Source organism: Cygnus olor, chromosome 3 (assembly GCF_009769625.2).
Source record: "Cygnus olor isolate bCygOlo1 chromosome 3, bCygOlo1.pri.v2, whole genome shotgun sequence".
Classification (NCBI taxonomy): Eukaryota; Metazoa; Chordata; class Aves; order Anseriformes; family Anatidae; genus Cygnus; species Cygnus olor.
This window is the reverse complement of record NC_049171.1, coordinates 92126658-92198746: the sequence shown is the minus strand read 5'-3', so window position 1 is coordinate 92198746 and position 72089 is coordinate 92126658. Positions and strand designations below refer to the sequence as shown.

The following is a 72089-nucleotide window of genomic DNA, read 5'->3' as shown; positions in this document are numbered from 1 at the left end:
CACGTCCCTTCCTGATCCCAGGAGCAGTTTAATTGCAGTGACAGAGGCACTACAGCAGCAGCAAAGTGCCATTCAGAAACAGCATTTGTGCCCGAAACACCCTCTAATTTCCCCAAATTTCATACCTTGGGCCTCTCATGAGACTGGTGGCACGGCTTTGCGCCACAGCTGGAGCACTGCCTCCTTGACCAAGCCTTCAGCAGTGCAAGCAGCCTGCACCAGGACACAGCCTTCGATACCTCCATGCACAGCACTGCCTGATGCTCCTGCCAACCTTTTATTCCCTCGAGGAGACAGAAGGGGTGCAGGGAGCATGTCAGCACCCCACAACCCATACAGAAGCTTGCTCTTCGGAGTGCCCATGCCCCTGCTAAGGGGAGCATGGAAAAGCCATCAGAAGAAACGCCAGGAAGGATTGCTGCACCGAGGTGCAAAGCAAGGCTTTAGGCTCCTGCCTCTGACTTCCGTCAGTCCTAACGAGAGCTGGGGGTGAGCTCGAGGGCTGTAAGGCAAACTGGGTCTCGCCCTAGCAATAGGGAGTGCTACCAGTAGGCCACTGGGCTGGCCTGGAAACTGCTTTTTTTAGCAGGGTGACAATACCTGACTTTGACAGCCAGCGTGCTGGTTTGTGTATGCGTAATCTGCTGCGATCATGTTATAAATCAAGATGAGACTGCTAAAATTATGTATGACCTCATTTGATAGATTATCTAATAAGGAATTTGCTAATGCAGTTTATCACTTAAAAAGCTATACGACTGCTAAGGATGAGTACTTTGCTGCAGCACATTTAAACCTAATTGTCAGAGGAGAAAAGCAAGCGGATTTCAGAGGTGAGTTAGAAGAGCATCCTTATGAGGATGATGTCTTCACTAAATCAGTGGTGCAATGCAGCAAGCAGGGTGGAAAGGACTCTCCTCTGGATAAAGGTACAGAAAGCTGCTAGACGAGGCTGTGCTGTGTGAGCATACTGCATGGAGCCACTGACCAGGAGAGCCCTCCTACCTGTAAATACTTGTATCCTAATGGGCATGCTTGTTTTTGTTGTTTGATCTAACGTTGTCTTTTATTGTTATAACATTTCAGTTCTGTTTCCCTGTCTTGCGAGCAGATCTAAAATCCCTGGTACATTGAAAGAAACTATCTGCCTAGACCTTTAGCTCTAACTAGCTATTCTGGTTATTGTGCTTGTCAGAATGAAAAGAGTAATTGTTTTGCTGCTATATGTTACCATCCAATATTTTTGTTCTTCCAGTCCTGTGACTCATTTAAAAAGACTGAACATCACTTCCACATACACAAACAGAGCTGTAAAGCAGCTCAAGCCAATGAAACAAAGCTTGTTTTGCAGGTTTGTTAACCAAGTATTCTCTTCCAATCCCAGATTTATGATTAATATAGATGCCATTTTATTTCCTGATGATTTTATAAAGCTCATTCTGGGGTCTGAATGCCTGCATGCATTCTCTGGATGGATGATGCTGTTCAAAGCCTCTGAGATAAACATTAAACCTGCTCACAACTCTGTGTGTGTGGGGAGGGGGAGGTGTTAGAAAAGTGACGATTTTGAGCTCCATTTTAGGCTTGGGCAAAACAAGGTGGAGACACGAAAGAGCTTACAAGAGGCCATGCAGAAAATCATTACCAGAGCCAAGGCTGAAACTCTGACTGCCCCAGTCCCCATCTTGGCTCCTGACTCCCTGGAACAAAGCTAGCAAATGTCCCCTTCCTACCCCCGAGTACATCCTGCTGCATTTGCAACCCTGCCCTAAAGGTGGAGCTTCTTTTTCATGGGAAATCATTTTGTGGCAGAGATGGGGAAATCGGACATTGCTTTACAAAAAATAGGACGCGACCATTGGCAGAATAAGGCAGTAGGTAAATTTCATGGAGTGCTACTGAGTCAATGCAGTAGGAGAAACCTCCACATTGACTTAAGTGAGTAACCAATGATTTGGGATTGTACAGGAGCTACCGGTGTCACAAGAAAAGCAAAGACGCCCCCGAAGCATCATAAATCCCAGGGACAGGAACCAAGCAGCGTAAGGAGGATATTTTGGTAGTCATAAATGAGAATCACGTAGGGGGAATCCTCATGACCTTTGCATGGGAGGCCCACCTAAATATTATTAGGCCTCTGTTAATAATGCAGTCCCAGTTGAGCCGCTGGGACTGCTCCTGAGAGAACTGGAGTCTGCGTTTCTGTGTGAGCACACAAAACACAGCTGTGTGTATACATCCGACTGGAATGATTTATCTACAGAGGAGAAAAACACAAAGTAACGGCAATATCATCTGCCTCGTTAAATGGCCGAGCTCTAAATCGGGGGAGCCACTTGAGGGGTAAGAGTGTAGTTCATCACCATGCCACATCACCGTTTGTGGTTTTCCCCACCAATATTAAATGCTGCAAACTGAGTCAGTGGATTTTACATTGAAGACATCTCTACAACAAGCTGGACTTGGGGCACCTGCTCACTCACCCTAGACTCTCAAATAACCCCTCAATTATAATTTTCAGTCACAGCTGACATGGTTTAGACAAAAGTTTCATCATAAAGCCCTCGTCAGTCATTCCTTGAGCCATCCAGTTTCTCAAGCTCTTGCCAATACCAAGATAAAGTCTGACTATCCGTAACACTTCTCAGAGACCTGCCAGTCACTCTGCGATGCAGCCTGCGGTGGCCAGGCCAAACCAGCTCCTCTGCATTTTATCTCCTCGCTGCTATCTGCACAGCAAAGTGCAGGCAGCTCTTCTGAGCCCAGGTTATCACAATTAAAGTCCACTGGATGTGGTGATGAACCTCATTCAAGACCAACAGAGAACAAAGAAAACAAATAAAGGTCCCAAGCCTGTGCCTTTGAAGTTTAACACTTTTTTTCTCCAATGCACATCTATTCAAAACACATGTTTTTCACTCCCACTGGGCAGTAAACCTTGCCATGTAGCTGCATGTACTATGCTTGGGCATATTGTTAGCAGTGCACTATGTACCTACACGTCATAAAATAGCACTTAGTCAAATTTTTCTTAAACTGCCACCTATGGGGCCAAAAATATCCTCCAGAAGACTTTGGAAATACATGTTGAGGTTGCTATCTGGTGCAACAGGCAAATTCTCCTGCTGTGTAAATCAGGAGGTGGATTGCTCTGAAAACACAAGGTAAACATTCCTAGAAGGCCAGAACCGAAATGCGTGATAGCGAGCATCCGCTGATCAGCAGTCAGAGATTTCACAGAGCACAGGAGGAGAGCAGGGCCACAGCCACGGTCATCTCTGAGGACCACGCTACGCTCCTTCAGAGGATGGAAATCCCACCCCAGCACGCGTTCTCCCAGATCATATGGGAGATCTGCAGCTGAGTCACCGTTAAATAGCAATGCAGAAATTTCCAAGGCTGTAAGCAGCAAAGTTTTGCAGACATCCCATTATGTTCGACTTACATAATCTGAGTACTTAGCTGCTCAGATAATATAGTGATAGAGCTTTGCGAAATTGAAAAAGAAAATGCCTCTCTCAGTTAGCAGGATAGCTGGAATCGAATTACAGCGCTCCAGAAATCTGTAAAGTAAGTCCCATTTCCTTCTTGGCTTTATCGGACATTTCCTAGAGGGCCTCGCTGCAGCAAAGATGAGACCTCAGCCCCTATAGCCCTGACATCATTTACACTGAACTTTGACTTCTCAAAACATTATCTTGCTTTTGGAAACAGAAGCCTCTGGTGACTCAGAGCTACAAAAGGGCAACGGTCAGGGTTCAAACAGCAGTCTAAAGATGTCTGTTTTCTTCCTGCTAAACTGTGAAACTTGTGTTAACTTCAGTAGGGATTCTTACTTTGGCCTGTATGTAGCAACAACATTTTGCAAAAGACAGGCAACTATTATCTCCAAGTACCCTGAAGATAAACCCAGGCGTCTTGCACAAGTCTCTGCAGCAAGGAACTGCAGCTAGTGTGGCGGAGTAACGATATAAGCATGTTATACCTAGAAATATTTCTTCTCTGATCACAAATTTTGGGGTTTATCTATGCTACATAAAGTACCAAGGAGTTAGATCCTCCACTGGCTTAAGTCATAGCTCTGTGAAGGCAAATGGAATTATGCTGATTTATATTAGGTGATCACATATTTGAAAAACATATTTGACCTAGATGGCTGATAGACTCTCAGCGAGGCTCTCTAGAGGAAGATAAAGGGAGTAGAAGGAAATAAGCCCTTTTAGAAAATAATACTCTCATGCTTTAGTAAGAAATATGCCTTACCTGGTGAAAAATGCACCCTGTCTTCATATGTACAAGACATTTTATCCTCTAATAAAATAACAACTTGTGATCCAGAAGCAGGATGTGCAGACATACAAACAATACAAAGGGGTGCTTACTCCAGAAGTGTTTCCCTTGCACTGTTCCTGGTAGCTTTGCCTGCTTTCAAAAGAAGTAGCACCTCTGGTGGCTCAGACTCCGAGCAGGTTATCCGAGGACTCTTTTTTAAGTACCAGTGTACTTAGAGATGTGATTTATCGCGAAGGCAGACTATGCAAATGAACATACAATAAACTTTTGCAGTTCCACATTTTTTCCACTCCAAAGATTCTTCTTCCATTGCCTGACCCTTTGGTGCAAAACGCAACAGCAGCTTTGAAGCTGGTATGTAAACTTCACATGCCAGACAGAGGGAATGCTGAGGACATCCGTAGCTGAACAGTTTCCATGACGGGAAAAGACCACATTCATGTGAGGGTGGAAAATTTGGTTTACCAGCAGTCAGGCCATTTGCTGTGGAATAATTCATTCGCCACTGGCAGTGAGCAATGACTGCTTTATGTTGTGCAACTGTCCTTTGGAAAGCACGGGCATCCAGCTCCCACAACCCCACGCAGAACTGAAAAGGGCAAGGAATGGGGGCAGAGGAATTCAAACTACCTGCTACCAGCAAGCAGACCCGACTTCCAACCAAGCACCTGCCATTAGAGCTGGCTCACAACAAAATCAGCATTTCCTTTGTGGAGTCTCGTATCTAAGGCTAGCCAGGGATGAGAGGTACGGTGCCAAAACATTTTGCTTATTGACAAGAAAAATCCGCCAGTTCTTTGCAGTAATAGTAATAAAAAGGTAGCTACCAGCCATGCTACTATTCCATCACTTTGAAACTGATGCTCAGGATGTGGTATTACTTTTTGTCTTTATTTATTTCCAAGCATTACTGCTTGGCAGGCAAATCTCTTGGACCGTGATGTGTACCCATCCTTCCAGCATCTAGGTTTTCACAGTGATATTAATACTCAAGAATACTGGAACAGACCTAAGATAAACGTCCCCCTGTCCTCTTTGCTGGGTCCTACACATCAGCTACTGCGTTGTATGGATGAAGAAATACTCAGTCTTCCACAATCGGGTGGAGAACAGCTGAGGGAGCTCTCAAAGTGAAATGCTGGGAGCTCGCTGTATAGAGACAGAATGGACTATAAATCAAAGCTGCTTTGAGCTGCCTGATATCCTGGGCCACACACTGTTTGACTTTGCACCTGCAGCCTAGCCTCCCCGTGCTGCAAAGTGGCTGGGTCGGTGCAGCATTAATTAGGCCAGGATGAAGAGGTGCAGGCCGAATTGGAGTGGAGCTGGTGCTCCATCCCCAAGAGGAGCAGCCAGCTCTGCTGCTGGGCACGCTCCCAGCGACCCAGGTGCCCTACCTCCAACACTCACCACACTCCCCCGCGGCTGCTCCCAGAGGACAGGAAGGTGTTCCCTCAGGTGCTGTAATTTAGCTCTCCCAGGCATCAGTCCTGTGCACCCAAGCAAGGACAACGGGATGTTTAAAGCTGAAACAGCCAAAGAATATATTCAAGAATCTTTGATAAAAGCTACAATTTTATGCACCACGGAGCATCCATCAAGGAAATGCACGGAGCTAGTGCCACAAAATAATTACATGTGCAGAGTCCTTTGTAAACACAGCTTTTATGTGCATCAGCACAGCTGGGGACAGTGTTTAAAAATACAATTATGTAATGCATTTCGTGTAGTCCGTGAGCCATTCAAGTGATACCATCAGTTCAGCAAAATTACATGCAGCAGTTCTGTATCTATTGGCCCGAGCAAAGAAACATTTTTCAAGAACATTATTATTTTTTTTTTCTCCTGCTATGAAATAGATTTGTCTCTGATGCCTACGGGGAATTTGTGTCTCTGTCATTGGCCACTTTCTCTCCTCCTTTCACCAATGAAGGAGAAAGAAATGGGGAGTTATTTTTGGCCTTGCAACAGACTCCAGCATCTAAATCAGTTAGTTCTGAAACCACTTGGGGTGGTGTTGGTTCTCTTTTAATGGCTTTACAGAGAAGGAATTTGTGATGTTTGACTGCTAGCAAAAGGAAACAAAGCAGCTGTTGTTGGATAGAAGGGCAAAGCAAGGTTAAGACACTCTGTAGTAATGAAGCAGGGCCCAGCCTTTAACACCAAGTGTGCAGCAAGTGATGAGCCGTGGCCAGCACAGCACAGAAGAGGCTATTACTAAGCCATACGCAGGCTACAGTGTGGTGGGTGATCTCTATTAAAACGCACACAGAAAACAGGCTTACAGCTATACTTATTTCTGACACCCACCCCCCACCCCTGTTTATTTCATCCTTGTAATGCTAATAAAATATTAGCTGCAGAAAATGTACAGGAAGCTTTGCTTTCTTCCTCGTTTAACCTGATGTTGCAGCTGAGTTGAGATGATGCAACAGTAAAATTTCCGAGACAGTACTTAACCACTGCTGCTAAATGGTAGCGACACCATGCACAGATATTTATCTGAGACAAAAATAGAGCTTTATAGATACTATTTAAAGGCCGTTTTAAAGTCTTAAAGCTTTCAATGTTTTGTAGACAGTAGTTTACACGTCTTGGCCAAATCCCACCTGGAAAATTAAATTTGACCTATCAAAAACTTTGCAGGAGATCCAGCAGTTGGCTTTTGCATTTAAAGAGACCATTAAAGAAATCTGTACTTAGTTTCAGAATATGAGATCCACAGCTGGGAGTAGCGAGATAACTGCTTCTCCTATTCAGGAGCTGCTTGGCACAGAAATAAGACTTGATGCTAATTTCTAAAAGTGGGATCTGATATCTGCAAAGAGATTCCCTCTTCTCTGTTAGCTACTGGGCCAGTTGTAGTATATGGGATACCACAAAAAGGAGTGTGGACCAAATCCAGGTGTCTGCATTCCTGCATGCATGCTAGCATCATTGAGAAATAGAGAGCGCTCCTCGCTCACTCTCTTCCTCCCTAAGAAAATTGTATTTCTTTTTGCTTATCGGTACAGCACTGATTAGAAGACAGAAGATATCACAGCCAGAAGAGTCCATCACCTGTTATGGCCTGGCAGAGCCTAGTGAAACAGGAGCTGTGCATTGGGACCTCGTTAGGACAGTCTGTGATGCTCAACAGGACAGTGCTGTGTCTGAAAGACGGGCATGGACACAATCCAGCTACGTTTCTAAAAGGAAGCAAATACTACAGCACCGCTTGAAAAACATCCGAATTGCCATATATTTGATTACAGACCTACTGAACTATTCAGGTCTTTCCTTCCCCACTGAAATCCCTGTAAGATACATTTTGTAGATGTAGTTCTTTGTGCTCTCTCTGGTAGAGTCTGCATATATTATCTAGATAAAGACTTACATAGTGCATCCCACCTCAGCTGAGGATTTTCAAGGGAAGCAAGACAGCCATCACTCCTTTGCCTCCATTGCACAGACTGCTGTCTTATAGGTATGCTGGTGACCATATTTCATGTCAGCTTACACAAGGAAGATGGGTCTTTGCATTCACGTTTACAGATATATGTGTAGGGCATGGATACTGAGCAGAATTTTTATATATTATTAGGAAAGATTGGCTTTGGGGAGATCTAAGCAGATAAACAGTGTCTATAACTAAACTTGAGGAAAAGCAATGCTCTGCATTTTTGAAGTAGCACTCAGTAGCGGTTTTTTTTGTTTTGTTTTGTTTTGGTTTTTTTTTGAGGGAGAGAAATTTATCAACTTGAACAATTGCTTCTTTGCAGCATAAAGTATACGGTGTAGTCAGTCAAAATGAAACTGTTATTGCCTCCTACCATGCAGACAAATGGAAGGTATAAACAAACAGTACTTTTAAATTGACTTGCTAAGCGGAATTGGTCAGTAACCTGCTAAGAAATATTTTGGTGTGTGGTATCACCATTGAATGTGGGAGTTTTGTGTTTTGATGTTTGTTTTTTTTTTTTTTTTTCCTGTAAGATGCAACATTTTATATTATCATGCTAATTTGCAACTGTCAGTTTAAATGTGCTTGCTACTCTTGAACAGGACACACTTAACTCCATTCCTGTAAACAGGGAGCTGGATTTTTTGCACATTGTTAAGCAAATACCCTCATAGGGTTATATGTCTGTAGCTTGTTTGCACAGAAGGCAATACCTGTGAAAGTCTAGCTCAGGATGTATTGCACCAACCGGTGAAGACCAAATTCTTCTTTGTGTGTTTTACCCAATCCAACTAGAGTGGTGTGTCTGTAAACCGACTTGAAAGATTTACAGTCTTGGACTCTAAAATGCTATATTTACTACGTTTCAAAGGAAACACGTTAAGTAGAGTACTGTCAGCAGATGAGACATAGGGAAGAGGCAGGCATGGACAGGCAATGTGACTTCCTCAGGATCACATAACAGATTTGTAGAGGAATTCACAGCAGAGCCCCTGACTTGTGTGCCACACATTGCTAACCGCTTCTCAGGTCCAAATTGCTTGCAGTCTGCCTTTCTGTAGAAACATCACAATGTTTCTCTGCCACAGGAGCAGCAAAGAACATGTTCATTGGACATTTGGTAAACAGATATGTTTTAAAGATCTTAACACAAAAAATACTTGGAAGGATATGTCCTATCCAAGTGCAATCAGCACAAAAATTATGAATTAAATGCTAGTAGAAAAATTTGATCAAGGAAAACACTTTCCAATTGAACCTACTTTATATGGCCAGAGGGAACTTTCAAAAATAAGTCTAAATAATTTATTTCAGTATCCACTGGGTGAAGCCGGGGTGTGAATTTTGGGGTAGAAATGTACAGACATCACATTGATGTCCTAGAAACAGAGGAACAATACCACTTCTACCTTCACCAGTGGAGGAAGGACCCCAGCATTAACATTTATCATGGAAAAAAAAAAAAGTAAAAAACCTGGGGAATCCTTCACACTGTGTCTACAGATATTCCCAAGCAGCCACAATGAGGTTAGTGCTAGGTATATTTATTAGTTAACAGAATTACGTAGCTGTATCTAAAACTCTTATTACTTTAAACCAATCAATCATACTTAAAATATGGTACATATGTGAAACTGCTACCTCTTCCAAAACTGACAACTGCCTTGGCATGGCAGAGTAAGTAATACTGCAGGGTAAACAGTGGGATTTAGTCACATGTTCAAAAGAACATTGTAAGAAGAGCCATCAACCTCATGACCTTAAATTCCTACAATACTCTTCCTTTAATCCCTCATACTAATGTTATTTATCTGGTGTTTATTAAGGATTCAACTTAAATGTGGTTTCTAGTTTCAGGTGCCTCACTGAAGTCACCCAACTGTTAGAGATACTGCACAGCAAACTTCAGCTGAAATAATGAAAGCAATGGGCAATATGCACGTAATCCCATTTCATTTCCCCATGATTCCCAGTCTTCCAAACACCACTGCTCAGCCCACATACATACTCAAGCTGTATTTCCTTTAAAAGTTGGGAGTGATGGAAGCACTGGATATTTGGGGAACTTATATCAAGATACATTTTTTAGGTAAGAAGATATCAGCATATGGATTTCATGAAGGAAAAACACTGACCAAAATGCCATAGCAAGTCCAAATAGTTACGCAGAACAAGAAATATGAAACTGAAACCCAACTTGTAACCACATCTTGGTGCCATGCAGTTGCAGGTACTAGTTTTCTTCACAGTCCAAATTCTCATGTACTTCCCTGACCATAAAACAGAAAGTTGAGAACATGACCATCTTGACTGGCAGACAGAACAGGTGGATGGCAATTTTGAACTACTCAGAAACTACAAAAGAGACTCAGCCTTTGGAACAGGAGGTGCTAGTCAGCTTCTTCCATGATGATCCTCCAAAGCATCTGATCATCAGGATGTTTCCTACCACTCACTATACACAACAACAAGAGAAGTGGTGCTATGTCCTCTTCTCATCAAGAAGGGCAACAACAAAACAGCCGTTTTAAGGAGAAGGTGATAATCAACTTCTATACTAGGAATCATCACCTAAGAGTACTGGGAATGTTTCTTTCCACTATGGGAAGCGTATAGGTACATGTGGAAGGAGGTCCACCAGGATATGATGGCGGGTTCCTAGGAGTTTTTATGACTGTTGGCCTAGACGTAGACACAGTTTTGAGTATCCTCTCATCTGGCACATGCAGGTGATACATTGGCCTGTTATAGATTCACAGAGTTTAAGACAAGCAAGGAGTATTACAATCACCTGTTCTAATCTCCTACCTATCACTAACCTGTTAATTTCACTTAGGAATCCTGCATAGAGCTAAATAACTACCTATTTCCCTAAATAGTTGGCTATAATGCATCTTTTGAAAAGTTATTCAGTCTTGTCTTAAGGAAGAGTATATGAAGAGTCATTCCTTAGGAGGTTTTTTTTTTTCCAATATATGACCATTTCAAAGCATAAGCAAAGTTTCTCATTTGAGCTTGGCTTAGCCTCAATTTCCAGATGGCTGAGCTTTTCACCACTTTGCCACACATTCTCTTATGCCATTCAATTTAATTTTGTGTGCATGTGTGTGTGACCAATACAATATTACCATGAAAGTACTGTATATTAAGCAAATCAACTCTTGGTCTTCCTGATGAGACTAAATAGGCAGAGCTCTAAGCCACTCCAACAGATTCCAGGACTCAAATTTGTTTGTGGCTGTCTACACAATCCTTAGTAATACCTAGGCAACTAATGTCTCAGTCATAAACATTCAACACAGTAAGTAAAAAAAAAAAAAAAAAAATTAAAGAAATTGAAATAGGAAAGGAAGATAGGAGGAAAAAGAGTGCATGCCCAAATCAGCAAGTCTGCAACATAACGAAAGACACCATTCAGGTCTAGACTTGTTTCCTTAAGTTCAAACCGTACCTCCTAGCACCGTTTGAATGAAAAATTAGGGAAATAGCATTTCTGAGGCTGAACAAAGCTTTTAGACCCCTCGCACTGTACACAGGACTGCTCGGCCACTTCACAGGACAGCGCTCAGACTATGTCCGTGACCAAAGCAGCGCAGGGAGTACAGCCAGGCCAGCATCGACCTGGCTGGAGGGGTGGCTGTGGCAGAACTCTGCGTCCCGCTGCCAAGAGCAAACTGGGACTGCTTCCACCCAGCCCTTCCGCAGGTCATCTGTTTTGACCTGGAACAGAGCACTGATATTTGGGCTTCAGGCCGTGGCTATTCAAAGGACTGAGTTCATGTTTGCTAAGCTGTTAATTACTGTCCAGGACTTAGTGTAATACCAATGACACAGCAGGAAGTATACCAGAGCCTCCACTTTGCTGTTCTCCACCAGTACCAAGGGGACTGTAAACCACTTCTTACCTCACGTTATTCTGTTTTTAAAACGATCAGATCAGAATTTCAAGAAGGAACCATCCTAGGAATGGCATATAGTTAAAAGAGAGGCAATTTCCAATTACTATACTGGGTAAAAGCCAGAGACCAGATTCAATTACCTTGCACTTTGCAGTTTACAATCTGTTGGTGCTCATTCTAGCAGAGGCTTGTTAAATGCTTGCTGGAGGCCTTCAAAATATGCTTACCTGCTGAAAAAGAAGAGGTTCTCAGTCCAGAACCTCACCATAATGTAAGCCATCAAAACCCAGGCCAGATCCCAGCCTCCAATCAGAAACTCCACTTAAGCAAGGGTGGCATATGGCTGAGATTTGGCCCCATAAAGAAACCTCATGGGCTACTGAGCAATATCAGTGTGAGCTCAGATTTGAAATGTGAATTCATCAGAGTACAGAAATCTGTCACTCAGATACCAACAGGTACACTGACCTACTATTTACATGTTTCTAAATCCAGAGTTTGAATGTCCTTCTTCAATTTTCTTCTTTTCAGTATCAGGATTTCCTACCCTCACGGTGTAGTTGCTGTGGCACATCAAATCTCCAGAGCTAGCAACGGGTGTGTGGCAAAGGTGCTTGTTCTAATGTTTCCTAGAGCACATTCAAGTAGATTGTTATTGGGAACACTCCCAAACAAGGCAAGTTGTGAAATCCAGAGGACCACAAAGACAGTGAGATTCCCAGGCAGGTGTCCTTTACAAGTTTCTACTCACAGCTACAATACAAATTATCCTTTAGGTATACTCAAAAAAAAGCAACAACAACAACGAACAAGCAGCAGTGCTTCTTTTTGACCTTCTCTAGGAAGCCATATAGCAGTGATACATGAACTGAAAACACCAATATGGGGTTCCAAAGAAGCCATAGCTCAGGCAAAACACATGGTGACTCTTGACCTGTTACAACAAAGCAGATTCAATGCAGAGCATTAAGAGTGACAACAACAACAAAAAAAGCAAGATATTTACATTTTTAAACTCATCCCAGAACTGAGTTCAACCCACGCACAGATTTATTTCTTCCCCCCCTTTTGCACATCTACTTGCACGGACCTTGTCAAACACCAGAAAATGCTGGTGTTCTCCTCCTCTGCTTCAGTTTCAGAAACAGCAGCATGCAACTCATAGTATATAAAGATGAGACTAATTTTCCAACGAGAAAGTCACCAGAATCAATAGATCATCTAACAAGGCAGATCAAAGTGATCTAAAAAACTGTTTAGGGGACTAGATACCAGCAAGTGTTTTTTTTTTCCATTAAATCTTGGCTATTAACAATGGAATAGTGTGAAATTAGCATACGCCTGAATGGGCCATTGACCTTATATTGTGGATATTTAACCTACTGTGTAATGGTGCAGCACACCATGAAAAAATGCATTTCAAAGTGGGCAGCTGCCACCGTGGATTTAGGTTTCCTCCTCAGATGCGTTCATTTTTTGTGTTGAGTTTACATCTATTTCCTTTAAACTCTGTGACCTCTTTGCTCTTCTTTCTGAATTTCCTTTTTTAACCTTGCCTTACCAAGTGTTAGTAAAGTTTCTGTTTTGGTTTGGGGGTGTGGTGGAAGCCAAAGATACTTATCTGCTATTGTTTCCAGTAATAATGAACTCCTTACCGTAACACGGGCTGAAGGGACTTCAGATAATCAGAGAAATTTCAGGGGGAAGCATATAGTCCAGCTCAGGTTGCATGAGTTACTCCAAAGTCACCAGAGGAACCAGGTCATATAGCAGACAGCAATCTAAAACCCAGATTTGAACAGGTGTCAGTTGACCCTCCTGCCACGAAAAGTGATCAGAAGCAGCACCCTGGGAGGATGGACAGGAACGTGTCTGGGACGAGCTGCAAGCACGAGGGCCGTGGCACTGTTTGCTGCCCACAGAGCGCAGAAGGATGCAGCAAGGAGCAGGGCCGCTCGCTCTTACCTCTCCAGCCCCTGGGGAGCACAGCCAGGGCGCTCAGGCAGCATCCCAGAAGAGATTTATCCCTAAACAGGGGAGCCGAGGAAGATCCGAAGAGGAGAATTTGACTTGGGCAGTCTTGAGGAAAATCCCAAGGCAGTCCTGAGGTGGAACGAGGGGAAAGCGAGTAGTCGGGCAATCTCAGAACCTCAGCAGCCGCGTTATCCATTGAAATGGAAGCCACGTGCAGATTGGATGCGGGCTAAATCGGACCTTCTGAGCTACGAGTGTCATTGGGGAACGGAGCCAAAGGGAGCTTTGAAGCTGCGTGTTTTTAGCTAAACAAACTAAATGTTAACAGAAGGCACTGACACGAAGTTGGCGCTCACGAGGAAGAACTTTCCCTTCCTCCCCCCGGCGAGGCAGCAGGCCAAGCCGAGAGCCGATGATCGAAGGTCAGGCCCCGCTCCCAAGCCTCACTGCTTACCAGGATCCCGGCTGGAAACAAATGTTTTCGCACGACAGTTGCGCACGTTTGTAGGGGTTGCTGAAAGCTCTGTTTCAGTTAGCGCGGAGGCAATACGCGCCGGGTTCTGGGCAGCATCAGTATGCCAGCTATTCCGAGTGGCAGCCCGTCAATACCCTGCTCCTGGCAGCTTGGCCGCGGGCACCGCTGGGAGCAGGGACCTTGCCTGCCTTCTTGCACAGCGAGGGGGCCAGGGCAGGGACGCGAGCACTTCTGCCACTGGCAGTGCTAGGCTCTCGGCCTACCCCAAAAGCTTTCGCTTCCAGGATTATCAGCTCGGCACCACTATCAGAGCCCTGTATTTACTGTAATAACATGTTTCCAGACTTGCTTTGGAAAAACACGAGCTTCTGCAGGTGAAAAGGCTGCTACCGTGAGCTTTGAAGAGTAGCTTTTAGCAGCCTTACTCAATTGCACCTCCTGCCAGTCTTAGAGGCCTGCCTAGCTACCCTCCCCAGAAAGTTACTATCTCCTCGCTTGCGCTGAAAACTATTATTTGTAGCACTTAAAGATCATGCAACTTGGGTCACAGAAATAATTATTTATACTTTGGGAAGGAAACACGCAGCATTTCACATTTCCTGCACAGAAGACCCTTTGGTTTTTCTCAGTTTGGATCTTGGCTACAAACTGCATTCCAGTTTTTGACCTTGAGCTGCCAGGAAGTAGTGTCTGGACTAGACAATAAGGAAGAAACTCAATATTTGAGTATGTGTGTGCTGTGTGCTTTTGAGGAGAAGGTCCTAGGCCCACTGATAAAAGAAAGCCCCCAGTACCCATGGGGGATTTTCTGCTTCTGTTAAAAGCTTGCTGCCTTGCTAGGAACAAGGACTTTCTTCACTGCTTGTCAAAGTTACTTAAGGAAAGAATTAGAAGAAATACTTAAAAGTCTGCCTAAAAGGCACCATACTGGTTAAGAGAAAGGCAGGGAATTGGATATTTTTTTTGGCCCCTGATACTATGCCTGGCAACTCCATGCTGCTGTGTCACATGTACACACCACCGTGCTTGGTAGAAAAATTACAAGAACTTCGCAAGGAAAGTGGCAAAATCATACATCTAATACAGGTGGGCTAAAACGAAGCTGAAGGGGAAACGAAAGATGATATATCCAAACACTGATTGTTAATGAAAACAATCAGTTAATGAAAAACTAAACTTTTCTTCATTGAGCTAAACAGTAGTTGGGAGTGAATGTTAACCAAACTTAAGTGTCAAACTGAGAAATGAAGCTGTATTTTTTCAATGAATGAAATTAACTTGGGAGAGGGTTGGCACAAAGTCTAAGCAGAAATAAAGATCCACTTCAATCCATAAAATAGGCTTTAAGCCATAGACTTCTCTCTTCACCAGGGCTCATTTTGTCCTTCAACAGGCAAAGAAAGGAATGGAAGGGAACAGAGGAAACCAACACAACAGCTTCAGAAAAAAAAATAAATCTGAAGTTGGAAAACAGCAGATCAGCATGCTTTGTGGGTTTTCTTCCCCCTTTTAAATTATTGCAGCATTTATTCCTCCACAGTGTATTCAAGTTCCTTGTATCCTCATCACTTCAGAAAGGAATTTGAGAGCAGAGTGGGAGTGCACAGCTAAGTATATGATTTGGATTACCTGCGGCTTTCTCCAAAAATGCAGATTTGTCTCTATATCAGCTGATTTTGGAGATGTGCCAACTAAGTAGGTAACACATACAAGAAAGTCAGTAGCCCCATTCTTTTCTTCTTAGCAATTACCTCTTTCAGTTGGGAGCAAATTTTTTTTTTTTGAGGCTTTGTCATATTGCCAAAACATGTTCAAACACAAAATTGCTTGTTATGCAGCAAATAATCCTTACTTCATGCAGTGTCTAAGACCCTACAATGACAGATCTCTGCACAGGGCACTTCCACACTCATGCAGAACTTTCTGACATCACTGAGGCTCTGCAGAGATGTGGAGCTCACTGCACACAGGGGCCACATCAGCAAAACACATCAATAAAAGTTTGCAGGCTACCAATAAACAACAGATTTCTATGTGCCTTCCTTGCCTAAGTAATGCCAGTGCAGAAAAACTGAAATGCACAGGGCAAAGTTTACTTTACTGCTCCCTATCAGGGCATGGAAAAACAGGCTTTCACTTGCTGCTCTTCTCTCAGGTCTACCTGTTCCCATTGACCTTGAGCAGGGCAGATCATAGTGCAGAAAGCAGCACCATAGTTCAGCTTTCTTGAATCACCTGGTTTCCATGTGAAGTTTAACCTCATTATCAACCGCTCTCATTGTCACTCTCAAAAAAGGGCCCTTGAAATCCACAGGCTATAAGTTAATCAGTGCCGCAACTCCCACAGAGTACTTAGTTCTGAAACAAAGATGACTGATTTTTTTTTTTTTTTGCAAGTTTGTCACATTTTATTCTGCAGATTTAAAAATTAAGCCATCATGCATACCAAACTCATCCACTTCAGTTACTTTGCATGTAAGTCTTGATTTCACTGGTTGTTCAGTATTCTGTATTCATTTTGTGCTCAAAGATGAAAACCCCAGCCAGAGTCAGGTCCTGCTGAAAGCTCTGACTCATTCTCATATTTCTTTTTTGCTCTAGGGCTTTTCTTTCTTCCTAACCTTTATATTATTTCTCTTTAAGAAAGACTATGAAAAAAATCTTTCCCCCCATTTACTGATGCTAGTGAGAGTAATGGCTTTTGTTCATAGTCTTTATATAGCAACATCACTATTCTCCTCTGGCTTTTTGATGAAATAGCACACTTCATCTCATCACTAGTCACCAAAGTCAGTTGAAACAATTCTATGGATTCCAACAGGCATTGAAATAAGCCCTTACAAAAACCAACTTGTGTCGTTTTACTAAAATCTGTACTTTATATTAGGAGATCTTTTTGAGGAAAGGTTTTAATATTCAGATCTACTATCTAGGTTACAGGACAACCCGTAGGCCCACAGCTGCCAAAGTGAAAAGAAATGGAAGCATTGATTGATATCAGACGCATCTCACATGAGAGCTCTATTTCGTCCCGTCTTCTACAACCAGGATGGGAAAGTGTTTGCCAGGTTCAGCAGACTAGTGACCACCACCAAAAGTCTTTAAGACATTCAACTAACCTGGTGGGTGGCCAGTCAGGAGGCAAAGGAGAAGACAGTCCTACCAGTCTACTCCCTGTAGCACAGGCTGTTGTAGGCTCTGGTCCTTGCTAACCTCTGACAGATGCACCAACAGCCCTCCAGAGTTAAGTGATGGCTCAAGTTCATTCTTATTCGCCTGTTAATCTGTTCTAAGGACAATCACAGCATTTCAGCTATGTTCCAGAAGTATGAGGTTCACGTGAGGTTTGTATCAGATGAAAGCTCCTGGAAGAGGCTCTTTTTTTCTTTAAAACATATGGAATTTAATCCTGTGATCTCAGGCAGCACTTCTCATTGTGTGCCTGTGAGATGAGACCACTAACATCCAGTTCCTGCACAGCCCTGCTTGTGAATGTTCTTACAGCACTGCTCTTCCTTCTCCCTCAAAATCAAGTTGCTATTTGCAACATACAAAATACCTCAGCAGAGGATCAGCATTTCAAGGTAAGTCACTTTTTGTTTTTCAAAGCAACTTACACATTACATCATAAAAGCACTTTTGTGCCCACTGATCTTACCATAACTTTGGATATATCACATAGCAGCCAGCACAGAGTGAGGGGACTACACCTGCTGGAGTTGGTAACACATAGCCTACTACTACTACACCAAATAGAGATAAGTTTTCCTCGAGCAGAGGATTATTCAGATTTATTCTTACCACATCCTTTTACAATAAGGTCATGACCCAACTAAGGTGACTTAACTGTTGGTCTACAGCTTCCAGAACCAAAATCCAAGCAAAAGAAAAAAAAAAAAAAGATCTCACTAACCTAATTTTCCCTCCTTGATCCCTTTTCCTCCCTCCCGGCAAGAAAAACAGCCTCGGATTCTTTGGAGGCAGCATTACACAGCCCCCAGGAGCCAGCTTCGAAAGCAGCAGGCTCACCACCCGACTTCATGCTGAGCCCAAAGCCTCTTCCCAGAACTTCTACTTTCGGGTCCTTTTACAAAACAGCCTTGCCTCCTTAACAGAGCACTTGCTGCCAGATCTCCATTCCTAATTCGTACGGATGTCCTGTATCTCCTAGCAAGCCTATTCCCCTTCTCATGTGAGTTTGTTGGCTCCCCTCATCTAAAGTAAATACTACAGTAGGTTCAATGCCCATACCCTGAAGGGTCAGGCTCACCTTATGACATGACTGAACGCAGATCTGTGCACAGGGCGATTTGGCCCCTCGGCATCAATCTCTCATTTCACCTGAGCTTCTGGGGCGCGAACTGCAGCTCAGCAAAACAGACAGACGTATTTAACTTGATACAGAACAGCCCCAAGGAACTGAGTTACTGACATTGCCTACTCACCCACCTAAATGCTTCACTGCATCAGAGTTGCTGTGACCTAGCTTTGGCTCTGGACTTTGAACTCTGGAGGCTGGGTTTTTCACTTGCTGCTTCAAAGGAACATAGCAAGCCTCCTTTTTCAGATACTGAACTCCAGAAGGCTTAGCTAATGTCAGGGGAAATCATGAGTCCTCTGGAAGTCTCTGAAGTGTGGGCACATCATGTGCAAAGGAAGATTGTACAAACAATGCAGTCAAATAAGTAAGTTTTGGCAACAAAACAGTCATTTACTGAGAAAATAGCATACAGAGAAGAGGAATCAACTGGGAAGTGCTCCTTTGTAAAATTACTTGCCCAATTTCCATGTAAGCTATCAATGACTCTTGGAAATGACCATGGGGATTTCCAGTCACTGAAGCACTATTGCCAGCTATTTCCATGCCACTAAGATGACAAAGACCCACTGAACAACCCTCCCCATCTTCCACACTGGTTGTAGGCATCTTTTCCACTATTTTCAAAGTGTTGACATTTTTAAATAAGAAAATTCCATCTGGCATGGCACTCTGTCCCTCTCCTCCTTTCCATTTCTGAAGCACCACAGGATCTGTGATTTGCCATTGCCACATGCACAGCGCTCAACAGGGATGCAGAGCAGCTCCAAAAAATAACCTAGGCACTCCTCTGAGATGTAAAGCCAACTCCCCCATCTCTGCACTGCCACTGCGGCACAGTTCTTAGAGCAGGAGAGTCACGAAGACCTGAAGAGAGACTGTAGAAAGCTGCATTTCTGCCTGCCCTCCTGAGATTTACTGGAGCAGGACTGCAAGTTAGGTCACTTTATTTCCACATTAACTCCACTGAATAGGAGTGGGCCAGGCACAAGGACTAACACAGGAATAAAACCTGGCCTTTAATCTAAACCCTGAGGCTTGACACAAGCATGAAAATGAAATAGTAAATACCTTTTTTAAAAGGTTCCATTTCCTGCAAATATATAGATGTACTTATCTCTGAGGTTGCAGCTGCCAGCCAAAATCTATCCATCTCAAGAGATGAATAGTAAGTGTGGTAATGAGATCATATCCTCTGAAATGAATTCCCTGATACTCTGTTTGTCCAGCTTCAATTCACGAATTCTGCACAAAGTGTTTCAAGGAACACAGTACATCTCAGCTAAAGATGACTTGTTAATAAACAAGACCATTTTATGAACACAGAAATTAGAAAAGGTCAATAAACAAACTATTTTAGTAACATCATCTGATTTTTTCCCCAAGAGAACAAGAGCAGCAAGTAAATATATGCTTGTATGAAAACTCCAGCTCCACTTACTATGATGCGGCTAATCAGTGTGCTTAATTGCTCTGGGGCAAGCCTGGCTGTTATCAGCCGAGGATGAGGCCTCGCCTGGATTTGATTCACCATTGGGTATCAAAGATAACTATGCTAAAATGAGCAATAGCAATAGCGATACCAAACACAAATAAGGTGCAGGAAAACTTGGCCCTCCTCTCCAAGAAATGCAGAGTGTAGCCTAGGCAGACAGGTTTTGCGTTTTTAGAAGTAGCTCCTGATTAAATCTTCCACCAGTAAGTGGATGGATGGACTTTTTTTTTTTGATTGTGCAATAAGCAGGAGAGCTTAACAGTCTGTTAAAACATTTTATCCCCTGCACAGCCATTTCCAGCCTATCTGCAGACTGCCTTTTGAGGTATTGCTGCGTTAAAAATGTTCTTGCCTGAAGGTATTACCACACTGTGGCAGATGTCACTGACTTGGCAGTATTTGAAGGGTATATTAAAAGTCATGCAATTAATTACTTGGCTTGTCATCACAGCACTGCTTTTGAGACATTTAAAATGGTTTACTATTGATAGCCTAATCCTGGAAAGTGCTGAGCACCTCCACTTCCAACCATGGAGGCCCAGAGAGGTGAGGGCTGGAGCAGGCTCCCCAGACACCGGCATTCACGGGCCTGCTCCCGGTGCTGCTGCTCCACAACTTCTGGGGGACCTGGCCCAGGAACAGGCACCAGGGTGGACACCAGTGCTCGGAGTACTGAATCCTGTCTTAATTAATGGTTTGGGAAAGAGATATTCACAGCAGGCTGCGGAGGGCCTGCACCAGAGCAGAAGCCTGACAGAAAAGGAGCGGCAGAGAGGCACTGCCATGCTGGAACCGTGAGCCCACTCCCCGTGGAAGGGACTGAGCACAACCTCTGGTGAAAACAAGGCGGGCAGTGAGGGAAGGGGTTGGGAGGGATGGAATAAAGCCAAGCCTGGGGAAGGGGAGTGGAGACTGGTGTTTTCCCCAATGTTTTAGTGTTTCTTTTTGCTTCACAACACCCAAATCTGTGATTAAATATATACAGTATTAATTGGCAGTCTATCAACTTTGGTTTCCCCAAGTTGAGTCTGTTCCATCCACAACGGCAACTGATCTCTGTCTTCATCTCAACCCACGACCTTTCTCACTCCTGTTTTTCTTATTTTCTCCCCTGGCCTGCTGAGGCGGTGGGGAGGGAGCAAGCGGCTGGCTGGGATTTTGGATGCCAGCTGGGGCCATCCCACCACACTTAGACACCAAACCGTGTGGACAAATAGTGAATCACGTGCAGGGAACCAGGAGCTACAGCACACGTGGAAACCTCAATGAAAGACAGCAGCTCCTGGTGCCCACTGAGCACTGAACTCAGCCAGAACAGCTCTGCAAGCCCATCCGGCTGCATCTCATTTCTTCATGAGGAAGTATCTCCTGGGTTCTGCTATGTTTCTGCCAACACATTTGACTTCCATCGTGGGACAGAAAACACAATATAGGAAAGCATCTTTGAAAAATTGCTGAGTTCTGCTATGTGACAGTAATGACAGCATCTATTGCCAATAAAACAAAAAGGAACAAATTCTGAGAGGGGGGAAAAAAATCTATAGGCATACAGAGAATAAGTGAAGTAAGAGTAATCTGTTGCCTGGGTCTCTGAAGCACAAATCTTTGGTTAATTTCAGTTGCTGATATTGCTGCTGTTTGTTTCATTTTAGACATACCACCACCAGACTAAAAGGAAGCATCAGATATAGGGTTAGATGATAGAAGATCATTTACACACAGCTTCCTCTTAAATTGATTCAAATTTTCTCAGATATGAGCCAGGTCATGCAAACTAAGATCTCTCTAAACACTGCAAACAGAGTCAGAATAAATATGAATTTGAAATATGAAAAAGGGGGAAGTCTCCAGATATCTCTTTCTCAGCATCCTCAGTGATATGGAAGACAGTAATTGGCACATTAACAGCAGCCACGTACAGTATTAAACTGGATCTTTTCTCAAGTGCTACCAAGGGCTGAGAATTATTACAAGGGAAGAAATATAATAAGTGCGGTTAAAGCAGAAGGAAAATACAGCACAAGCAGGTTTAGGACCTCACCCAAAAGCTACTGAATTGGGCAGTTGAAGGGCAGAAAACCCTGGACTCAGTGATATTTTAGATTTTCCCTGAGTGAGAATGCAAACTAGCATTTTTTTCTGCAGGAAATAAATGAAGCCACAGATATCCCTGTAAGACCAGAGGCAAACCTGAAAAGCAACAACAACGAAAGTAGTAGAAAATTCTAGAAGTGAAAGCAGGGAGCTAACTAGGCATGAATACGCCATGCAGCTCAGCAAGCTAATGTATTTTTGACTGCAAACACACACACACGATGTGGTGCTGTGCCACGATACCCAGGCCAGCTCTGAATGAGGTATGTGTGTGACCAAAACCTCTGTGGCCATGCTGGCTGGGCACCCCCCTTGCTCTCTGAGGGGTAGGATGCAGAGCTCAGCAGCAGGGAGCATAACAGCAGTGCACCGGCAGGGCCAGCAGAGCTGCCTGCTGGCAGAGCCCTGACTAATTCCCAGCTAGAGGCTGGTCTCAAACCCAAGAATGCTTTCCTTTCCCAGCTATTAAAAAAATAAATAAATCACCTTGGAACCATCTATCTATACAGCCTGTAATGGCTGGCTGCACTGACTTGAAAAGCTACCATTCCTTGTAACTGCTAGATGATGTCCCAAACACTGGCTGCTAGCTAGAGCAGCATCCCCAGTGAGGTGAACTCTCAGTTGGAATAGGGGAAATCTGTACTCCGTCCCAAAGTGCACACCACATGAGCAGGCTAGGCTCACCTGTGTGTCTGAACTCTGTGAAATTACATGAGAAGTTCATCATTTGAGCATCATTCTTATTCTGCACTGATTATTTTTCCTTCTTCTTGTGTGTTGAAAGACACGGATTAACTGGAATTCAGTTGACCTGCTGTTGTTTTAGACTGAACCTTACTTGCTATGTTCACACAAGGTGGCACGGAACTAAGCAGACATCTAACCTAGACAGGCAGGCTTTTATGTTATGTAAAGCATAAGCAGATTTCAAAGTAAAGCTACTATTAACCTCTGCCTAATTTCTTCTAAAAGGATTTTTTAAAGAATTTCAAAGCGGGGCAAAGTGAAAGCTGTGTTTCAGAATAAGGCTTGTTAAGCAAAGTCCAGTGAGATAATACATCACTTAAGCATATTGCAATGCTCCCTTCATCTCTCTTTTCCATTAAGCTGGAATCTCTTCACATCAGGTGCTCCCTCTTGTACGATATTCTGCACACCCTGAAACAATGAGCCCTCGATCCCCGGAGTGCCAAGGTATTTATACAGTAGTAATAATCGTAACTATTCTGAGATAGAGGGTGTTACTCCAGGGAACGTAGTTCACAGTGTGGATCTTTGGAGTTTACTACTTAATTTGGGAAACATCTGTTGAATATAAAGAAGCAAGTGTACTGCTACTTTCTTCTTTCTTAATCACATACTACAAGCTTCTTATTAGGGACATTCAAGTGACCTGTGTGACAAAATACTGCCTGAATGCTTATTCTTGTGGGCACTGCTACCATCACGCTGTCACAAATCCTGCTAGTAACATTACAGTGACATTTCAGCACCCTGCCAAGAACAGACCAGAGAGTGAACTAGGACAGTTTACTTCTTAGCAGTTTAGTCCGTGAATAATGACTCTGACAGATAGAGAACCCAAATTCCTCTTAATTCCCCACCCAATAGGAAAAAACAGGTAAATGCTCCAGCTTTTCCCATCCTATTTCATCATCTACCAGCCTGAAGAGGGCTGACTATGGATCTCAGACACTGGAAACCAGAAGACTACCAGGTAATGTAGCACCTCTCTCCTTTTGTAAGGATAGGATCATTTTCTCTAGGTTACTGTATTCTAAGCATGTATAATGAAGCTAACACCATCATATTATCTGGTCCTCAACAGTGAGGTGCTCTACTGTTACGTTTTTCCCCATGTTTGGATCAATCCCATCTTTCCTGAATCCTTGTTGATTCTCTCCTCAGATTTCTGTATCAATAACAACTTATCAAAAGTCAAGACTTCCATAACGTGGGGCATTCCAACGATGATGGAGTCCCAAGACCCAACACTAGGACTTTCAACATTTGTAACAAGCTTCTGGTTCCAAATCAGCTACAGGTAAGCACATTAAAGCACCTATCTTAAACATCTGAGCAAGGTTAGACTAAACAGGCTGTGCAGGGTGACACCTCAGGGTGAATATTGTTTTTTCTATATTTTCCTTGCTCCTGCAATCTAATTCCTCCATCAAACTATGCAGGGTGCTAACCTCGCATCTGCATAAGATATTGACCAACTTCAAGTGGTACTCACTTCAAAATAGACTTTCAGCCCTCTCTAGAAGAAAATGTTCAAATTTGCCTTATAACTAAAAACACACACAAAAAAGAAAACAAAATACTGGTATTACCTTTCAAAGTGCTTTGATAAGACTTACATTGTATGAAAACACGTTCAGTCATAATTGGAATGAAATGCTTTTGGCTTGTCAAATTTAAAAAAAAGCTTCAAAAGCTTTCCTTTAAGTTTTAAACAAAATGTGTCTGCTCACATGGAATGCTTCCATTTCACTCAATCAGCAATTTACAGCACCAAGCCTGTCTGCCTAAAAGAATTTCAATTCTTTATTTAGTAATTTTGCTCTTGCCCTTTGAGCAGCTGATTATTTTTTACTATTTTCTGCTAGTAAGTGGCACTTACACATGGTAAGCAAGGTACCACTGCACTATGACTTCATAAGAGAAGAATTACCTTACTGGGTACCACACAGCATATGCAGTGCTCTGAATTAGATGAGAGTAATGTGGTTTAGCTTCTCCCCCACAGCCTTAGTGATTCTTGTCTCCCTTAAAAAAGAGGAACAGAGACAGTGCAAATATTCACACAAAAAAACCTACGTTGACTAAGCAGCAAGTTCAGATTTAAATACAAAAATTCCCTTTAATCAGCTGTGCTTTTTGTCTTCACAGCCCCAGTATGTTTTACAGGATGAATCATTCAGTTTTCTGATGCCCCAAAGAAGAAAACAGCTTTTTGATACCCATCTGCCCAACAGGCTGGGCTGAGAACAGAGGTTCGTTTCAACTTGCATTCTTCACATTTCACGGTGAAATTGTGATAACATACCAAACAAAGCATTTTTAAGGAATTCTTAAAACTGTACGTCTGTTTTATGCCATTTGCTCTTCCCTCAGGTCCAAGTATGAAATCTGGGCTTAAATACATCTTCAGTACACACTTGTCTGTCCACATTTTTATGTTTTAAGGGAACAATCACTAACTTACTTCCTATTTTGCAATCATGTCACTAATTGGTCAAGTGATCAGTTTGGGGGGTTTTTTAGCATAGTTTGGTTAAATCAATCTTTATAGCTATGCACAGTGAAACTGGTTTTTAAAAGGAATTTTGTAGGGATGTTTAGCTTTGAAAACAGACTAGGGAGGTGCATATTCCATGCACAGTCCCTAGTGGGTAGTTCCTGTATCAGGGTGTCCTTGGCACAACTCTCAGAGAAGCAGGCAGACAGGCTTTCAAGTATGCCCTGGTGCCTCTGTGGCACAATAGCGTGGCACAAAGGGGTCCGCTGAACATAGAGAGTGGCAATTATGCAGTGCTGGACTTATGACAATACTACAACATGACAAGCTACAGGCATTACCAAACTAAAAGCCTTGAAAAATTTATTTCCCGACTCCCCTCTTGGTGCTCTTCCCACAAGACAGTCATCTACCCAAAATGGGACTTCATCTGGTGTGTGCCTAATTTCAGTAACAGGGAAAGAAGAACACCAGAACAAAATATAAGGTTGGCTGGATTTTTATTTTTTTTTTAAAGCTGCAGCTCACTTCTTACTTCTCACATTTTCCACCCTTGAATAGCTCTGAGCAACCATACAGAGAGCAGCCTGCCTTTATCCTTTTGCAGATGGGACTGGGTCTGGCCTCAGAAGCAACCCACTTTGTGGATCATTCTGGTATGTGGGTCCCAGATTCAAAGATTCTTTTACAAGTATAACACAAACAAAGGAAAGAAAAGGACAAAAGAGAAACCAGCCTACCCAGTAGCATCTCAGTTTAACAAACGTGAGTAACTGCAAGAGCTAGGAATATCTATAGACAGACATGTCCATAGCACCCCTATGAGGTCCGTGCAAGTGGTAGTATCTTTCAGTAAGCCCATCTGTACACATACTACAGTTATCAGAAACAAAAGTTGAAAAAATACAACCTAGGTGTAGCAAAGCATAAGACAGATCCTCACCAGCAAACTAGGAAGTGAGTAAATCCCCCACTTCTGAACAATTCTTCACAATGACAACTCCCTCCTTCCCACGCGCACACTCTCGCACGCCTGGAGGAGCCGGGGGCGGGGGAAAGCTGAGCTGTGCAATGTTCTCTGGAAGCTCAGCAGACCCAGGCTACTTCCAATCAAAGAAGAGGGAGCAAGTTCCAAAGCCGCTGCTGATCTCAGCTGTGAACCGGCGCTATGCTCAGAGGCGACCATGCATGCGTGTGCTGCTGAGACATGAGCCCACGGAGCCAGAGAAGAGGGCATACGTGCATATCCCCCACCAGGAAATAAAAACAGGACGGGAGGGAAACCCCAAACCTACTGAGATGGCTTGCAGTACTGGAACACTAATTTGAACTGACGGGAGGCAATGACAGCCAAACCCAAGTGAACTGCGGTGGCTCCTGAGCACTGACAGAAGACACAGAGTGAGTGGAGAATAAAGAGAGGAGATGCACAGAGCGGAGGTAATCCTGGCACTGCTGACATCACCATGATGTATGGATCTGAGCGGTTCCCAGCTGAAGATGCCTCGCAGCATTGGCTTTTTCTTCTCTGAATGCATGTGCTTTTGAAGCCTGGTTTTTGACCCTAGATATTATGCAGGGAAATTAAAAGCAAGTATTTCAGTAGAGGATTGAGAGACTTCAGCAACTAGCAGGAAAACACGCTTCAGGATAGGCTGTGTAGTTTGGCACATCGTTTCCCTTCTGCTGCTACAGGATTCTGAACGGAGGTAGAAATTACCCAGTTACAGCCATCAGCCTGGGCCCGAATCCCTCAGAGCATACATCAAATCTACAGAATCAGTTCGATGATTAGAAATGAATCCACGAGCACAGACCTTGCACTCTCTAGATCTGTGGCAACGGTTGTGGCAGTTCCCCTCTATCAGCTTTATCTAGCTTTTGAATATCATCATAGCAGGGACAAGGAGCGGAGGGGAAAAACACGTACCGACACGCTTGTGATACAAAACAACTTCAAGCAGAGGTAGGTTCCTACTGCCCTCTGCTGTAACACGTTTATAAAACTTCTGAGAAGGAAGTATCAAGCAAGATAGGACTAACACGCACACTACATATTAGATTCAGACTATGTTATAAACTGGTCTAAGTTGGAACAAGACAGCTAGAAACAATAGGCTTAGATTTCTTGCTTCTCCTTCTAACTCTTGAAGTCCGCACACATTTAGTACATACACAGAAAACTGACCATACACTGATCCCTTGCTACATTTTTGCTTTTGAGGCTATGTATTTTGGATTATCATATGCCCATGGCTTGCAGTTCCGTTGGATAGACCATCGCAGCCTCGACTTTTCCATCTTTCGTATGTTTTCTTCTGCTTTAACGACTTAATAGACGTTGACCCAGACTAACAAATTACCAGCAAGTCTCCCTAGCAAAGTGCACCAGTGAAGTGCACCACAGCACCAAAACCATACCATACTTCCACAGCAGTTACGTTGTCCAGACAAAACTTCATGTAAAGTGGTTTATACACATAAAAAGAAAAAACCCTGGCCGCAAGAACTTAACAGTAGAATTCACTACTTAAAATATGACAGCAATATTACTTCGGTTATAGATAAGGACAGATGCTGGTTATGATGCAATAATGATGTCTATTCGCAAGTTCACCCCTATATAAGCAATTCCTTTCTGCTCTTTTCTCCAGTATTTCATGTTCCTTTAAAGCTTTGTAACTTAAGGAGATTTTTAGAGTTACAGACTCATATAGCAAAACTCAAACAACATTTACTTCCATCCATTTTCTTCCGTGTTCTTTCCCTTTACTACTTAAACACTACGAAGACTAGATTGCCGAAGCTGGCTAAGATATATTGTGTTTTTTTCCCTTGGCTCACTGTTCATGCAAACAAAATCACTTGCTGTAGAAGAGAAGTTATATTTAGTGGTAATAAACAAGATGCAGCTACTTGATTTTTTTTTCCTCCCTGAAATAAAACAGACATCACAGTGATGAGAGCACTACCAAAACATGGAAATTTTAGCTTAGAAACATGCATGTGTGAAAGAACGTGCGTATAAGTCGCACATACAGAGACAATATGTAAATATACACAGAGGCTGAGATTCTCAATGCCATTTGGATATATTAGATGAGTACTTACCATTAGAACAAGAGGAATTGGGCACTCAAAACATTTCAGCAGGTTTGAAAGTCCTCTGTGAAGTTCGGGATGCCAGCATTTTACTTGTTTGTAATTTCATTCCTCAAGTCTTTTCAATACTTCCACAAGCAGCTGTATTTAAGGAGGAGTAGAATTCTATGGCCAAGGCTGCAACACATGGATACTGCATAGCCAAGGGATGACCCAAAGATAAATCTCCACCTGCACATATCTGCATCCTAACACCTGGCTAACAAGATTCCTTGCCTATAACCCTCCCTGAATTGGGGATCGCGTTTCCCATATGAGCTGCTACACCTTCAGAAAAAGACAACTACAACTCTCCAATGGTTTGAAGCTTATGCTTCTTTTTAAATGCTGCATTTAAAGGACAAACAATAGCTAATCAGGCATTTGAGTTATGGGAAATCCTGAGAACAGGCTGCAGAACTGAGTCTGCAGGCAACTGTACAAGTGTTAGTAAGATCAATAGTATAAAGAATATATTGGAAAGGGCTGGGGACACTTGTCCCCAGAAGTCACAGAAGGCACAGAAGTCATAACGTTTGGAGAGCATCTGATTCCTCTGATATTTACTCTTAAATGGTGGTGCACATGATCGAAGAGCCTTCCATGGCTACATCCAAGTGTATATGCACATAGCTGATCTTAAAACCAGTGGCAAATTTGGGGGATGAAATAATAGGCCAAAATGCAAGCGCTGCTTCCAGCTGCAGCCATGTAATTTTGCTGAGGTCAAAGAACAATGGAGAAAAAAAAGTTTATTTTAAAGACAGGCATGGGTGGAATGTGTGACAAAACACTGCTTTGCTAAGCCCTAAGGGACCAACAGCTTTTCAAGAAAGTATCAGACAGGCACGGGCTCAAGTTACTGTCTAGAGAAAGCATGCACAAAAAGAATAAAGATGAGAAACAGTAAAGATTAGGACCGGCATACACGCACTGTGCTGACACATCAAAGAATCCCTCCTTATGATACTGATTTGGATAAGTGCTTGGACAATTTCTTAAAATTCAGTACGCAAGTAGTCCTAATGATTGAAAGGGAACTACTTCTGGGCTTAAAATTCAGTACACATTTAGGTGCTCCACTGAATCAGTGTTTGAAAGGATTAAGGACTGCTAATTCATTTAAAAGCTTCCTTCTACCTTAACTACCTGAAGAATGTAATCTAATAAATTGATCTGGAAGGCTGATTTAGACAGCTGTTTCTACACCACTTTTAAATAATGCAGAACTATCAAAAGCTAATGCAACACCAGTCTGAACCCTACCTCGACTAACAGCTATTGGCTTTAAAAGCAGTACTGAAATTAGAGGATGATAGCATCACTCAAAATGACAATATTTCTGGTTTCACTTTCATCTCCAGTTGGTTCTCCCATCTGCACAAAGCCTCCTCTTTTGTACGATTTTACCCTCTAGAAAAAAAATACACATACAGCAAAACATTTCAGATCTTAAATTATATCCCATTAGCACACAAATGATGTCATAGAGGTTGATTACCTAAGCAGAAGGTAATCTTCCCCTCCCTTTCACAAGCTAGTCTGACTGTTGAAACAAATTCCTCTTTGAGGCTGATAGCTGCTACTGTCTGAGGGCTCTACAAAAGCCAAGTCCATATGTGGAAAAGGCCACAATATTTTTACCAACAATTATAAAGTCCCCAAATAGTGATGGGTGAAAGGCTGATGAAGCAGATTCTGCTTACTACTGGAAGTATCATAGAGAGGAAGGGAGCAGTATCATCCTATTTCCTCCTCAGAGAGGAAACGAGAGTGTCTTTCTGGGACAGTGCATGCAGCAACTTGAAGATAGACAGGTTTACCTTGCAGCTTTTTTCTTCTTCCTTATAGAATAGTCTCACAGGAGAACAGCCAGCTGCCTGCTTGAGTAAAAATTCTAACTTCTCAAGGTTGTGTTGGGACTAGCCCCTCACAGGCATAATCTTCCTCATATACCTTACAGAGGTTCCAACAACAAATACAGTCCCTGGGAGCATGAAAAGCTCATCGCAGATGCTTCCAAGCCACTTTACTGAGGGGTGAGGAGGCAGAGACTGCTCTTCCCATGTCAGCGGACGTTTACAAAATACCATATGCACGATCTCTAAATGCAATTCCTACTTCTGCTAGCTCAGATCAGCTCTACCGGATGTCACCTGCCAAAGGACACTTTCCCTTCAAAGGAAATCCCTGCCTTTCAGGAGGAGGCAGCCTCTTGTAGGATGGTTCTCTTTCCTTGTAACCATCTCAAGATAAACCTAGGTTTATCTTCAGGTTCCTGAGGTTTCCAGCTCATCTTTCTTTCTTAAATATAGCATTAGACTTTGGGGCAACATTCCTAGAATTCACCTACAGCTATCAGATGCAGAACAAGATGACTACAATGTGAGGAACTGTTGGTCAAGAGCTTGACTAGAATTATAACTATGCAAGTTGCATAGGTCACATTAAGCAGCCTCCTTCTGAAAGCATTTAAAAGTCTTTCAGGATTCCCAGCCACGTCCACATAAGTAAACTCAAGATGGATAGAGAACAGAGCCAAGCATTACCATACAGCTGCTGTGAGATTTGATTTTTAGCCTTTGATATATGATTTTTACTTTGACACAATCTTCCATCTGTGTCAAAAAGCCATTTACCAGACATCTATATGCATCTTTTCCATACTACAAAAGAGATCTTGCTGTGCACAAGAAGTTACGCCAAGAGTGAGAGGGCAGAGGATTTCTGCTGTCTGCAATTCATTCATCTTGCTGCAGACTTTTGTGAATACCAACAGAACACCTAGGACAACAGAAACAGATTGAGGTGTGGGCTTGATGCTAACAGACCTACTAATTAGGGATATCTATTACACCAATCAACTACTAAGGTTAGTTTCTCATTTCATGGTTATGTAGGAAGTGTCACGTAGTAAGTGTTAGAAGTTTTTCTCCTAGCTAAAAATCAATGGGATGCGTAAGACGACACTCACCTTTCCCTAGTAAGATTATGCCTAACCTCCTCCTGGTTTACACCAGTGGAAACCTAGACAGAAAGGTGTAAGAGCACAGAGGCAGCAGTGGGGTATGCAACAGTACCTGTGGCAGAGAAGCAGCTCTGGAAGGAAGATGCTGTTGGCAGGGCCAGTTAGGGGTGCAAAGGTTCTGGTCACCATCTCCTGCCAGGGCTCCTGGACTCCCATGGCGAGCTGGGCTTTGCTCTGGCAGAGCGCAGAACGAGGAGAGAAGGCATCACTACTGCTGACTGACCTCCCACAGGGTGGGCTCTTCCTCTGGGAAAGAGGGCTCAGCTGGCACAGGCAGAACAGCACACATCTCAGCCAAAGTCAGGCAGACCCTATTTCTCTTCAGCAGAAGTTCCAGCTGCTTTCAGAAATCCCAAGGATAAAGTACAAGCCAAAAGAAAGAAATCCAGATCCTATCTTTTAGCTCTGTTCCAAATGAGCAACTATAGCCCTTTTACTTGCTGCTCTTTTGCCATCATCCATGAAAAAAGTTGTTTGGCATGCTTCAATGAATACACACTCTGACATGCTTTTTGTTGGGATCCAATAAAAGTTTGCAGATACTAATCGGACAAGCTTTAAATAAGACTTTTATGTTCAATGAAAGGTTGATTCCATGCAGTTGTGGATAAACTCTGAGCCAAATAGATGGCTTTGTCCTCCTGTTTTTTTTGGATACCACTATGTTAATGATCCATGGGGTATTCCAGCCAGAATGCTGACTCAGTTGCCTGGCCTGCCTCAAAGTGTGACCATCACAGCACTGAAAGCTTCACGGCTTGGAATAGGTAACATTGAAAATGAACATTTTTCCAGTGCCCAGGACACTTTGTGCATCTACTTAACTACCTGAAGGCTTTCCATGTCCATTCAACACATGCTGCATGGTAGGGATCAAGAAGTAAGAGCTCACAATTTAATCTTTACTACCATTACCTGCATGGAAATGAGGCTGACTCCTCATAGATGCAAAATTGCTGTGCATGGGGTTTCTGAAATGAAACCTGGGCACATATGTTTCACCTGCTTAAGAACTACAGGAATCAACGGAAGCCCCTTGTTTTTTTATTGCTATTTATTAGTGAAATAGTATTTCAAAAGAGTTAACAACTACAGAAAAACAGCTGTATCCAGAATGAATAGTCTGGTGTCTACATGAAAGTTTTTCATTATACTGAAGTCAACAAACATTTAATATGCCCGACAAGCTACCAGATTCCTGTTCTGAAACACCTGTTAAGCAAATGGCTTGAATTAGAGTAGTATGTGATACAGGACAATCACCTAATGCAAGATATCACTTGCTTAAAAATTGATACTCATACTTGTCAACTAATGGTTAAATTTATCACCATAGATGAGATATTGACACAGGATAAACAGAACATGCTTGTATGCCCAGGAAGCAACAGTAGATGGTACATGTCTACAGTTAATATTCCTAAAACAAACCTTGCAATACCATACTTATCAGAAATAGGGTGCAAACTGTCACAACAGAAGCATGAGAAGGTAACATCTTACGTTAGAGCTACAGTCTTTGGAAGAGGAAGTGAAGGAAGTTTGGAAAAGCGCTACTACCAGGGTAAAGAGACTGAACTATTCAGGTGTTTAGACTTGTTTAAGCTTCTTTTTCTAACTAACAGCATCTCTGTAGTTCTTAGTAACATAACCCGACAGTGATGAAGAGTGCCTGGTACACAAGCCACCTGGCACTGAAAACAGCCCTGGTTTTCTTCCTGTTCCCAGAGGTAGTTTTGTTTTCAATGCAAGTGACTCCTTCTGATGGACACTGAATTCTTGGGATATACTAAGTGTTAATAGAAGATATCACCATTTTACCAGAACAAGTCTTTGGTGGTGGAGAACGTAGGGAAAAAAAAGAGACCTGATATAAATGGTATCAGGTAGCAATACATCTTTGGTACAGATTACAGAGCTCAAGCAAATATTTCCCCTTAAGGAGCACTAGAAGTTTCTGTATGCTATTTTACTAAATTACTGCAGCTCAAATTTAAACAAGCTAAGGCATATCCTTTTAACTCTTCATACTAAAGGTCACCATCTACTTTTTCGGCCAGGATGCATGGCATCACACATTTCAGAGGCATATGTTCTTGGCATTGTTCACACTGTTGTATTGTTTATAGAACAATACTACCAATCATAACCACCTCTAATTGAACAGTTGTAAAATAGGTAGCCTGGATACCAGTAAAACAGTTGCTAACACACCACAGAACATGCAAACATCACGTCAGGGTAAGTTACCTTTACCATATGTTACTGCAATTAGACTGTATATGATAAATCTGTTTTTAATAAGCTTGGGTGTCTAGTGGATGTCGGGGTGACTGGTTCTCAGGCTTGCCACCCTAATTTCCACTCCAAGGAAAGAGTCAGGATACGTATTCTGAAACCGTATCTGTACGCACACAGACATACAAACAACACTCACACCTGCATGTAAAGGGAGGATGTCACCAGAAGCCACAAACCAATAAATACGGAGCAGAGGTAATAGAAATAAATGCAACTTTTCAGGATGAAGTGTGTTCATAAAAATAAAGAGCACGGCTTTAAGTGGGTAAGGAACTACACAAGCAGCTCATTTCCCACCAGGCCTACAAAATTTAACACTCCCAAAACAGACATACTAAAGCTGGTTGAAGTCACACGTCATTTTTCTGCAAGGAAAAAAAATTCAGCCTTACTCAAACAAGAGGTAAGCACCAACTGCATCACAACACTTTTGTTTTTCCCTACAGGGAAACTTATGAAAATACTTTCAAATATTATTTTAAATAAGAGTTTTGAGTGTTTTCAAGTAAAAACTATGAGACACCTACTTTCCAGTAGGCTGAGATGCCTACTTCAAAAATACACACGTATCATCCCCATGTTCTCCACTCTCCATTTTTTTTTTCCCCTGAGTAAGTTGCACAAGGCATTATGTGACATCTCATTATGTGCCATCTCCTACATGGAAAGATGTACAATAACCCCATAACATGCGTTACTGACATCGAAGGTATGCTGCTTTTCTAAGGAATGGGGACATATACACAACAAATGGAAAATTAGGTTTCAGAGAATTACAGTCATGTGAAGTTTGTTGACAGGAATAGCAAAAAGCATCTCATGAGGTTTCAGAAGTCCAACTCATACCTCACAGGCATGTTGACATGGGATCTTCCACAGCTGCTAGGAGCACCAGGACATTATCAAGCGACTCCAGTGAGAAGAACGCACATCAGCGTGTTCATCCCCAGCCTTCATAATCTATCAACCATGTGCAAGATCACTATAGCACGCCAAACAAACACCCTAGCATAGCACAGGTCATCCCCTGGTGCTAGTAACAAAGCCGAGCAAGGACCATGATTTTCTTGTCGCACAACGGTACTGTTTCTTCTCTGTTGAATTGACTCTAAGGATTGAAGGCATCAGTTACAAGTAGAAACAGAAGAGGTTAATGTCCAGTAGCTGTTAGGGTAGGAAGATGAGCAGCTAATCTAGGTCGATTAGGACACTGTACATTAACCCTGCAGTAGGTCAAGTGCTACTGTCAATGAGACAGCACTGTTGTGAAGGAGGGACTGCATGCTTTCTGCTTCCGAGTGATATCCACGGGTCAGCAAACACACAAGAACAAAGCAGCGTCTGTGATATTGGCAGAGAAAGTGTATTTATTATTGCTCATTCTTTGAAAAGGTTAACATGACGGAAGAAATAAAGAAACCAGATAAAGACTGAGCAAGAACCAAGATTTGGAAGAGTTCCAGGTAAAAAAAAAAAAAAAAAAAGCTTTATTAGGAAGTGCTGGCCATTGCTGTCCATATTGTATACAATACACATCAAGTAGGCAACTAACCCGGACTGCAGGCCTGAGTCAGGAAACTTGCATGTTCACTCAAATCCTCACAAGCACTTTGACAAAGTCCCTTGCTATTTTTGTTTTCTACCATGACACTTATTTACCATAAAAGATTGTGATTTTACTTATTGCTTAAGTAATTGCCGCTTACAGACTACTTCTATGTGAAAAGGGGGTAGGAGTATATTATATTTGCAGCACAGAACAAACATTTATTCACAAAGCATTACTATCATCAGTTGCAGCCACTCAAGTTTTCTTTTTAGAAGAAAAGGACACTAGTCAAACAATGACTAGGGAGGTAAATGACCTATAAAAAACTTGTGTGCGTAAATCATAACCACACAAATACAGTTGGAATAACTGTGTATGAACATAAAGTGTCCAATCACCTTAAAAAAAATCTCACCATAATTTCTCGCAAATAATTAGCTCTTGATTTAGACCAGTAATATAAAAATACTGCACTTCATCTAACGAAGCTTACTTGTACAGACATGGGTGACTAAGCAAGCACTGAAAAAGCGTTGACAGCAAACCTGCCTACTTGCAATGGTACGGCCTGATGTGCTAATGCTTTTCTTACTTGTGGTACACAGATGCCACCTCCTGGCCGTTTTGATACCTCAGACAAACTTCTGTATCAAGTACTGAATGAGTGAGCATATTTCTTAGAGAGAGCAGTTCGTCTACATGACTAAATACTTTAATCCTTACGTTAGAATTTCTCTATTACCAGCTAAAAAAAAGAATATGCAGCTCTGCATGGGGACATACTCACACCTGACAGGCGTAAGTATGTGACAGACAAGTGACTGCATGATTCCCAGCAGTGCCCAACAATGTACACTCAATCCTGTCTCCCCAAGCTGGCCACAAGCCTCAGAACTTCATTTCCTCCTGACAACGAGGACAATGGGATAATGGGACAAGCCATTATTTGATTGCAACTACCAGATACAGCTACAGAAGCTGAATGCATTTTATAACTGAAACAGATGCATACTACTCATAACATGCAGATGCTTATAGGTGTTTATTTCAGCAGAAGGCTGAAAGGATCTACTTGTTCTGAGCCTAGACTTTGCTGAAACACCTTTTTCAGTGTTACCACGCCCTTCCAGCTTTACACATGCCTTATTGTCTGTACCATAGAAAAGCACAAGTCAGGAGGCCATGTAATTTCAAGTGAAGCCCCACATGCTGAGTGATCACAACACCCGAACTGTAATGGCTCAGCAACTGTCCAAACAAAACTATTTCCTGTGAAGTGGCCCACAACCCATACATGGACGAGCAGAGACAGGCCCCTAGGGGAGCCGACAGGGCCTCATACTTTAGGGCAAGAATAAAGATAGGAATGAGTGGGCGAATACAAACTTCTAGCAGTTCAACATGGCCCACAAAGGACTAAAACCTCAACTTACCACTATGGCCTAACCACAGGGGCAAGAATCACACCCACAGTTTTGAGGAAGACCAGAGGACCAGTCAGGATCGTGTACGGAAACCTTCATATAGTATGACAAAGCCTAGGAGGTAATTCTTTTCTATGATTTCCATGGCAGCTTTGATTTTTTTTTCCCCTTAAGAATCCACAGATAATTTTAACAGAGTTGGAGGTCTATCAGACTTACAGGAATTAAATCTGTACTTCTTACCAAGGGAAGCCTAGTTTCAATGCAGCAAGCTCTGAGCTATTATGAAGCCAAGCACTGTGGAAATATTCCAGTGCTGATCAAGAGAGAAGGTCTACCGATCAGACAAGTGCTGGATAAACATGCAGTAAAACGCCAGTTCTGCAGCAATGGCTTTTCATCCGCTGAGCTTCAACCACTAGATGGCATCTGCGTGCTAGAGCAATTATGAAGAACACGTCAACTGGATGGGGAACTTTTCATAACTGCCTTTAAATAGAATTAGTACAAACAAGAGATTCAAGGAATAGAATGCATCTTCTTAACCTAGGTGGTAAAGGCAAGACAAAAGCCTCCAAGACGAGTATATTGGTTGCTTGTTGTTGTACCTCTAGGTAAGAGCCCTAAGTAGGAAAGAAAAGGTGTTTACTATCAATCCTTCAACAGATTGGGGCCTTCAGCCTTACAGCCCATGCTCTTAATAAGATCTAGTTTCCAAGAGATGTGGTAAAGATGTAATTAAGATACCCATTAAAATGTAATTCTTGTAACATGTTTCCTCTGCCAGCATTTCACAGAAACTGCACATTATCTTTGAGGAAGGTGCAAAAACCTGCTCAGGAATAGCAACCCAAAATGTAAATATAAAATATTCGGGGGGTAGCTAAAGGAAAATTGCTGATTTATATAAGCCCTGATATTCAACAAGAATAAAATTGCAGAAATGCTGCTAGAAAGTATCCAGAGGGAGCAATGTGAAACAGTTGTACCTACTACACCATATGTAGGTTGGGACTTCAAAGCAAAATGGGGAAAATCATTACACTGGAAAATATTTACTCACCAAGGCTAACGTCCTCTGCACTTTTTTTAAAACTCGACATTGTGTGTTCCTCTGCATCATGTTATAAGCTACACCAGTTTGTCCACAAGATACTTTTCCCCCTAGTTAAGCCTTTTAAATAATTAGATGCATCCAGAATATTCTCTCGCATCCCAAAGATTCAACCCTTTAGAGCAACATGAGCAGGCAGAACTTTCTATCAAAGGTGGGAAAAAACTTCGCTAAGTTATTCTGCTCTCTGCAAATGTAATTCAGTATTTTCAAATGACTTATCTGTAAGAGACTAGAAAACTGTAATGCTGCCTATTTGCAGGATTCAACACCTTCCTGCATTCAACAGTAACTCAGAATAAGTTCAAACACTGAAACTTACCATTTGGGCATGCCTATCATATTTCAACAGGACATTCATGTGCTGCTTGTTTGTAGAGCTTTGCCAGGGAATACTATGCTATTCTCATCTTACCTTACCATAAAACTTTTATCTCCACCTGAAGATACAGAACAGCCTTTTCTGATCTTTATTAGCAGCTGGATGTAGTTAGCACCTGCCTTCTGATACGGTTGCTCCAAAGATTTGAGTTTGCGGTACGCTAAACATGAAGCTTCATCTGCAGATACAGTTAAATAAGGCAGCAGAACCCAGGAAAGGGGCTGGGCCAGGCCACATGTAGTATGCACAGACTAAAGCTCCAGCTGTTCAGGCTGTTTTAAGACAGTAACCAGTTTTCCTTGGAAGGGATTACTATAACCACTTATTAGCAACAGTTGGGTGGAAAGCTTATTTTGAATTGTTTTTTCATTCTCATGTCTTTGAACGTACAAGTATAAGAATTAACTGGAGTTAAAGCAGAACAGTGGAGAACAGAATGAAATTTTGTCCTTATTACCAATGAACATGTTGAGATTATTTTAACAAGGAACATACAGAACAAATAACCGGATAATTTTGAGTGTTTCTTAACAACTTGAGGGATCTTCAAGGCAGTACCAGTTCTAGAAATCCCCGGAAGATGAGAACCTGGCAGGCCTGTAACAACACACAGTACCAGATTTGCAGCTTATCTTGGTAACTCATTTATTGTCCCAACACTGACTTACTGCCATGTGGTTTTCAAGTGTTCAGTCCAACACGGTTTGAGGTTCCTTCAGCTTTGATCATCTGATAAAAGCAGTAAGAAGAATGTTTGGTTATAAGCCCATGAGTTGTGTGCAGCCACCTGGTTAGATGCTGCCATCAAAACCCTGGTCAACCTTTGGAACAAAGCAAGCAAAATCAGTTTCTGAAAAAGCATACAGATGCACCAAGAGTGCCCTTGAAAAATGCTACTGCTAATTAGCAGAAGCAAGCAGATTATGGAAGAGAAAAAACATCCAGGGCTATGCCCAAATATTTCATGCCTGGCATTGATTCACTGAATTGCTTTTTACTATTGATAAGCAGGACTACATGCATAGTATGGAGTTCTTCTAACAGTCAGGCCTCTTCAGATGCACAAAGAACTGGTATTTAAATATGCTCCAAAACATGAACCTTCAGCTCAGTTCTGTTTTGCATAAAAATTACACTATTCTCTAATGCACATGATTAGCCCATGTGGACTGAGACAGACATCCAAAACATGTCGTGCTGTAGTCACCTCTGCTCCAACATAAGGAGACATTCTCTTGCTCTTGATGTTTTCACCAGTCTATTTGAAGCCAAATATTCACATTTAGCTTCACATACATTACAAAGGAGACGTGTCAATCATAAACCAAGTTACAATTCAAACAAGTTCAAGAGCAATACAATATTGACAGTATCACTTTGCTTCTGTGCTTTGCTAAGCTGTAATGCTACCTGTCGGGTTTGTGTAAAATGCATTCCTCTCTCACAAACCTGACAGCAAGGAGAGTTCCAGATATACCAGCCACGGATACGACTCTGACAGTTTGCCAGGAAGAAATGAAACACCAGATTAAAAGCTAGGTTTTTACAACTATTAGCTATGCAAGCCTCCACAAAGAGGGCACCTTTTTTTTTTTTTTTGTTAACCTCTTGAGCTTTACAACATAGGCCAAGCCTGGGATGCTCATGTTTGTAATCTACATAATCTTAAAATTCCAGCTACCCAAAACCGAGCTACTCGGGTCACTTCCAGTTCAAACCATATTTGGTAGCAGCAATGCCTGTCATATTTCCATTACTAGAGAGAGAAAAATGTGGTTATCCATCCTAAACTAACCACCTACTGCTGCAGTAATTTCAGCTGTCAGCTTCCACAGTACGATAGCAATATCCTCTTGGACTTGAAAGATAAGCCACAGATGGGATCTCTTCTTCATATAAAGAATATCTTACTGCTCATCAACTCCCGTTTCTATAATCTTTTGACAGAAATGCAGCAGAAGACTGCACAGGCCCTAGGACTTCTTGGAGACAGCTACAAAAGCAAGCAGGATCTTTATCTTCAAAAGAACCTTAAAATAGGGATGTAGCATACTAACAACAAAATCCTTCCACAAAAAGGAAATAAAAATAACAAAAGGCCTTCCACAGGTCTGAAGACTTTCCAGCCACAGTTTCCCAGGAAAGTATTAACAAAGCAATGCACTGCACCAGGATACTACAAGCAGTAGCATACATAGCTATTAAGTCCTCTTATGGATAAGATGGTACAAACTGTCTTCCTAATAGGAACATGAAGCTTGTTGACACCGAACAGAACATTTGCATAGTCACGCTGCAAATTAGTTAGAATCACACTGCAAAAAAAAAGTCAGAAACAATGAATAAGACCATCTCAAACTTGTGTCCAGAAGTACTTCTGTGTGTCTAGATGTAGCAAACAATACAGCCCACTAATATAAGACCAGTTAGAATGTTTTCAGTGAGTCTACTTCCTACAACATTTTCTGGAAATAGATCAGATCAGTACAAACAAGCCTACCCATGTGGAGACAGTGCTGTGTTAGAGCAACATAATGATCACAACTATATTTAAATGTGTATTTTTTTCCTCCTTTAAAGTAGCTAACAATTATGAATATTGCATGCATAGAAAACATCGTTAAGAAGCATTCAAAGTAACTCTGACAAAAAAAGTCTCAGATCAACGATCAATCGATGTGGAAGACCAAAGAAGAACTTCCCTACAGCAACACCTCAAATTAGATTAAAGCAGATTTTTCTCTAACTCTTGGATATCACAAAAAGCCTGTCAACCAACAAGGAAAAGGACAAGATGTTGTGTGCCACGTTGCACTCTACTACGAAACCAAGAATGGATATTACTGTCAGATAAAAAAGGGGTGTGGGAGAACAGGCAGAAATACCTCTCAGCTGGTGTAATATTTTTTGTCTCTTAACAGCTCATTCCAGAATACTGTTACTTCCCAGTTCACTAACGCTGCGCTACTTGGCAGCATTTTAACCTTGTACAGACAAGATGCTTACATGAAAAAAAAGTTGTCAACAATCAGTCCATTAGCAATTTCCATGGAAAACTTTGAGCCCACATTGTTAGGCCAGTCTGAATTTCCTGGACATTGACTGAAGTAACCAAAAACTACAGGCAGCAGGGTCATTTCCTTTCTTCTCCTTAGTCTTGCCCTGCTCCCCCCCAGCTAGTCATTCACACTATCACTGTCATAGCATAGATGTTTTCCATTATGCAGTCTTGCCTGAAACAAGGAGAATTACACTATTAGCATGTCAATGTTTTGTAGAATCAATAAGGCATTCATCACTTTTTCCAGCTTTTGGGGACTTCCAAAGAGATTTAAGCTTGAAAAGTGATTAAAATCCATGCTGTCTTTTCCAGGTCTGTATCTCTATGAGAAAAAAAAAACCTACCCTATGTTATGCTTGAAACTCTAGCCCCCAAACCTTTGACAGTTTAAAAGATCAGAAACCACCGTAGCTACTGTCTCACAAGGTCTGTTGCTACACCTCGAAGCATAGTGTTTGAAGCCAAACTTTTCCATCAGATCTTTCAAATATTTAACTCTCCAGTAAGAACTGCATACGCTGCTTGCAGTTGTTGACTTCACACATGATTAAATGAAAGTTATAGAAAGCTACTGATTTCTGGACCATCTCAGTTACTTTACAAGAATTAATTTTATCAGAGCATAATTAGTCTCAGGTTCTCATTTCTACCTTTTCCAGATTGGGCAATAGATCTATATTAACATTGTAAATGTAAGCTGAATTGGTACAGTAAGTTTTGTTTTCCTAACTTAGTTTTGATATTCCATACCAGAAACATCTGTAGAGGTTAAGATTATTAAACCCTGTATTTTTAACCTAGTATGGGATGATGAAGGATGTTGGCAGGCATCCCAGTCACCCAGTGGTAAAAAAGCAATCAAACTCTTTGCCAGTGATTGCTGCTATACAAAAACAGCAATTTCTTCAGGATACCACCACTACATCTGGCTTCATAGCGTAGTAAAATTAAACCAAGAATATCCTATTTCTTTAGGACACTTAAGAATGCCTTAAGATTCTCCCCTTGCGGCAGCTTCTGTAGTAGAAGTGAGTACATTAGGTACTCACAAATACAGCTTTACACCTGGACATTTCATACAGAAGACACTGTTCCAGAAACTAAGGAAAAAATAAGAAAGCGTTAATCCAGCTGTTCGGTAACATTTCTTATAACAGAGGCTGGCACTCGGCAAAAAAACATTTTCAAAACTCGTAAAACCAAACCTCAAGTAAGCAATGACTGAAGAGCACAAAGTTACCTCATCAAGGTCTACATAACAGATTTCATCAATAACCTTGTGAAGAACTAACAATACTCTCACTCACACTGCTGTCATCACCGACTTGCAAGAACAAGCATCTTTGAGCAGTACCAGATGAAAACTACCTCTACATTTGATGCTATGTAGTCAACTTGCTTCAAGGTGGGGTAAATTAAACCACTGTTCAAAACCACAGACCAATCCAATATAAATCAGTAACATTAACATATATGCTATTTAAAAAAAAAAAGCCCACACTTGTCGACTAACAGTAAACAGCAGTAAAAAATAACCAGTCAGACTTCATTCAAATGAATTAGACAACTTTTACTAAATGAAAAAAACTACATTTAAAATATGCATTTAAAACAAAAATGGAATTAGAAAAGAGACTTAAATCCATTTTGAAGAACTTGCTCACTGTGTCAGAAATCAATATAACTCTCGCATTATATAATGTGCCAGTTCATAAAATGTAAGTTATCAGAATCTTCAATTTAACATTTTCAAAGACGATACTGAAGTCAAGAGTTTTACATCTACTGATGCACATTTAGAATGGTATAAATCTGCAGCCTTCCCCCAAATAATCTTACAAATTCAACAATATTCAGTAAAAGCTTTTGTATTGCATCCTAAAGCATCACAAATCTGTGCCTTTCATGTATCCTACTATAAACTTCTCTATATCTCACCATTTGCCAATCTTTACCTTTTGAGAAAGGAGAGAACTGAAAAGAAATACTGCATAACTCTTGATCATGTACAGAAATTATTGCTACTATAGTACACTACAAAGCAGAAGTCTATACAATAGTATATGAAATTTGATCATGAAAATCCAAAGGATATAATCTTTAGTGACATAAGCCTTATAATCATGTCGGACATTCATTTAGCAGTTTTAGCTCACCACTAGTCAGCCAACCCACTGTCCGCTGATGAACATCCATTTAAATACACCCTCTTATGAAAAAGAATGTCAGCTGTCAAAGGCTTAGCAAATAAGGATCTTCATGTTCTGTGGAACTATGCAAGATGAATTCTGATGCAGGTAGGGAGTTACCTGGAAGCTAAGCATGCCAAAGGTGTTTCATGCTAATAAAACTAAAGCCAAGGTACCACATAATCAAGTTACCAACTCATAGGCAATACCATTTTTGTCGTAAGTTAAATGAAGTGCCATAGCACAGTGTAATGTCAATAATTTAAAATAGTGTAGTGCACAAATTCATTGTGTGGCAGTTTAAGTTAAAAAGTCAAGACAGGATTTTCTGTTCCAATTTACGTTGGCTGTCAAGCTATCCAGTCTAGGCATGTTGGAATTAGTTTGCCTTTTAATCACTACCGTACTATAAACTTTGCATTATAACGGGGCACATATTTGCGCGGCATTATTATGAGTAACATGAAGTTAGAGGGAGGATAAAAGATCAGTGGCTGTTCTAAAAAGCCCCTTTCTTATTTCAAATTCAAAGAGAGCCAGGGAGTATGACTAGATACCATATTTGCATCATTCTAGCTACAAAATAACCAAAGTAAAAGCAATCAAGCAACAATAAGACCACATTACACAAATGGAACATCATGCTCTCATCTGGTTTAACTATTACATCAAGTTTTAACTGGGATGTTGGTCAACTTTAAAAACCGTGGTAAGTGTGAATATGTAGTTGCAATAGTTTTTTTAATACTTTTTTTTTTTAAACTATGCTGGATATTAGAACTTGGAGCTATACTTGTTACAATACAGTGTCGCACATCTTTCTACTAGAAAAATTAATAAAGATCCTTTACCCGTCTCTTTAAGTTAAACGTGTGACATCATAAAGGGTGTCAAATGGCTGGATGGTTTTACAGTGCACACTTATTATATACTGTAATATGGAGTTTTGTCCTTGACAGATCTGATGGTGTTTCTACAATATTCCTTTCTTCACCTCTTCTTCGGTGGATTAGCTGTGCGAGGTGGAGTGACCGGACGTCCAGAATTCAGTCCGCCATACTGGTACTTGGCTTTCTTTTCAGATGGTTTCAATATCTTAGAGAAAATAAAGAAGTCCTTTTGAGTCACTGACAGCTGAGAACATTTCAAATGCCATTAAACCAACATGAAATCTCAACCAGCAGGAACAGGGTGGGGAGCTGGAAATCACAGCATGATCCTACAAGTTTCTGAATCCTATGTACAACAGCAATATGTAAAACTAAATCTACTTCTACTACTTCTAAATCCCTCTAGTTCTGCCATTACGCTGGGGTAGGGAGACAGTGGGGAGCAAAAGGAGCTGAAAACATCACATCCAAGGAGAAGTACAGAATAAAACCTGAACAGAATAACCGCACTGAAAGGGTGCCATTAGTCTGCACAATTATGTACTCTGATCATTAGGTATGACTAAAGAATCACTCGAGTAACACTGAAATGAGGATCTAAACAGAGGTAGTAACTAACACTTAGGAGTCTGGAAAACAAATCTCACGCAGTTGTCTGGGGAATAGTTGCTTTGCAATTCTACTTCTCTGTCCACAGACATCAGCCTGCTGTGACACCATTTCTGCACCTCAAATGTATCAACCCAGTCTAACCATAAGTGTGTCAACAACAAGCAGATTAATTCAGTCTATACAGTCCAACACTTACAGGAATACTTAGTGTACAAATATATCATACCTGAAAGGAACACATCAGAGTTTCATCCACACTCATCATGCCCCCTGCATTGTCAAACTCTCCACAATAATTTGGAGCTGAGAATAGGGTGACCAACTGTCGTTTAGCAAAGAATTCATATCCATCTTCAACCACCTGTCAACACCAGAGAAATTATTCAGCTCTCAAACAAAAAGATACACGTTGAAGAAAAAGGCCAATCTTGAGGCAAACAGGACTTTTATGAATAGAATTCACTGAAAAAGTATTTTGTCTCAGCTTTCAAACAGGACAGGTTCAGTCATTTTTGTCTATCTGGACAGTGAATGCCAAATCACATAGTTTCAACTGTCTGACAACTCCAACATTAACTATGCATCAGCTTCCCTGTTTAGCATTTTTATACTTGCAAGTCCAATTATGCACTGTCACTTTACAGATTCCCAGCATTTTATTGGCTATACACTGAATTTGGATATGTTTGACCTGTTAGTTCAGAGCACAAAAGGTCTGGATACTACCTTCATTGCAATTGAACCGTGAAGTTTTACTTAGTCCGGTGTTGACTGCACAAATCTTAAGTGTAGGCTTTTGTCAATTTTGACATCTAAGAGCAAAGTGGTTCTGCTGTGCTTCCTCTAAGAGCACAATTCACCTTTAAAATAGAGCAAGCAGTACAACATATCAACTAAGGATATTCCCCCTTCCCCAAAACAGAAGCTTCGCATTATAACACACTGAAATCAGTGCACATCAGAATACTGCTCAGTTTAGTCCAATTGCTGTGGTCTTTTCAAAGATGTTACACTTTTAATAAAGAGCTGAAGCAACTACATGAACACAGAAAGGAATCTTAATCTGCAGTTGAGAAATCTTAACATCTATCCTGCATATCAGTATTTTTGCAATAAAATTGTAAGAAGTATTTCTTCTAATAAGAAGTGTTCTGATAGGGTACCCAGTCTTAGCCATACCACAATTAAAAATCTACTTTTCCTTCACAGCATGCCAGAGCTTTTTAAGTCAACTAAATAATGAAACTGAAATGTTACACAAGAAACTGAAACCTGATGTCCATCTAAGCAGGACACTTGCTTAAAATAACTTGATAAAAATTGCAAACAAAAATGTGTACTTAAAGACGGTCAGTGCCAAAAATAACCCTGCTTTCTCCACGTTTCAGCAAGTCAAACAAACCTATGCCAAAGTACTCTAGGTTACTGAACTAAAAGGCAGCAGTGCAAGATTTTATGTACAGGTTTGGAGAAACATTCAGAAGTGTACTGAATACTTCCATGAAGTCAAGTAGAGATCATTTAAGCTGCAATTACTTGAGAACTACCTAATATTGAAGTGCAACAACTCTGAAACTTCAGTGTGGTTCCTGAGTTTACTTTGCCACTTTAAGCCTAGACATTTCACCTCTAATATTCACATAAAATAGTCTGACAGACAAACGAGATCGATCACTGGAGAAATCTAGTGTTAGTATTTCACTTCATTGATATCAGAAACAGTTCAATATGAGACAACAGTAGGATGCAGCCTTATATTTCCTTTACTATGGACATTTTTCTTTTTCTGAAAGTAAAGCAACACCAAGTAAGTTTAAATATATCCTACGGATAACCAACATCAAAAATGCATAAATTGTAGAAGGGAAAGTTTTAAGCAACAACAGCATAATTCATACCTGGTGAGCTCGACAGATCAAATCCAGATCATGACGATTCAGAAATTTACTGACCACATCAGCACCAAAAGTGAAAGAGACCCCACGATCATTTTCACCCCAACCTTGCACATCTTTGTCTGGGTCAGACCACAGCAGGTCACAGAGCAAGCCTTTGAAAGGTAATGCAAGTGAAGATGTTAGTCTTAGGCAGTATTCTACAAGTAAAACAGTTTTACCATAACTACCAGAGCAGATCTCCTAGGGAAAAAAAACAACATACAAAACCACACAACCAAACAAAAACCACCTTTGTAACAAATACAGCAATATTTGAATTTTGTCTGAGACAAAAGACGTCTGCAAAAGCCTGGAGTATAGGGCAGGATTTTTCCCTTTACAAAGGACAGTACCTTCAGATGAAACAAAGCAGAGCCAAACATCTCCCTGAAATTGAAATAATACTTAATTGCAATATTCAGCATATTTACAGTGAGCATTTGAAGAGTTCAAAAATACTGCAGTGAGTGCACTTTAAAAGACAACCATCAATTTCACAGCTCACCAAGCAAGCTTAGTTTGAAAGTCACAGCAAATTGTAGAATCCTGCGCAGGACTGGTCAGAAATACCACAAACAAATTTGTACCACGAGCTTCTGAATGTCAAAGCTTTCTTACAATACCTTAATAACCATGACTAAATCAAAATTTAACAAAACAAAATTCTGGTAAATGGTTTCAAGTAGCACTTTCAGCTTGGTTGGACTACCCCTGACTTTTCAAAAAGCTTCATGCCAATCAGTTTGGAACCTAAATTCAAGTGATAAAAATCTTTGTAGTTTTTAGCACTGGTAAAGCACAGATCAAATCCAGATCTGTTGGCAGCACTCTCTGCTGCCAATGAAAGGTCAGCTAACACTGAGTTAAAACTGTGTACTGAAGAGGATCCTTTTGTTCAACTGCAGTGCCTCAGGCCAGTACAGCTGCAATACAAACAAGCCAAAGAGCATTCAAACCGTATCTCAGTTTGTATTGAGCAGTACTTTCTTCACCTATGATGACTAACCCTTAGGTATTAAACTACTTAAGAACATTGTTTCACAACCAAGAGGAGACACAATAGGCACTCAAAGTTTGATTTCCAGTTAAGCCAAGTTATTAGCTACACAAGATAATGAAGACACTTTTAAAAATAAAAGATCTTGCCAAGTTATATTCAAGCAAAATCAATGTCAGAAACTTGTTGTGCAACTGGAGTATTTTGTCTTTATACACAGCTATCAAATGTTTTTTGGCAACAGTTACAGTTCCTCCATAGAAGCTTGCCTTTATTTGATTTGCTTTTAAAAGATGTAACAGAGCAAGTAGAACTCCATTTTAAATATCTATCCAGAAATAAATTACTGAATACAGACAACATTTGATGAAAATTTACTGAAATTCAGTTCTATACTGAATATAACATTTTTCAAAACAATAGTTTCACTGCAACCCCTAGTGGTTTCTTAGCAGGAATTTCCAACTAGTGGCAGAAGCTGCTTGTCTCAACTGCTCAGGAAGTACTTCTCTGCCACAGATCAAATAATCTTTCGGGTCATACGTGGTTGTAAGCTAATTTGTCCTATCATCTTTTAACAGTTGTATAACAGAACCCTGCAACAAGATTGTCCCATCTACACAACTAAAACTAAACCTTGCCACCCCAATAGGTTTATTTTAACATAAAACACCCACCATGACAATAGGTTAGGCTGGCTGGAAGAACACCAGAACACAGCTTCGAGATATTCAAGGAGCTAAAAGTTTCCTGATAAGCGAATGGTCAGCAATGCCAACCAGAATACCTTGGCCGCACAAAATGCGACTGCAAGTGTTACTAAAGCAAGTGATTTGAGTTGGAATACAGATTAGATTTGAGCAACCAGCTTCCAAACCCCATGAAAAAGCCACCAAAATAAGAGGTCTTGAAACTGCAATTGACGTTGCAAAGGCTTTTTCCATCAGACTACAAGAAGCTATCGTAATGGTCTAATTGATCTAATCTTACCAGCCCAAGCCACAAGAACATCTACTAGTAATTTCTACATCAACACAAGCGTTCATGAAGTGGCATCCCTCTAGAAATGGATAGCTTTTAAGAATTCATAACTTTCACAGCAGCAAGACTGCTTCAGTTTATTTTCCACAATATTTACTTCCATTCAATAATATCAGTTGCCTTAAGTAGGCCCAAAAAACTGAAGTCCTTCAATGTCACCGTCACTTTTACCTCTGCTGGTAAACATCTGGCTATTGCTTCTGAAAGCAAAATGAAGACAGCAAATTTTGATCCACTCAGTAGATCAAAAGCTTTTTAAAAAAAAGTCTGTGCTTATTTTTAGGAGGTACTAGGAATGCATGATTTCAGTGGAGTGTCCATGGAAACTGGAATTACATTCTGCAAGGGCATTCCTGAAGTGGGGGTGGCCCAAGCAGTAGTATTAGCCTGTTGAGTAAAACTACCTTTTCTGAAAGATCTGATAAATGTAAAGTTTGACTCATTTGTACTGACATTTACGTTGATATGGGGTGAATTATAAATAGCATGAGGAAGAACTTGAGTATTTCTGTATTATAAATGACTACTTCATCTAGTAACACATCTCAGTTTCAAGTGTGCATATACCAGCTTGTACTGAAGTATAGTTAAGGGACAATGGATACTAAAATTAGACCCTGAATTACTCCTATGCATTAACACTGAACACATTACAGGAAGTAAAATTCTTCTGTTCCAAGGGTTAATTGTAATAATTTGTGTTTCCAAAAGCTTTAAATGTGATAAGCCCTCTGAAAGTTAACTTAAAATATTACTTTCAACAGTAGTCTTAAAAAAAGGATATACTATTGTACTGCCTGACAGTCTTTCCAATCCACTAGTAACAAAGTTTAGAATAAATAGACCACTACAGAAGGTAATTAATACCATTCAAAAGATTATTGAATGCAAATTTCCAGTGCTTTCTGCACAATACGTGTACACAAAGTATAACTGATTAGCAGAAGAAAACTTCATGACTGGTATATTGATATAAGCAATGAAATTCCGATCATTCTGAAGTGACTATACTTTACAAATCTGAAGAGGAAGGAGACATTACTGCTGGCCCCAGGTAAAGAGAAGCCCAAATACTTCAAATAATACTCAGCAACCTTTAAACAGTTATCTTCTTTGATAGACTATAATGTTTGGGTGTGCCTAGCCCAGTCAGAGCAAGAAAAAGAACAAGCTGTTAAGTTTCATTTGATCTTCCATCAGATTTCTGAGTTTAAGGAAGGCTTGGATAGGATGTCTTCGTCTGTTATAACAAGCAATAATGATGTGGGCAATAACCTCTAGCAGTACCAGATAACTGAGCCATCATGAGGAACAAGACTCATGTCCTGCAAGGAAGTCAGCGAATACTGTACTGAGTTAATGAATTCAGTCATTGCACTACCGCCTGTACAGAAACTGATTAAACCTGTTTCATCACTAACAGCAATTTACAGTAAATTCCATGTCACTCACCTGTGTCAGGAACATCTGTAGGCCTCATAATTCTCCGGATCTGCTCCATTGACTGGAGATCTGGAGACAGTCCTGTAAGTACAAAAAACCCAAGCGCTTTATAAACACATTTTACCTGTTAAAAAGGGTTCCAGAGAACAAACAAAGGTTCAAAGTCATACAGCACCCATTGTTTCCACTGGAATATAAACAGAACAGTTTTCTGCAAGACCATTAAGCTCCTGAACAGGACACAGAATAACATAACTGAAACTACTAAGAAGTTTTAACTGTTTTCCTACCGGGCCACACAGCCCAGAACTCTACAGTTAAGTATGCTCTCTGTAACAGTGCACTAGAGAGAAAGCCAGTACAATTAAAATGGATGCAGATTACCTTCTTTGCAAGCAACTTACTTTCTAAAAGCTACAGGAAAATACCCTACCAGCTTTAAAAGACCACAAGCCAAAGCAGGCTGCAGGTATGACTAAAATTGTAAGCAAGTTTCAATGTGCTACCACCCATCAGTTGAGCTGCAGTCACTGGATGCTGTCAACGAATACTAGACTTTGCAACTGCAATAGATCAGGAGCACCAAGGTAGTCAGTCAAGTAGTCATCTACTACAGCTCAGCTGCTTAGTCATTTATAAAACCACAGTACCTTGATGAGTCAAGTCATTTATCACACAGAACACACCTCTTTTTGCATAGTTTTCTCATATTAACATGTACTTACAGCCAAAGGACGGGGTTCCAAAGCTACTCTGAACTGCTTAGGTATGCACTCCAGAACTGTTTTACTTGGCACACAGGCATGACAAAAGCCTACTAGATGCTCTGGGATCTTAACATGACCTTAACTGAAGGTATGAATGTGAGCTGAATACTTAAGCGACATACAACAAGTTCACCAAATAAAGAACGAGAGCCTGTAGTTCTAATGTGATCAAATGTTGTGTGTTAGCAAGCCATATCCGTTTTACACAGCCCAGAACTTTGAATGTAACAGGAAAGCTGTCACTGGAGAGGAGTCACCACATAAAGGAACTTCAGCTAACGTCCAGGTTTGGACAGTGGCAACGTACATGTTGGATCAACAATGACTCCAACACATTTGATGTAAAGAAGGACCTGAGGAACTTTCCTTCAAGTATTAACAAAAAAAGCTGAAATCTTAGAGTGGTTTCATGATAAGAGCCTTCTGTCCTCGTCAGCTTGTTGAAGGTATCTTCATGACAATACCCTGAAGTTGTGAAAGGTGAATCTTTTGATGAATACTGTAACGAAGAAGTTTAAGCCAGTTCTACTTGCACAACAATACAGGAAGAGTAACAAATTCAAACAGATAACCAGCTTTTAAGCTTCGACCAACCCTATCACTTCTCCCTCCCCAAACCTGACCCATTTGCATGCAGAGTACATTAGCACAAAGGTGTGTAGGTTCCAGGGAGCACCACACCCTGACACAGTAATGGGCAGTCTCACTGATGTTAGCACAACCAGTTTGTGACTTTCTACGGGCTTACAGCTCTCAACATTTCGGGTTACACCCAAAACATGAAGTACTTTAAAAGAAAACTGTTATTACACACCATGTCTCAGTGCTGTAGCTGTTAATTTTGTTATTTTACACTGCTGTAAAATACCAAACGCCCGCAGAACTACCTGCATGTTTGTAGACCTCTGTAACAATTCAAGAGGCCATCTTTCCCCAAGTATCATAATTTCCCTTGCACAAACAGAAATAGCTAATGTCTGAAATTCAGATCTACAGACAAGAACCGTGCACGATCAGCATCCAATCAAGGAGCTAAGGCAAACAGGCTGCTAAAACTCGGTCAGGCTGCTCCCGCTACAGTGATTGCTGCAACCCATGTATTGAAAATAAACTGAAAAGTACACCATCGAATTAAGCTGTCTTGTCACATAATGACAGCCAAGCACAGAAGAAGTACCATTCAGCACATTATCTTCTTGAAGTGTAAGAGCACACCTTCCCTAATGGAAAACAGAAAATGAATTGTCATTACTCCTGGCAGACTCATCAAGTCCAGGCACTAGATTTGAAACCACTCTCATCATGCAGAGCTGGTAAAAGTGATTGTTACATATTTTTAGAGTATAATCCAGAAAGCTCCTATGATCTCTCTGGATACGACGCAGGAATATCAAGAAGACTCCCCAGCTTCAACATACATTTCATGTCAGGAATGTCACAAGATAGAAGATTTTCAAGCTCTGAGATTCTGTTTATCTAGCATTCTACTAAACTAACACTGTTCTCATTTCCGAGATTAGATTTAATGTGGTCAGACCAGTGTGCTTCATCAACATGATGCTACAGCATGGGCTTAATTTGTAGAAATTTGGAAGTTATCACAAAAAGTCTCTAAAGATTAGAACTAGCACATGGCATCACAAAGATGTGACAATACAGAATACAAAGCAGAGCTGGGAATGGTTATGGAATAAGCTTCATTGAAGTGAGATAAAGAACAAAGAAGTTATCTGAGAGGACAGCTTTGAGAAAAAAGCCAGAATGACTTCTATGCGCAGCATGGAAAGACAGGGAAGAGATTTAATAAGGAGAGGAGGAGGCAAGCGAGAAGAGTACAATGAAAGATCCTTTGGCAGAGCGAACATTTGGAGAAAGGGATGGCAAGAGGTTTGACTAATACTGATGTACAGAACGCAGAAGTCTGAGTAAAAAAAAAAGCTGATTTGGGATTTTAAGCTATTGTAGGTAGCCTACTGGGGTAAGTTAGGTGCCTTTTGTTTACTATGTTATGCGGTTTTGCAAAGTTTTATTATATATCCCATAGGACAATATTTTTAAAATAAACTATGCAAAAATGCGCAATATAGTAAAAAAGGCACCTACCTTATATCTACCTGCTAGCTTCAACCTCCAGCAGAGTTGTATGGTTAGTGCTGCTGCCTCAGTGTTTATTATAGTAGTAACATCATGAAAAGGCGTTGACAATCCATGACTTCAGGGGATCTGGAATGCAGTTTTGGACAGGATTGGAGAAGAGTGGAAAAAGGGCAGAGCTTAAGTGCTGAAGGGCCATTTTCATTTATCAGGAGCACACAGCACATTTAGTAAGCGTTTCACTTTATTTTACAGCTTGTGAGTGACAGTAATTTCAGTTACAGATGAAACCTGTACAAGTTTAAGGGACAATGAATAACCAATAAAACAGTAAATACTGTTTTTTTTTTTTTTCCACAAGGGGATCCTCTAAGTGTACTATGCATAACATAAGTTTTCTTCCTTCCTTAAAGAGGTTAAACCCTCTCCTCCCTCACCCCCAATAAGTTAACAAAGCTTCATATTTTTCTTTTCTTCTAACTTTCTAGGCTTCTTGCTTGTAACTCAGGTCTGAAGTGCACATAAAGTATTTGTTTTGTTCATAGAATGAAGCATTCTACTCTACCTGCTAAGCATCCTTGATGACATTCCACCACCTAAGCTTAATTATTTACCTGGAACACCCCTGTATTTTGTCAACATTCATTCTGTTTCCCAAATAAAACAAAATACAAAGTGGTAAAAGAATAGCAAAGGAACACTTCCTTTACCAGCTTTTTCTGAAAGTTATGACTTTTTTTAGCCATTGCTTATGACTTCCTCTGTGCATGTTATTTTGTATCTTACATTCTTAAAATTTTGAGATCTAGCTCATAATACAGGTAACAGGCCCTTAAAAAAAAAAATAGACACCACACCACAACGATGAGAATGAGAACAAGAAATGCTCCTATGATAAAACAAGCATTTCTCTAACATGCCAGTGCTACCTGGAGACCAGCACAGACAACTGTCTGTATCAATTCTGCATTTAGAAACAAGATAATACCTCAGAGCATATTATGCTTAAGACTGATAAGCTTACACTAGCAGGCACTGTACGCTGAAGCTTCCAATACAAGATGCCAGAGAAGGCAGGATCATTTTTATTGCATATTCCATACAGACAGAGCCCTTGTAAAGATACTCATGAAGAATAAAGGCAGAGTAGCAGTCATCAATACAACCTCAGTCTCAAGAAACCTCTTCAGGAATTTCGTGTGCATGCTATGTCTACGTCCCAACAGAGCTGTTCAGTCAAACTAGAAGTTTCTGCAAGGCTCTTACTTCCACTAATCTCTAATCACCTCACTGACAATGCCGGTGACACCTACCAGGTCATTTCTGGATCACTTGATACAAGGCAACAAGCTGCTTAATAACGGAGGCAGTTGCAAGTTGCAATAAGGTGGTATGGCTCTTTCTACTACAACAGTATTTGGAAAGTGTTACCAATTGTTTGAATTGTGACAGGACTCTGCCACGTCCCAAAGACCTGGAAGCATCACTGCCCAGAAAAATACAGTCTCCTTCTACAAAGAAAAGCACCTGAATAAGTTCCGATGTGGGCAGAAGTCACAAGCCTCTTGCAGACCAACACCAAACACTTTGTTCACTACAGGAATCGGGCAGCACTGGGACAGGCGGCAGAATGTAGGTTTTCCAACAGGGAAGGTTCTATGGAGTCAGGACAAGCCATGGTTGACCTGATCTAATGTTAGTCTTACTTCAAGCAACAGGTTTAATTATGTGAGCAAAAAGGTCTCTTCCACCATCTTACAAAACCAGCTAAAGACGCCAAGACTACAGAGCTGGTGTTACTCGTGAAACTTGTTCTTTCAATTCACTGCTACAGCTCCCAGTGTTTGCTATCTGTCCGTGCAGTCCTAGCTCTGGCAAATGAAGCAAATTAGGCATGAGTTCTAGTATTCAGTGTCCTTCAAAGAGGGATATATTGATGTAAATACTTAGACACACCCCTTTGGCAAAGGCAGCCATGTGTATCTGGTTAGGATAACACCTGCCTGCTGCCAGGTGCACAGAAAAGCACAAGACATAATGATGACCTTTACAGACAATATAAAGATAAGCCTCTCCAGCTACATATCAGGTATGCAAATGCACGCTCCATTTGATATAATATTAACCCAAAGATCAGGTTAGACACGGCCTTTAAAAGCAGTCACCAACTTACCTCCGTGACAGCAGAAGATCTTCTCATCCACAATAGCTGCAATAGGCAGACAGTTAAAGCAGTCTGTGAAGGTCTTCCAGAGCTTAATGTTAAACCTCCGCTTGCCTACAAGAACAGTGCATGATGTTAGGAAGAGAGAGCTGTTTTCTTGAAGCCAACCTACAATACATATCACAACCTGACAAAGGACATTACCAAAACATCTTTACAGAGATATATTCCAGTGTATTTAGGTTTCAACCTCCTGCAATAGTATTTCAAGGACAGCAGAAGAAATATTTGAGTTTAACCTTATCTTGGTAGGTACTTTCAGAAAGTTTCAAAGAAGGTTCACATTATACTGAAACCCTCGCAGTTTAAGAGTCACTACTAGAAATGCTTCCAAAACACACAGTACATAACAGGCTTTCAGAAGGAACAGGCTTTGCTTACATTCATCATAGAATCCATAGATCCGATTGATGCTAGCACACTCATGATTTCCTCTTAAGAGAAAGAAGTTCTCTGGGTACTTGATTTTATATGCCAGGAGTAGGCAAATTGTTTCCAAAGACTGTTTGCCTCTATCTACATAATCTCCAAGGAAAAGATAATTAGCTTCTGGCGGGAATCCTCCATATTCAAATAGTCGAAGCAAGTCTGTATACTGACCATGAATATCACCTGAATAAGAAAACGTTTACCAAGAATTAGTGCAACAGTGTAAAGAGCAGACATCAAGAACTTAAGTAAGCCAATCACTTTTTATTAACCGATCTTAAAAGAAATACTTTCCTTTTAAAAAAACTGGCAATAGGCATCAGAAAGGTGAGAACCATGCTAACATTACAAATTTAAGTATTTACTAAAAGCAAATAACTTACAATCTGTGTGGAACTGCTAATTACGAAAACCTGAAAAACAAAAGCTACACAAGGAGTCTTCACAATTAAGCTTAAGCTTTCTAATCACGCTCTAATTTATTCAAATTAAAATGAAGTCTGAAAGAATGTCTAATTGAACAGTTACCTGGCCAGGAAGCCAATGTACTAAGAAAAAGTTAAGTCATATTATTTATTGCAATAACAGATCACTAAAGGATCTAGATTGACTGGAGAGAAACCAAACATTGTGCTGGCAGTGAGCACTTACTTCAAAGGTCAACTGCCTGTCCTCCTATAACACTGTTGTACTAAGATCCCCATTCCCTGGCATTCAGGGTAACTCCTTTGATGCAATTATTTATACAAAAACAGTACAGAGACTCAAAGACTGACAACCTTTATAAGATATTCAACCCTGCAGAAGTATTTTAGGAAAAATAACTTACTCATCACACTGCCACCTTCAAAATTAAGCAGGCTTTCCATGAAATAGCTCTGTGCAGAAATTAAAACACCATGTCATATCAGACTAGCCAAAAGTAACCATCTGAGCTGCCCCTAAGGTCAAAGATAATACCAAAGCCACTCTACAGGAACTCACACAATGCATGTGATGTATTCCGGCTGACTGTAGAATTCATTACTGGAGTGACTGAATGCAAAAAATCCACCTAAGAAATGTTCATTACAGGCTATATGCCGATAATACTGACTACCTTCTGGTACCTTACACTACGCACGCCATAAATGTATTTTCACTTTTGTCATTTGTTCTGTGACAAAATACCTGTTTTTATTAAGCACAGTTATTCTCCAGTAGAGAATTTGCTTCCACGACCATACCATAAAACTAAAAAAGCAGCAACACCCCCACGCCTACAACTTTTTCCATAATCTTGAAAAGGCATTCCCAGACCTGTATGCTCACCAGTTCAAGTCTTATAGCTATGTACTCCAGTTACTAGTTGATGCTCTGTTCTTTATTTTTTCCATAATAAATTCAATACTTCCTTCTTCAGGCAATATCTTTTTTTTTTTTTAAAAAGCTATTCCTTACTCCAGGAGGGGAATTGTATCCTAATTTTCTTTTAATAATGATAAATATTATGCATTACCCAATTGCATGCGCTCCATAGTTCCACCAGCTAAAATCATTTTCACATGCACTGCAACAAGAACAATTCTAGTCTACTTGATATTAGAAATCTCCAGGTTTCAGAAGGAAACATAGAAGACTTGTCAACAAGTCACCATGATGTTGAGTCTAGTGCTCTGAAACTGTTTTATTAGTATTCACCAGACTTCTTCACCATCAGAATTAACTACCAAGTAAATAATATTACGTTTATTGTCTCGAACAACTTTCAGTTACATACATGAGCCAGAAGGACCAAAGGACTCATAGGGTATTTTGTAAAGGGACCACAGCATTTAACACTGTTACATTGAAGGCAGCTGATAATTTAAAATACAGGTTCATATGGGCACAAGTTGAAGTCCATCAGATATGAAGCCTTCCGATAAAAGCTGCAACTATTTTAAAATGGACGTTTACATAAGACTATCTTTCATCTTACGTTAGAACGCAGTCATTCAAGATGTAAAAGCTTAGTTTGAACTGACTTGATTACAAGAAAAGAAAGTCCTATAATGATCCCTCAAGCACTGCCTGAATACACTATATGGTAGTTCAAAGTAGTACAGCTGCCTAATTTGCTTTGGTGAAAGACATCATCACTCTTTCACTTTGAAGTACATACATCTTTGACAATTGCTCTAATACTAAATGTAGATGCACCTGATGCTTCCATGCGCTATCACTTTGTTTACAATCTAATTTAAAAATAACAAATGCCTTATCTAACTGTGCATTTGCTACCTTATTGTGCATGTAAGAGTCCTTTCAGCTGTCTAGATTTTAAGAAGTGAGAAATTATCTTTGAAGGAGGCTAATTATACTTTGCAGACTTTGACTTATGCACAATATTTGAGTTTTCACCTTTCCTTTATCTAAGGATATGATGAGACTACTGTAGTCTTTTCCTCAGCTTGGCATGAAGACAATGTGCTAAAGCTGGATTTTCCCTTCAACTTTGTGTTATTAGACAAGCTGGTCTGGTTTTTGTCTCCCCACCCTACCAAGCAATTAGTCATTTAAAAGTGACTTTGTCTTTAGTACTTTTCTATTCTTTTATTTTTATGTTTTAATAATTAGTAATATCCTCTCTTAATGTAAGGAAGATTGCTACATTAGGCCTGCCAGGAAGAAGCCTAGGAAGAGGACAATCCATCTTTGGGCATGTTAGTAACAAACTCTAAGACTGTTTCAATTTTAACTCTGACACTTTAAGCAGCCTAATTCTAGAAATTTACTGCTTTCTAAGGTTGTGTCTGCTGTGAATAACTTGAAGGATGATTACAAGTCAGTATTTACAATACTTTAGTAACAGATTTAAACAAGCCTGCATACCTATTAACAACAGTGTACTTCTGAAGATGTCTAGCATATTATAAGAGCTTAGAGATGTAAAGCACAGTTTCACCCATATTTAATGACAATGTTGTTTGATAATACTTGCTATAAAGCTCAAGGGATTTTTACATGTTAACAAATTAATTTACGAATTATTCTTTTTTTTAGATCAACACTTTCTTCAACGCTATTTTTGAACAAGGACTAGGAAAGCATTCCATTTCATATCATATAAAGATCTTTGTTTTGCTTATGCTTTGAAGGGAACAAGTACAACAGCAAAGATTTGCTCTTTCTGTTTTTAAAGAACTAGCTGCTTTTTGAAATAACGATCTAAGGAGTAGCAGCAGCTCCACGCAAGCAGTCCTTAGGGAAGTACAAGTGACAGGTTGCAAAATTCGCACTAGAAGAGAGCACAGGCAGCTCTTATCGGCAAGAGAACTTGCTCCTGAACAGTACCAGGAACAACAGTTAACTGCCTTTTCTTGACTTAATCCAATCTACATTGAAAATGGCATTTAAGACTGTAAAGACCTCAGTCAATAATCCGTACTGCCCAAGTCAAGGTCATTTGCCTATCTCAGTATCTTTTTCATTGGATTTTCTTTCCATTCCAACTAGCATACTAAACCTATGTAGGTGTGTACACTTACATAGAATACAGATATATGAAGTTTACATACCACAAATTTTCAGAGGTGCCTCTAGTTCCAGAAGAATAGGCTGGCTAAGAAATATTTCCCGTGATTTTATGCACAAGCCCCGAACTTCTGCTTCGGTCATCTGAACGATCTTCCCAGGACGACATCCTCGTACTGAAATGAGATGTTTAACAATTAAAATAGCTAGTACACCAAAGCACAGCAACAGCTAAGTGCAAATGACCTGCACTTGAAGTCTGTATCTGACAAAAATGTCAGCACACATCACCGTATCTACCAGATGTGTTGGAATTATGTATTCCAAAAAATTCTAGAAACCAAACTCTGCTATTGTGGTAACAGCCAGCACTTAAAGGTCTCCGTACATGCCTGCAAGTCAGGTTCCCAGAAGAGAACAACTTAATCTTTGCTTTCACCTCTATGTGGATAAATAGCAACTTGAAGTGTTTAAATAAACAATCGGATTATGCTAGAGTATTCACAATAGGCAAAAAAAATCCTAAAAATGGAAATTCTGAAAACACTTTCACATTAACACAAAATGAACTTATTTAGGACCATTGAGTTCAACAGTTAGCTAAATACAAAGAAAAGACAACGATTTGAGCTTTCAGTGGCTGAAATTGTCATGTTAGGAATATCAAACTAAACTACATTGGTGTTGATGAAATCTTTATTCCTATATAAAGGATCTTGAGTTACTGGAACCTCTGCATCTAAACAGAAACATTCCAATTAGCATGAAATTGAATTCCTATACTCCTAAGTCAGGTCGTCAGATCTATATTTAGTGCTCAGTTTTCAAGAGCATTCACATTGCACTTCAACCACCATCCTCTGACAAGCCTACCTGCAGCTGCTTCTTTCCACAAATATCTGCACTTTGGCCCATCCAGTTCAGTCTTGCATCTCAGCATAACCCAAGCTTCAGATCCAAACTAATAAACCAGCATATACCAGTGTCTACAACAGGCCAACATCCTGTTCTGCCATCTGCTTCAGACAGAACAACATTCAGCATTAAACAACAGGGGTAGCTACAAGAGAAGGTGGAACGAACCCGTAGCAGTTCAAACCCAAATGTTTTCAAACACAAACACACTAAGACATTGCTCAGTGAAAACATTAGTTGAAACTTCAGGAAGTCAAATATGAGATTTTGCTAACAGAAGAGCAAAAACTAGTTCTTGACAGCTAAGATCAATTCCTTGGCTGCCCGTTTTCCCTATATTCAAAACAATATTAAGCTTGCAACTTTTACTTTCCAAAGGAGATCCATATCATTATCTACATTCTGTAACGGGGAAAAAAAGATACAAGGAGAAACAACCTAAGACAGCCAGTACTGCAGTCCAAACTGTTAACCTCAAAAAGCTCTGCTCCGGTTTTCATCACATGCACATCTGACCAACCCAACGCTGTGCTATGATTTTTATTTTTTTTTTAAAATAAGCACCAGATCTCTTGTTCAGCTGAGGTTAGGAAGCAGTCACGGGAAGAGACGAGGAGGCAGAAATGAAGAATTATCTCAAGCAGGGAAGATGTGAAAGCAGATCTTGGGACAGCCAGCTGAAGGGCCACTTTACCCGCAGCGGGGCTCCCTTGGAAACGCCTTGTTCATCGGAATGCCACCAGGACAGGGCCGGTACAAGCGGCGCTCAGGACTCCTTTCAGGGAAGCTCCGCATCAGTACCACGCGACACCTGCCATATGGTAAGTCACATGCTTTTAGCTAACAGCTATGTTAGACGCAGCAAACAGCTTTTTAGTAACTTTTTTTGTTGTAGAATGTTGCTCACACATTAAGATGTGGGGTAACATATTAAGAGAATACAAGGGCAAACAGACAGTCAACGTGATGGGAGAGCAAAAGCGTACAGGCTTCAGTTTCACCACATCTCAAATGTCTACTAGATGATGCACTTATGGATAGCCCTTCAGCCCCAAAGAGATTATCGGCAAAAGAAAAAACAGGCCTTGACAGCTTTGTGCAGGACTTGACTATTCGATTTGAGGGTACCAGAACGCTCCAACAATCTCCATGCTTTTCTAGTGCTTTGTTTGGGTAGCTTAAACAGGTTCCTTCCACAGATCTGAAGCTCACCGCCTAGATGCAACAAGCCAGCACTACACAGAAAGGTCCCACCTGACAGAGCACAGTCCTAACAACCATTCCAATGGCTATCATTTATTGAAATGATTCTGCTCCATTTTAACCCTGTGGCTGTCTGATGCTTAAAACACAAGATCATGCCAAAGAAGCATGCAGCCCAACTAGCTGCTTGTCAGCCACATTTTTCTTCCGCAAACTATGTATTCCTTTAACCTCTTTTGATAAGCAATCAAGTTTTCTTCTGTGTTTAACTACTGTCATAACATTTTGCAACACCAAATTAAAACCAAGAAGCAACTTAACTGCGCAATTTACATCCTATCTAGTTTTGGACCTCGAGCCCAGGAAACCCCACCATATACACCCCCTAATGTTACCACCAGTAGCCCCAAACCAGAGTCCCAAACTGAGAGTGCAGTTCAAGGAGAGCACTCATACTACTTCAAATAGCTCTGATCCAATCAGCAGTTCTTAGGACGCCAGACTTTTGCTTTAGCTCCCTTTGAAACTTGATGGGAGGTTTAAACTTGCATCAATTGCTTTACAGGACTGAGCTTTTAATGCTGCTGGATTGTTACACTAGACCACACGGCCCCTGACTTCAAATTTAGCTACCTGCCACAGTCAGTACGTCCAGCATCATGCTGTTAGCTCTTGACTTTTTGCAGTAGAGCCTTGTACACTGCAGCCCCTAACAGACAAACCAATGCAAAGTCTGGCAACCCGCTACCATGGTCGGATTCTCCAGGTAAGCAAGTTGCTAGAACTACATCAAGCACATCACTCTTGAACAGGAGATAAAGCACGCCCAATGACCACAGTTACTTTCTGCCCCAGAAAGGAACCTGGGGCACCACACCATGATGAAGCCCTCCCCATGCCAGCGGGCAGCAGCTCCCTGCAAACAGGTCCGCTCAGCACAGAGTCTGGAATTTCAAGAAGAATAACCACCAATAACATGCTAAAGAGCAAAGAAGTTCTCCCACGGTCCCCGATCGTCCATAAACAACTTATGTATGGAAACATGAGAAGGTGCTGGGACCCAGGAAGCCTCAGCACATCACTGGATTCACACTGGGAGGTGTTGAAAGGTCAGCCAGCTAGTCATCTGAAAGGGCTGGGCCACACACACACGAGCAGGGCTAAGCACATCTTTTACTGACTTACACTACAGCTAGAGTTTTGTTTGTGACTCCTTGACTCTGCTGGGCACTGCTTGGATTGTAAATAGGAGCATCTTTCACCATATTTAGTTTTGCAAAAGCCAAGTCCTCAAAACAGATTTAAGAGGAAGTTAGGAGAATCAGATCTAGAATGTAAGCGGTGTTTTTCAGACTTCTTTGCAAATGGCTACAGGCAGCCATTACTAAAACTCACTAGTCAGAGCTGCACACCCTGGGAGGTTTGCAGCTCATAAAAGGCTCTAGCAGCACCGGGAAAGCCACCCATTGCCCATGGCTGCCATTCACCCAGAGCAGGCACAGCACCTCGACATTAGATATAAATTAGTCCTCTAAGATGCAGAAACCACAAACAAGCTTTGATTTACATGGATATCTTCAGAAGAGACAGCAACTCCTCTCGTAATTCACAGTCCCACATGTGCAGTGCTGCGCCAGAAGAAGCCTGTGCTGCAAGGAGCTTAAACCATGGTGATACAGTAGAGAACAAAGAATTAAAAGCAACTCCGTGCATTGTACTGTCAAGCTATTATTTTAGCACACTATTTCCTGTAGCAATCCAAGAGATGCTCTAATCACTATTAAAGTGTTCTCAGCATCTACACAACCTTCGATAAGCGATGTTAGTAAGCCTAGCAATAGGAACTGGTCATTTGAGAACGGTTGCGCAGTGCCAGGAAAGAAAAACTTCTGCAAGGTGTTTGTTTGCTTTACTTTTGTTTGTTTTTATTCCTCCAAACTCATTCCAGAGACTAGCACATTATGTATGGCTACAAGGCAATAGTGGCCAGGAAGGAAACGGCACCCAGGAGCACGGTTTGAGAACTGGTTGTTGCAAGTTGTACGGGCATCGCTCCTTTTGCCATTCTCCTCCATGAAACGGAGAAAATCCACTAACCTAGTCTGTCATCCTGTTTCTGAGGCGCCTCTCACTTTAAGTAACTAAACTCCTCATTTTGTGGCATCACTAATAGAAGTTTCTTCAATTACTAAATCAGCTGTGGGGTGCTCAGCTGTCCTAAGCATTTACACCATGCTCTCCAACAGCATGTGTGTCCTGTTTTCTGGACAACACTCAGGCTTTTAGCAGAGCATTAGATCCTATATACACTTCTAAGGATCCAAAAAACGAGGCCAGCATTGCTCCCTCTTCCTCTGAGCTCTTACTTTGTGGGCAGACGCATTTGTATGGCCGCACAGTAAAACACATCAGGGAGCTCATCTTTTCTGTCTAGCAGAAAGATGCAACAATGAGGCTTAATCTAGATGGCTCCCCAGGCTGGAGGAGACATCCACTGTGAACTTGGGCTAGGTCTAGTGAAGGAATAAGCAGCTAGTTCTGCTTCTTTCAGCAGCATCCCCAGCCAAGGCATTTCTGGAATTGTGGCTTTCACATTCTATGTTCATTCTATTTCTCATTTCTATTTGCCAGAGCATATCTTGAACAAAAAGCAAACAAAACCACACCACAAGACTGCAAGCAGGCAGTCGATTCCACCAACATCCCCCAAGTTGATATTCTCCCATAACATTCTCTGGAATGTTTAATGATTGGCAACTAACAGCTACAGCATTTAGCTGTCTCTCTCTTGTACCTCAAAGCATTTGGGAATATTTGACGAATCCTGAACAGCCTCTCTAGGAGTGGAATGGATTTGGAAGCCAAAGGCGATACTACCCACTACTTGGGAAAAAAAAAAGAAAACAGTTCTGACAGTTTTGGAAACACGTTCTCAAGTTATCTGCTCAATTTTTAAAATCCAAGTTATAGGTTTCCATGGTTTTTAAAGTTAAGTATCCTGGATTGGATTTAAAACGTCTTCCATTTTCAAAAGCAAAGCTTCTATTTCCTCAAAATATTTTGTTATTTAAATTGTACAGCTGTCACCCAGAAGTATTTTGCACCAAAATGACAAGAGCTATGCCAACAATACAAGTTTACAAAGTTTCTGAATTGCTGCAACAAAAGTAAGGTTAACCTGGCTTTCATTCCCACAGCGGCCTGCGGACAACAGTAAGATAACTCAAGCCCTGCCACACTTTGCTCCATTCAGTACACAGCATACTGCCGAACACACAGCCAGTCTGTACATGCATGCAAAGCCCTGTGCCTTTTGTAGGGTACATCATCTGAACTCCACACTAAAACCCAAAGAATTAACTTTCTTGGGAGCTTTTTTCCTGAAGGACTGCACTTTTCCATCTAAGTGGTCTAAAACACTAATAAATTTGTCTTTACTGGATGCCCTTGAGATAAAGTATTTTGCTGAACAACACGACTGCTGTAAGCTCACTTTAACAGGACTTATTTAACATTAAACAAAATGACCGCAGAATAAGAGACTGCCCAAGCCTTTAATTTCTAACCAGGGAAATAACCAAACAAAGAAGTGTTCCTCTTCCCCCAAAAGTTGGATTTACATTCTTAAAATTCATACTACCAGTAGAACTAATGCTCAGGGAAAAGCAGCAGCAGCTACCTCAAGTTGCTGCAGGAGAAACCCAAATCAGCCCACGACAACACCGAATGCACCTACGTCAAGCTTCACCCACCGCAGTTGCTTTTCATGGGCCGCCTGCTGCTTACTTGCACAGAGAGAGATTCCATGCACCAGCTTATGGTCCCAGACCTCCTGAACTACACACCATCCCAAGAAACGCTGGATCCAGGGCTGAAGGACAAGATCACAGCAGTTACTTCATTCTGTAAGTGAAACACGTAATCCTAATGCTTGTTATTGACCTGCACTTACTGTGTTTGGTTAATTACACTTGAACCAAAAATCCATGCAACTAGCGAAGCACAAGGTAGAAGCCTCTTACTATGCTGTACTGTACGAAGTGGTGACAAATTCTTTTCCAGTCCCCTTGCAAGGTTAACCTATTATTAAAGTCTCATGCAACACAGAATTTCAACTTCTTTCTCAAAGTTTGACTTGATTTTTCCTCTAAAGCATCAGTAACAAAAATTCCTAGAATTAGAGAAAGGTGGGGGCTGATTACAAAGTTACTTTGTAACTCATGAGAAATAGCAAGGAGGAAAATTGCTTAAGTTGTAATAAAAAAGCCAGGGTTTAACATGACATTTGCATCTCCAACTCCTCAGGAACTAAATATGGTTATGTAAGATATACAGATAAAGGCTTTGTATCGAGATTGATATTAAATTGCCCAAAACCACAGAAGATGGTGCTGCAGAACTAAGACAAGGTAGCCTATGCTGTAAGACAAACTGTATGCCAACACTATGAGAAGGCAGCAAACAGGGTCGTTTCTATGCTAAAATGATGAGGCAGATACAGACAGCACGAGAAGCACCTCGGGCTGTAGCTCGCAGCAGCCCTCCCTACGCGCAGAGCCCTTCCCGAGTACAGCGTCTGACCTCACTGAGCTACAGCCAAATATAGTATGCTTGGCTTCACCCTGCTAAACCACATACTGCCTTTTTTTTTATTGTTACGTACCTACTTTTGTAGTGATCACTCACGAGCATTTAACTATCAAGGGTAAAAAATCCTCCTATTTACATTAAATGAAGCAGCATTGTTTTTTCTTTTATGCTGCGATTTAGCTGTACTCCGAGCAAGACTCCGAGACAAGTCAAAAACTGCTGCAGAATATTTGAGTGAAACAGTAACTGAACCATGCAGGCCTAGAGCAGCACAGTAAGCGGACAGAATAAAGGAACACCAGTGGACATTTTCTGACACCAGGCTCTTCTTGGCCTTCAGCATAATTTTTGAAGCCAACTCTCCTGTTCATCCTGCACTTATAAAGCCAAGGATGAACGGGCTCGTATCTGCACTGATGTACAAGCCCAGCAACAAACACCGTTCTTCCTTCTGCTCCTTCTCCCTGTTTAATACAGCACATACCGTCCAAGGAACGGACAGCTAAAAACAACAGTTTTCCTTCTCTCTCCAAAGAGACTATTTCAAAAAATCTTCCCTTCGCTAAAAACTCCTTGCTGAGCTATTCGTGTTTGTTTTCCTAATACAAGGGTTATCGAATGACTTCGCACCATATCAAGGTAGTAACCTGTGGTTTTTCAACACCCATCTCCATAGTGTGTTCATGTTATTCTGCAGTGGATCACTGTCATGGCTTTGGCTGGGATGGAGTTAATTTTCCTCACAGAGGCTCACATGATGCTGTGTTTTGGATTTTTGATGAGAACAGTGGTGATACCACACTGATGTTTTAGCTGTTGCAGAGCGGTGCCTGCACAGAGCCAAGGATGTCTCTGCTCCTCGTGCTGCCCTGCCAGCTGGCAGGCTGGGGGGGGCACCCGGAGCTGGGAGGGGACACAGCCAGGACAGCTGGCCCCACCCAACCAAAGGGATGTCCCACACCACGTGGAGTTGTGCTCAGCGATAAAACCTGGGGGAAAAGAGGAGGAACGGGGAGGTGTTTGGAGTGATGGCGTTGTCTTCCCAAGAAACCGTGACGTGTGCTGAGCACTGCTGTCCTGGATGGGGCTGAACACCTGCCTGCCAATGGGAAGTGGCAAATGGACTGCCTGTTTCTTCTGCTTTGCCCAGTAAGCTGTCTTTATCTCAGCCCAGGAATTGTCTCTCACACCCTCACCTTTATGGGTCTCTCCCCACCCCACCCAGGGAGACTGAGCAAGCAGCGGGGCGGTGCTGAGCCGCCAGCCAGGGCTAGCCCACATGGACTACTCTTCTCTGCAGCTGCCTCTCTGTCAGGATCAGTTACGAACCCTGCAGAACCACCAGCACCACTACGCTATTACAACAGACCATCACGCTGGCTGGGCAGGTTCATTTGTTACGGCACTAACAAAATCTGAAATATTACTGACCATCATGCCTGAGCCCAACAGCTCTGTAGCATTTAAATCTCAATTATTTCATAAGCATTTAAAGTTCACCTTTCATCTGAAAAACTGAGTCATATTCAAATTTCAGTCTTCGTCACTGTCTGCAAGACCTCTGCATTCAGAAGAAACCAAGGGCTGTAGCTTTCTTAAAAGACATCACATGACACAGTAAGAGCACTACACAACCGGCCTTTATTATGGTGGCTGCAAAAATCGCGCTTTTAGCTGAACACTGCAGCAACATCCATTCTCCACGTCTGCCGCAAGTTTGACAAGCCTCTCACTGGATGAGTATCTCCCAGCCTTCGTGGTGGGTTCGATACTATCAGAACTAGCAGCCCTGCCAGCCTCACCAAAAAATAATTTTGTTTTAGAGCAAATCCACATTACGTTCCACTAACTGAATTCAGATCATTATTTAATAGGTTAGACAGACTTAGAGTCTAGCTTTGTCCAGCCAAGGTAAATTAGCTTGTACAGCAATATAAATAAGCCTTCTTCACAGAAATCCAGCTTGTTTTTAAGGCTACTGTGTCTGTGTTTCCCCAAGTCCTCCCTTCCACATGATAACCTCCTTAGTGTCTACCGAGACAGATACCTATATATCTGAAAGTACAGAAAGTCCAGTCCACCTGGAGGTATTTAAGAGACATTCATAGCACAAACAGGAAGCCCAGCACCCAGACAGAAACACAGCAGCATAACTTTACCACCACCCACAGCACTCCTTACAAGAGGCAGCACAGCTACTCCAGCACTCTTGCTTTGCTACAGAGGGAACTTTTCCACACATACCCAAAGCTTAAGCTACCTTAGAGCCTGGCTTAAACGTAAGCCTGGTGTGCCAGTTTAGCTCAGCGTTTCTCCAAATATCAGGGCATTTCCCACCGAGGGATACACGGTGTGCCTGGATGGGGCACAATGCAGCACGCTGCACGTCTTTTGTGCTGCTGACGCTCGTGTGTGTGCTCCTGTGCATGACCTGAAGATCCATCCACCAGATGGCATAGCTGGGAAGGTAGGAAGAAAACAAAACACACACACAACAAAACAACATACTAAAGCTAAAAAGAGGCGATCATCTTTTTGTATACTGTAGCTTAACTAAGCCTAACCCACGACTCCAATTTTTAATACTTGCACAAGAAAAACAGTCCTAGGGCTAATTCAGTTAATTCACTTTTGTGGTCACATAGCCTAAATGTTTTCACTAAGCTACAGAATTTTGTGGTTACATGACCTGTAAATGGTTGCAGATCCATTTATACATGATTTCTCTATCAAACTAAATCTTATTACAAGCCCAAAGTATCTCCAAGACCAGGCACGCATCTAGAAGCACCAGCACCTCCCTCATTCTTCCAGTAAATAAGCAGGAATGGGAAGTCTGGAGATAGAAGAAAAAAGAGAGAACATTGCTACCTTCAGTCTTTAAGCATACATTATACACTTCAGCTTTATTTTCTTCCAAATAAAAGTTATTTATGCAGTGCCACTAACTAGTAACCAAACACCAGACATATTGTACAAGAAAGTCAATGCATAACAAGCTCTTAGCATTCCTAAATTCATACTGATTTAATGAATAAAAAGGTAAGAACTCAGTAGTATGCAAGAACATGGAAATGAAAAAACTAGAGTCTTAGGACACTATCATCATGTATTCGGCTCAGTTGAGCCTCTCCAAAAACTGCCCCTAGTTTAACTCAAGAGCTAATCGGTCTGGCTTCCAGCACTCAAAAGATCTCTAAAATAAATATATGTTCAGGATAAGCACGCATGCACATCTGTTGAGGGTTAGTAGGGCGTTCTCAATTAATTCTCCCAAGCAGCCTGGCTATAAGCCACTTCACATTGACGTCTCAAAAATAAAAAAAAGAACCACATTGACGGTAAGATGATCTATGTAGGTAACTCCACTCAAAAGGCAAGTGGTCTCGAGCAACCACAGTAAAAACAGTCAAGAACAACCCAATTAAGCAAGAGCAAGAAGACACGAGAGCAAGTACCACAGCACAGAAACAGGGTCATGAACCAGCAGCCCAATGACAACTGGAAAGTTTCCTGTTGCAGCTTTGTTGCATATTTGCTACCTTTAAAATTTATGCGCAGCAGCCACTGAGACAATCGCTGTTCAAACTGAAAGCTATCCATTTCACTTAAAGTAACCGAAGGACTATACACAAACTGCCTGCTAACATTTCATAAAAATTACGTTTGATTTTTTAATGTGCATTGTTTACCACTCAAAAGCGACATTTCCTCATCGTTTTAGTCCAAACTGAAGTGAGAGTAGTGGAGCCAACATACTTTTAACTAATTAATTACTCCAGAGATAAAAGTCTATAGGAATTTTTCTGCGCAAGCAGCATGGGGAGGGATCCATACTCACTTTACCAGAACAGGTCAGCCAAGCAACAGCATAAGCTCCGGTTTGTGAGCTGCCAACTATACAAAAAGGTTTCATTGTGGAACACTACTGTTCAACCACAGCTTAAAATACTGTATGTTAGCAGTAAAACAACTAAAAGATGTTAAATGGAAGCAAAAATAATCCAGACGCAATACATTTTTAGTTTTTTTTTTCTCCAAATACACCTTGGAAGAATCTATTCCCTTTCAGATACAAGATGTTGTACAAGGCACTCCCACAACTGTTTGTAGGTGACAAGCAGAAAAAGCAGAAAAAAAAAAGTCATCCTGTTTTCCTAAAGAGTCTTCCTAATCTGCTCAGAGCGAGAAAGACTGAGAAACGGCTGCAAAAATACAAGAAAAAATAGAAAGCACGGATCAGGTTGCTCAGTTGCAGTGCAACCAACCATAACCCAAAAAACTAGAGAGCTGCAACACAAGTATTAATGGTGTGTGCAAAAGGTATGGAGTATTTTAAAAGTCTTCATCATCTCCTCTTAAACCATTCTATATTTAAGCAACTACCAGAAGAGCAAGGAGGAAAAGTACCTCTTGACAATTGAGGTGTCTCTACAAAAAAAAAAAGGCAATCAAAAAAAAACAACCAAAAAAACCTGTGACACCATACTTATTCATTGTGAAGTCCCCAAAAATACATGCAATAAAAGTCAATGTTTACTAGGTTCTGTTTTGCTTGTCTGAAACTGACCTACTAATCCGGATTTCAACATCCAGAAAATGGGAAGTTTATCTGTAATAGTGATCAGAGATAAACTTTGACTGATGATCCCCAATGGTTCTTTCCATACTACACTACAGCACGTATCTTGAAACACAAACATGACCGCAGCTGCCAAAGCCTTTGTGGATTTTAAAGTATTGATTTTACTGTTTATAAATTACAGTTCCACTTCTAAAAAGAACAGCAATTACAAAGAGACCCTCGACGCCTTAAAAATTCTGCTTTGCAATAACTCAGCTACATAAAACTTTCAGACTTATAAAACACACGTTTCTCCTCCAAAACTGTAGATAATTTTTTTTCTATAAGCCCTCTGCAGAATGACCCAAATACGCGAGGTTGGTATCTCCATTTGTGGCAAGCAAGCAGGCGACCAGCACATCTATCTGTGCGCGCACTCGCATCCCCGGCGCACCAGGTATTTGTTGAATGTGGAGAGGGAGATTAATGCCAGCACAGGCCTAGGAAAACCAAACATTCAGGACATAACTTCAGTAAAAGCGAAGAGGGAACCCCTGGGCTCCCCAGCAGCAGGGGGTCTGGCAGTCTCCTCGTTTCACAGGAACCCCCCAAGCCCCTTCACGGCCCCAGGAGAGCCCGGGCGGCTGCCCCACAGGCATGCAGGCAGGCTCCCTCCATGCTCCCACCACACGGGGCTTATCCAGCCGCAGGTCTCCTCCAAGGCCCTTTTATCGTTATTCTTTTATTTTTCAGAGGAGCACAGGCACTTCGCCCAGGGCCCGGCGGGCTCCCCGTGCCCCGGGCGAGGACCGGCTCCCCGCCGCCTCCCCACCCCCGGCTCCCCGCAGGCTCCCCCATCCCCCGGCGGGCTCTCGGTGCCCGGACACCCTCCGTCCCGGCAGCCGCTCACCTTCCAGCAGCCGTGTGATGAGGCTGTCCACGTTCAGCTCCCCGTCCGCCATTTTGTGGCCGCCGCGCTCGGTCCCGGGCGGGGAGAGGGCGGGCTGGAGGGCGCCTCACGGAGGAGGAGGAGGAGGAGGAGGAGGAGGAGGAGGAGCGGGGAGCGGCGGCCGCAGCACGGACGGCTCCCCCCACCCCCCGCGGCCACCACCACCACCGGTCCCCTCGGGCCGGCCGCCTCCGCTGGCAGCCCCAAGCGCCGCCGCTGCCACCGGACCCTCACGGCCGTACCGGAGGGAAGCGGCCGCCCCTCCTGCCCGCCCCGCCGGCCCCCGCCTCAGCAGCCGCCGCCACCGCGCATGCGCACCGCGCACCCCCCTCCTCCGCCCGCCCGCCCGCCCGCTCGCTCGCTCGCTCGCTCGCCGCGCAGGCTCCGGAGCGGGCTGGCGGGCTGCAAGCCGCATGCGCTCAGCGCCGGCGCCGCTCCCCTGTGGGGTCTTGATATCGGCCGCCGGCCGGGCCATGAGGGGGTTCTCCTCCGCTGCTGGGACCGCCCGTGGAA

General features: G+C 41.6%; 1 protein-coding gene across 1 annotated transcript; it reads right to left on the bottom strand.

Annotated features, from left to right (window-relative positions):
* Positions 1-42786: 42786 nt before the first annotated feature.
* On the bottom strand, positions 42787-71865 carry PPP1CB (protein phosphatase 1 catalytic subunit beta). Its single transcript, XM_040553814.1, has 8 exons — positions 71538-71865; positions 59400-59531; positions 55813-56043; positions 55381-55485; positions 50356-50427; positions 46827-46978; positions 45155-45289; positions 42787-44521 (listed from the first exon to the last, which is right to left on the bottom strand). The coding sequence occupies exons 1-8, from the start codon at positions 71587-71589 to the stop codon at positions 44417-44419; spliced, it is 984 nt and encodes a 327-aa protein (XP_040409748.1). The 5' UTR covers positions 71590-71865; the 3' UTR covers positions 42787-44416.
* Between the last annotated feature and the right edge of the window lie 224 nt (positions 71866-72089).

Coding starts and splice junctions, on each gene's coding strand:
- PPP1CB (XM_040553814.1), bottom strand. CDS start 71,589: ATGGCGGACGGGGAGCTGAACGTGGACAGCCTCATCACACGGCTGCTG. Junction 59,532..71,537: donor CATCACACGGCTGCTGGAAG/GTGAGCGGCTGC, acceptor ATCTCATTTCAG/TACGAGGATGTCGTCCTGGG. Junction 50,428..55,380: donor GATCTTCTGCTGTCACGGAG/GTAAGTTGGTGA, acceptor TTGTACTTACAG/GACTGTCTCCAGATCTCCAG.